This window comes from Zalophus californianus, chromosome 2 (genome assembly GCF_009762305.2).
Source record: "Zalophus californianus isolate mZalCal1 chromosome 2, mZalCal1.pri.v2, whole genome shotgun sequence".
Taxonomy (NCBI): Eukaryota; Metazoa; Chordata; class Mammalia; order Carnivora; family Otariidae; genus Zalophus; species Zalophus californianus.
Window position 1 is genome coordinate 130,910,702 of NC_045596.1, and position 72,089 is coordinate 130,982,790.

At 37.2% G+C, this 72,089-nt stretch overlaps 2 protein-coding genes across 2 annotated transcripts in view; one reads left to right on the forward strand and one right to left on the reverse strand.

The window, feature by feature from the left end:
• Nucleotides 1-17,568: 17,568 nt before the first annotated feature.
• Nucleotides 17,569-48,053, reverse strand: ASIC5 (acid sensing ion channel subunit family member 5). Its single transcript, XM_027600548.2, has 10 exons — nt 48,014-48,053; nt 44,921-45,227; nt 35,382-35,619; nt 33,626-33,751; nt 30,889-31,038; nt 29,539-29,686; nt 26,882-26,938; nt 24,503-24,671; nt 19,280-19,371; nt 17,569-17,759 (listed from the first exon to the last, which is right to left on the reverse strand). Exons 1-10 carry the CDS (start codon nt 48,051-48,053, stop codon nt 17,569-17,571), a joined length of 1,518 nt encoding a protein of 505 aa, XP_027456349.1.
• Nucleotides 48,054-69,995: 21,942 nt separating this feature from the next.
• TDO2 (tryptophan 2,3-dioxygenase) overlaps nt 69,996-72,089 on the forward strand; it is a 17,670-nt gene continuing 15,576 nt past the window's right edge. The window contains exons 1-3 of the mRNA XM_027598211.1: nt 69,996-70,091; nt 70,314-70,419; nt 71,709-71,799. Of these exons, the coding sequence (XP_027454012.1) occupies nt 70,000-70,091; nt 70,314-70,419; nt 71,709-71,799 (289 nt within the window). The 5' untranslated portion in view covers nt 69,996-69,999. The remainder of the gene's footprint in view (nt 70,092-70,313; nt 70,420-71,708; nt 71,800-72,089) is intronic.

Here is a 72,089-nt window from a genome sequence, read left to right on the forward strand (position 1 = left end):
GAATGCTATAAAATGTCCTCTGATAAAAGCATTTGGACCAAGTATTCTGATATATCATGTTTTAGCTATCATGATTTTTTTCATTATTGTTATTTTTTAATTCTCCAATTTTACTTGGTATTTTCCTTTTCTTCCAAGACTTGTGCAATCATGTGTTTTTAATTTTCACCTTTTTTTTCCCCACCTTCCCTTTTCTTTGTCCCAACTGTTCTGTCCTGATCAGTAGGGATTCTATTCCTGGCGCCATCTCTTCTGTACAGCATTCGTCCTGGGAAGGAGAATTTGTAGGTTATTTTCTGTTGTCGTAGATCCCATCCCATCCCATCATCATCAGACCTTCCCCTAGTCTCTTTATACTCCCTCAGCAATTGGTTTCTGTAAATTGCTGTTCCAGTTTTTGTTGCTGCAGTCTCAGATTGGTCGACTGAGCTTTCTAGTAAGTATGCATTTGTGATATTGGATCCTCTGATCTGGAGCACCAGGTCCTTCCTCCTATTTCCTTCTTCATAGATAATAACACCGTCTGATGATTTTAGCTATCAGTGGTTCCCTATCCATGGGTTTGGGGGTACATTTGGGTTGCAGTTAAGATGATTTTGTTCTGATTTAGGCATCTTGTGGGTTTTTGACTTCGCAATTTTAATTGTTATGCCTGTCTTAAAGGGACATTCAGGAAGAGTAAAAAACTATAGTGAACTGCCATCTTCCCAGAATCCAGCGTACATTTAATGAGTGTTAACTTGTGGCAGGCACTGTTCTAGGTGTTGGCGATGCATCAGTGAACAAACATCCCTCCGTTTGAAGCACTTAAATTTCAGTTTTGGCATCTTGAATATTTTTTAAAGTCTACTTTATTCTGCCTACACGTCTCACTTCAAGCATTCATCATCTCTAACCTAAACAGTTACAAGATCTTTCTAAGGCTTTCTACTTCCTGTCTTTCCACTTTCCATTCCCCACTCGCAAAGTGCGGCCAGAGTGGTCTTTCTCAAATCAAAATTACTCTTTGCCTAAGATCACTTAATTGCTATTCATTGTCTAGACACCCTAGGAGAGCATACACAATTGTCACTTTTACCAGCCTTATCTGTTGTTCGCTGCCTTTGTAATTTTCTACTTTGCTTTTTCTGGAATGCCCTGTACCCATACTCTGCTGGCAGATTCCCAACTGAGTGTCTTTGGCACTCAGTTCAGTGTTCTCTCGTTGGAGATTTCCTAGGCAAATTTAGTTCCTTATTGTTTCACAATACTTACCATGGTTAGCACATTATTTGTTTATATGTCTGTTTCTATATTAGGCTTTAAGTTTTTAAGATTAAAATAGTTCTTCCTTTCCTAGATTTATCCCTTGAGCCCACCACAAAATGGACACTTAATGTTTGTTGAGTGAAGGAAGGGAGAGAGCAGTCCCTTGGAGTGGTGGGGTCAAAAATCAGAATTGAAGAGAATGAGAAATGGGGACTGGACAAAAAAGACTTCAAAAAATGGCATTATTCAATTTGTACTTGGAGGAAACCATTGTCATTGGTGGGCTGATTTAGAGAGAGGGGCTGACTTAGAGAGAGAAGAATCAGGATGGAGGATGGTGAGGAGCCTCTCGTGATTGTTTTTGGGCCTGCTTTAATGTGGTGGCAGGACAGAAGTTTTATTGAAGACAGATCAGAGTTCAGTGAAACAAACTAGTGAAAACTACCAAAAAAAAATTAGAGCCAAATGTTAGGAAAATGTTTTGACAGTTTGAATTGAAGATATAAGTACATGTTTTAAAACTTTCACAGTAGAATGCCAATTTATATACACAAAAAATATCTTTTAGAACCAATTCATTATTTTATTTAAATACATAATGATTCACCAAATGACATGTTCTGTTTTCTTTGTCATTGAAGTGATATTATAATCAATAGTAAGAATATATATATGTTTCATCTCTGAATTTCCTACGTGATGAGAGTGATGAAGTATCTTTTTTACATCAATGAGGTGACTTTTAGGTCACACCTTCAATGGTGGCTGGTTGCCAGTGGAGCCAACCACTAATTACAGGGTTCCACTTTCAGTACCACACCTGAGCTCCGAACTCCAGGGGGGACAGAAGGGTTGGAGATTGAATCGAATGGCCAAAAGGCCAATGATTTAATCAATTATGCCTGTGTAATGAAGCCTCCATAAAACCCCAAAAGGACAGGGTTCAGAGAGCCCCTGGTTGGTGAACACGTGGAGATAAAGGGTGAGTGGTGCCCTGGGAGAGGGCATGGAAGCTCTGCCCTCCCCCTCACCACCTTGCCCTATTCATCTCTTCCATTTGACTGTTCCTGAGTTATATCTTTTTATAATAAACTGGTAATTTAGTAAGTAAATGTTTCTCTGAGTTTGCATGCCACTCTAGTAAATTAATAAACCCAAATAGGGGATTGTGAGAATCTTAGATCAGAAACACAGGTGACAACCTAGACTTGCAATTGTCCTCTGAATTGGGGACAGTCTTGTAGGACTGAGCCCTTGTCCTGTGGATTCTGATACTGTCTCTGAGTAGATAGTGTCAGAGTGGAGTTGAATTGTAAGACTGATAATTGACTTCCTGTGACTTCCTGAGAATTGCTTGGTGGTGTAGGGGAAAACGAAAACAAAAACCCATACTGTAAGTGGGTGCCAATTCTTAAAGGGGAAAACTCACTTACCTGCCTACCCCTAAGTAAGTTTCTCTTTTTGCTGGCCTCACTAACAACTCAGATGCTCTAGAGGGCGGCAGAGAATGCTATTTAGAATGTAAGCTTGTAAACCTGGGAGGGACATGAGGTTATCTCGCAGAAGGGCAGTTCACCACCTTGGCTCCCACCTGACTGTCACTTCCTGTGTGCAGCCTTGAATCTATCCAATCCACCCCCCCCAGGTTTAAAGGAATGTCATAAAATAATTATTTCTATCTCATTTTAACTATTTGTGTAGCATGAAACCTAGGCATACATATCTTTTTCCAAGATTTCACCCACATACTTCCTGCTAATTCTATAGGAAGCTGTCCAAATTTATTAAAACAGGCAATTGTGACAGAAGCTTATAATTTTGTACAGAATTATTATAGACAAACTAAGTTGTATTTGTCTCATGTTAAAAGCTATCAAAGACAAATAAGAAAGTGCTATTTATTTACAGGGAGAAAATCAGAAAACTTATTTTGTATTAATTAAAAGTGTATTTAAATGATTCTTCCTTAAAAAAAAGAATATTCTTCCTTGCTACTTCTACCACATGGAGAAAGGAAATAACTTAGGGTAGGTTTTAAAAAAATCAAAACAAAAAAACATTGGACAGAAAGTCAAGAATCTGAGTCTAGTTCTCGCAAGGTTAGCCCTGTGTTCTTGACAAATCATTTAACTTCTTAGGATTCAGTTTCCTAATCTCTAAAAAAAGGAGTTGAATGAGATGATATCTAAAGTTAATTCTTACTCTAAAATTCCACTATTTCTCCAGTAAAAATTTCAATGCAGTGATGCTGTGACTTTGGCCTGGCCCTTTTGGAAATAGTTAGACAATCTGTACTTAACTGTACTCACGTTAATGGTTAAGGAACATTGAGTAATCAATTGAGGGATTTTAAAGGTAACTTCTAAGAAATACACAGATCCAAGGCAAAGACCTGGTGTGGACTTTTGGCTGCAAGATAAAATCAGAATGACTAGATCCTGATTAGTGTATGAAAGTATTAGTGTATGTGTTTCTGTTAAAAATTGGTCTTATATTATTTACCTAATTATGTTACATACGTTCAAATTCCTTAATAAAGAGTTGTGTTTTTGATTCTCTAAAAATAAGGAGAAAAGTGTACCTCTATTTCAAGCAGTCATCCTTTGAATAGAAAATTACCTCTTAAAGACAGAAAGTATCAGTGTTACATGTAAGATTATTGCTAGTGAAATTTATTGCCCATTTTGTATTAACTTATGAAACATTTCCCTTAAAAGAAAAAAGAACTCTATAACTGAAACATGGAAACAATCTGTGTCCATCAATGGATGAATGGATAAAGAAAATGTGATATATACATATAAAATGAAATATCATTCAGCCTTTAAAAAAGAGAAATCTTACCATTTGTGACAACATGGATAGACTTTGAAGGCATTAGGTCATTATCATAAGTAAAATAAGCCAGGCACAGAAAGGCAAATAATGCATGATCCAACTTACGTATAGAATCTAACGAAGGTGAACTCCTAGAAACAGGGAGTAGAAGAATGGTTACCAAGGAATAGGGATTGGAGGAAATGGGGAGATGTTGTTTATAGGTACAAACTTGGGGCACTTGGGTGGCTTAGTCAGTTAAGCAACCCACTCGATTTTGGCTCAGGTCATGATCTCAGGATCTTGGGATCCAGCTTTCTGTCAGGCTCTGTGCTCAGTGGGGAGTCTGCTTGAGATTCTCTCTCTCTCTCTCTCTCTCTCTCTCTTTCTGTCTCTCCCCCTACCGGCTCACTCTCTTTCTTTCTCAAAAATAAATAAAAACAAAACAAAACAAAAACAAAGGTACAAACTGAAGATGAAAGTTCCAGAGACCTAATGTACAGGATAATGACTACAGTTAGCAGTAATGATGTATTGTATACTTGCAATTTGCCAAGATCTTAAGGGTTGTACGCACACACAGACGGTAAATATTAAAAATGATAGGTATGTTAATTAGCTTGATTATGGTAATCACTTCATAATGTATACATACATACATCAAAACATCATATTGCACATCTTAAATGTATGCAACTTTAACTTACCATTTATACCTCAGTAAAGCTGGGGAAAATGGTTTTGGCTATAGTTTAAAGCCTATGTAGCTGTTTGTGATTGGTTGTCCTTGGGTTTCAATTTCATAACCTTGAGACATTTACAGGCTTAGATCTTGGCTTGTTTATGTTAGCTTCCATGGCATTCCAGCCACATCAGTCTAATGGCCTCATTTAATTAATTTAACACCAGCCACTTTTCAAGTGGGCTCAGCGGTCACTAGAAGCTGATGGTGATTATCGGACAGTTCAGGTCTAACTACACAGGATGCTGACTGGATCTTCTATAAAAAGTGAATAGTCATCTGAAATATTTGATTGTTTTGTTTCTTCCTTGCCAGTACATTGAATCATACCTTGTTATTTATAAAAACAAAACAAGAGAAATAGCTGAATAGTTGAAAGTGAAAGTGGTCATGGGATAAAGAAAAAAAGTATATATATGCTTATACTTTTTTATTTAACTTATAATATGCAGTTCGAATAGAGACTTATTTTTTAAAGATTTTATTTATTTATTTGAGAGAAAGCAAGTGAGAGAGAGAGAGAGCACGAGCTGTCGGGGGAGGGGCAGTGAGAGAGGGAGGAGCAGACTCCCTGCTGAGCAGTGAGCAGATGTGGGACCGGACCCTAGAACCCTGAGATCATGACCTGAGCTGAAGTCAGATGCTTAACTGACTGAGCCACCCAGGCGCTCCAAATAGAGCTTTTCTTTTGAGCTTCAACACTCTATGTATTACAACATAATCTAAACAGTGATAAGAAGAGTAATAAAAGAAAATGAGTTCTAGCTGAGAGATTCTTAGAAAAATATTTAAGGAAAGAGAAATCAGACCTTTTTATAAGTTGCTAAGAGTAGCAACTTAAAGTTTTAATATATAAAGATTATAAAGAACCTTACATTTTCACTTGACAATTTTCTTGAAAGTTTTGCAAGAAGCAGTTATAAAGCACTAAGCAGCACCTATTGTTTTCTGACAAAGCTAAGACTATAAAGATCTAGTTTCCCACCCACATTCCATTTCTTCTTTTCATTTGTATTCCTGTTAAATGTTTCTTTTTCCCTGTCGACTGAGCCTATTTTTACACTTGACAAGATTATTACCAAAGTACTAACTGAAAATGAATTACTCAAAAGCTGTCTACTAGCCGTTTTGCACACTTGTGGACACATGAGCAATTTTTACTTCATTTGTGCTCAATAAAATGTCCCTAAAATGTAAGAGCTCTCCAGACTTAAGTGGGAGAAAAGGTGCCTGTCATACTGACCACATGCTCTTCTCTCTCATGCTAAACCATTGTTCCTGATTTATACATTTTTTCAGATTCGAAACTTTATATATAGCTCATTGCATTTGTTAACATGTAAACCCCTTTAAAAAGTTCTTTTAAAAATAGTGTTAAAACTATAATAAATGTTACAAACCTCTTTCAGTATACATTTCTTTATCTTTTTATTTTTTTAATTTAAAAGATTTTATTTATTTGTTTGAGACAGAGCACACGAGAAAGCAGGAGTTGGGGGAGGAGGGGCAGAGGGAGAGGGAGAAGCAGACTCCCCGGTGAGCAGGGAGTTTGATGTGAGGCTCCACGCAGGCCTCAATCCCAGGACCCTGGGATCATGGCCTGAGCAGAGGGCAGAGATTAACCGACTGAGCCACCCAGGCACCCCTACATTTCTTTAAATATTGTACTGTACTGTAACAGTTATTTGAATTTGGCTGGAAAAAGATTTGGTAAGAGGTGATCAGAATCCCTGCCGCCCTTCAGGCTCACAATAAAACCTACAGTACCGATGACAGGGAGCAATATTACTGTCCCTGGGTAGCCCCATGAGCCCAACACTGTTTGGAACATTTTGCATTTGCATTAAACATTTGTTTAATCCTTACAGGAACCCATTGGTCTATCACCTCCACTTTATTTTATTTTATTTTTTCAAACTGTATCGAGCTTTATTAAAGATACTTTTCATAAACAATCATGGTGTTTCAGGCAGGACATGGGCAAACAATCATTAACAGTATACAGCAACTTTCAAACCCCCTTCTTCAATGGACTCCCGAAATCAGCAAGCCACTATAAAACACAGTGAAGTCTTCATGTGATGCTCTGAACATCAGAGCGAGTGTTCACATTTCACATTTAGCATGTTGTTTAACAACTTTCCACAACCCAGCCCTGACTTCAAAAAAAAAAAAAAAAAAAAAAGAATGGCAGAACACCAATCTGAAGATCCACAAGCTAAAAAAGGAACTCTTTGGAGGGACACCATCTCCATGGTGACACTGCAAAGTCTGGATTGCCTGACATACTGGGAACCATGTCTTGGCATCAGATTCCAACAGGTCTCTGAGTTTAAGGGAGTCAAGTCTACAGGGAAGGCAGAGAAGGAGAAGAGATCGTAAATAATGAATTTTGTTTTTTTCACACTACAAAGCATCTGTGCCAATGTGGCTAATGTGTGTCAACGTAAAGGAATCCCTCCTCCCGGGAACCAAGAGGAAGTTTCTCACAACTAGAAGGGAAAGGTGTTTCCCCCCTGTATCAATCTAGCTTCAGGGACACCCTATTAGTGACTTATGCCTTTCCGCCAAACAACAACGAAAAGCTCTGTGTGCTAACAACATAGCTTACAAAACAAAAAGTAAAACAAAATCCTACATTTTTATAAAACTTGATAAAAAAGAAACAGTATTTTAAACGGTACGGTGACCAGAAGCACACAGTTATTAAAAGTGCACACACCTCACGTGGGGCACGGCCCGCACGCTCAGCTTTCCATTTCTGCTCTGTGCGGGCACCTCCATTTTCTGCAAGGTTATTCTCATCCTTGCCAGAAGCAGCTTTCTCCTTTTTCCCTTTGTTCCTTCTCTCCTTTCTTTGCAGGGGCCTTTTTAGGCTTGGGCTCTGGCTTTGGAGGAGCAGGGTTAGCAGATGACCTTGCAGATCTTCTCTCATCCTTCACCTTGGCTTTATCTCCTTTAGCATTTCCTCCAGGCTTCCCCTTGGGCATGGCAGCGGCAGTGGGACCTAGGTCCTGGCCTTTGGCTGCCCTGGGGTCATTCTTGCCTCTTCCTCTTCTTTTTTTTTAATAAATAAAAACATACACTATTTATTTATTTATTCACTTATTTTCATACAATATAACTTCAATGGAAATAACTCTGTAGTTAGTATTATAAGGAAGTCTTATATACTTATTTTTATCTTTATCTTATTGCCTGTTTTTATTTCACTGCTTTTAAGATCTCATTCTTTTTTTATTATTGTTATGTTAATCACCATACATTACATCATTAGTTTTTGATGTAGTGTTCCATGATTCATTGTTTCATTCTTGCCTCTTCTTTACACTTCTGTTACGTCCATTTTACTTAAACGGAAATGGAGCACATAAAGTTTGGTTAAGTTGCCAAAAGTCAAACAGTGGAAGAGCTAGTAATTACACATGGCAACTGGATGCCAGAACCCAAGCTTCCAAACCAGCACGTCTGACGCCTACCATATTCGAGATAAGCAAAGCAGTTGGTGAGAGGTGAGCTTCTGATGCAAGTTTGAACCTCAGATTGCTGTCAGGTGATGAAGTTCGAGTTGGACAAGTGAGCACGGAGTGTGAGGGAGATATGACAGGTGGTTTTAGCCTTTTAAACCTTATGACTAACAACGAATGACAGGATTTGGAGGCCTGGGGTACAGGCAGGGGACAAAAGCAGGTCCAGAGAAGGAACACATGATAAAACTCAGAGGAGGTCACAAAGCAACAATCATAAGCACAGAACAAGAGGATCCTATGGTATGCAGCAGGAGAAATGTCATAATGACAATACACATATTTCCTTATATTGTCTTTTACATTTTATAGTTAGTTATTCCTCTTGTATTCATCTTAATTGATATTGAGTTTACGATGGTATATGATAAGAGATAAGAACTGAACTTGTAAAATCCAAAGAGTTGACTGCAAATTCAAATACCCTTCTTTCCCCTAGTTGTAATGCTGATTTATTACTGAACTGATTTATTACTAAACTTTTACATACTGGGGTGTGTCTTAGGGTCATCAGTTTGTGCCATGTACCTATTGGTCACCTCTCCAACCAGTACTGTAGTTCTTTATGTAAGTTCTTGATAATACATTTAAGAATTTGATAAGAAAGTCTCCCTAAACTTTACCTCAAAAATTACTGCTTTTTTCTCTGGAATATAACTAAATTTATATTAAATGGTGGTAAATCTTAGTATTATTAATTTCCACAAAAAAAACCAAACCTAAGCCCAATAAGATATCGGTTAGAATAATAAGCCTATTTAATAGGTTCAGAAACTAACAATTTAGCAAAATGCAATTTTAAATCCTTTGTCTCATTCCACATGTGTTTATTTTACATATTTCAATACACTTTTATAGTTATCATCATAAAAATCCTGAATATTTCTTGTTAGTTTCTATACATTCTGTATTCTTGTGTTCATAATTTTTACTGGATTTTGTTTTTTCTAAGTAGATAATCATTACCTTTACCAATAATATTGTTTCTTTCCTGTTTTCAATTGCTATATCTAATAATTATTCTTTCCGTGACTCATTGAATTAGTCAGGACTTCCCACACATGGTGAAACATTAATGTGCTTCTCTGTTATGTACCAATTTTAATGGCAAAGCTTCTGGACTTTCAGCACTGAGTGTAATATTGGCCAGAAGCTCGTTTGTTTTTTTTCTACCATGTTAAGAAAATTTCTTTTCTAGTTCTTTTAAGCCTTTTTTATTTCCAGGCATAGATGTTGAAATTTATCAAATAATGTGTTTAGCATTGATTAGGATAATCAGGTGTTCTATATGCTTTGAAATACATACCATATCAATGAATTACTAAATATTAAACTATCCTTGCCTTCCTGAGATAAAAATCTACTTGGCCATAGTTGATTAATCTTTTAATTAGGTAATTAAGGTGATAATACTTTTGCTATGTTGATTAATTTGATAATCGTTTTTCTTATATTTAATCAATATATAACATACTGTATATTTGTTTTGGAGTTTTCTCTAGCTTGTATGCCAAAATTACCATTCAGTCCCTGTTTTCTATTCTCCATATTTTATATGCTTTGACAAATATGCTAATTTATCTTCTAATTAAGCCTCATATATAATCAAATTTCATATATTCTTTTGTAAAATTCAAATAATATTATACATACCATTTGTGAGAATTTTCCCATATCAACCCAAAATATCTCTGGATAATCATTCATTTAATTTAACACATTTTTAAAATTACATTTGTTTCCATTTTTAACCATTACAAATAATGCTGCCATGAACCTCATTAATCATAAATTTTTGTGCCTATTTCTTCTTAGTTTCAGATAATAAATTTCAAGAAGAGAAATTTCTTGATAATGTTTAATACCTTTCAGTGTATTTCCAAGTTACGCTCACAGTGAGACAAATTAGTAGTTTAAGAATAGGTCCATTTTCCTGTACTGTTGGTAACAGCAGGTAGTGTTGTGTTTTTATATTTATTAAATCTCTGAGGCCCTCATTTGTTGTTGGTGTTTTTGTGATGATTAGTGAGGTTGAGTACATTTCATGTATTTCTGGATCATTCTTATTCCTTCTTGGGGGTATGACATATTTGCATTCTTTAGCCTCTTCATGGGTGAGATGTTTGTTTTTATAAACTCTTAGAACATACTATGTAGGGGCATCTGGGTGGCTCAGATGGTTAGGCCTCTGCCTTCGGCTCAGGTCATGATCCCAGGGTCCTGGGATCGAGTCCCACATCAGATTCCCTGCTCAGCGGATACACTGCTTCTCCCTCTCCCTCTGCACCTCCCCCTGCTTGTGCTCTCTCTCTCTCTCTCTCTCTCTGTATCTCTCTGTCTCAAATGAATAAAAAAAAATCTTTAAAAACAAAGAACATACTATGTAATAGAGATATTAATACTCTGCTAATATACACATTTTTTCCTAATTTTTATTTCTATTTCTTTCAAAATATTTATTTGTGGTTGAGCATTAACTATTAGCCTAGTATCCTGAGTTGGATAGCTCTTCCTTGTCTTTTATTTATTTATTTTTCTTCTCTGTTTTTCTTCCTTTCCATTTAGATCTTCTGACAATCTCTAACCATGTGGAGAGTCATCTTCTGTGTAGTAGAACTATTTTATATTCAGTTTTTTTGTTTCCAGCATGCCCAGATCACAGGGATGGATTTCTCCTACAGTTTTCTGCATCACATTTATGAGACTATGCGTCCCACTGTGCAGCATGCAACTGCGTGTCCTTTCCTTCTCCAAATCGTGTTTAAAAAATGAGGGCTGTGGACAGCTTTTTTTTCTGAAGATTTTATTTGTTTATTTGTCAGAGAGAGAGAGGGAGAGAGCATAAGTAGGGAGAGTGGCGGCAGAGGGAGAAGCAGGCTCCCTGCTGAGTAGGGAGCCTGATGTGGGACTTGATCCCAGGACCCTGAGATCAGGGCCTGAGCTGCAGGCAGACGCTTAACCAACTGAGCTGCCCAGGTGTCCCTGCTGTAGATAGCTTTTATCTGCACCAGATAAGAATTATGCAGTTCCCATGTAGTAGAGGTAGCTACCTAGCTTCCTTCTTTCGTTCTTTCGTTCGTTCGTTCATTCCTTCCTTCCTTCCTTCCTTTGTCTCTTTCTTTCTTTCTTTCTTTTACATCTCCCTTGTTTTCTGATTATTCACATATTTCTACAGTACTTTAATCCTCTTTATTTAAACTTCGGGCTTAAAACAACATATTCATCTTTGTGCTTCTGCTCCATGTGGCTTTAGCTAGGGTCACTCATTCAGCTCTATTTAGCTGGCCACTGTCTAAGAAGAGTTTATCCACTTATTAGGTACCTCAGTACTCCTCTATGACCTTTTTCTCTTCCTGTGGCCTACACATGGCAGCTGGACTCTCAGTGTTCCAAAGGGACAAACCCCAACATACAAGCTTATTAAAGACCTATATATTTTTTAAAAGACCTATATTTTATTTATGATATTTATGATATATATGATATATACATAAAACAAATACATAATATACTACACAGTATCAAATATAGATTATATATAATATGTATTTATGTCCCCAAGAGTAAAATTGCTGGATCCTAATTATGTATATATTTAATCTGCCTAAGTACTTGCATGTTGATCTCCAGAATTATTTCTGTCAACATTACTATTGACTGTGCATGGAGATTCCCATACTCTGTGCTCATAATTGTACCATACAGCCTATTTTTCCATTCTGTCTCCAACCACAATCTAACCACTCCATTTGAGAAACTATAGTGGCTCTTTATCAATTTGTTACAGGATGAAGATCAATGACCTTACATAAGAATTCAAGGGTTCCTATAATCTGACCACTCCTTTTACTCAAAGGGATTTCCAGTTCACCATGACTCGCCTTCCACTCTCTCTAAACTAATCTCCTTGACGTTTGGCAAACACACTATACAAATCTGCAGCTGTAAGATTCTTTTCCAAGCTTCTGCGCTGAAGGCCTTGCCTTCTCTCTGTTTATCCAAGTTTTACCAATCTGAATCATAGGATTCATCTCTGTTTTGATATCTCCAACAATGCGAATAGTTATTTCTCTTCACCTCCTCTGAAAATTTTTTTTTCAGTAAGTATTCTGAAGCTTAACCATGTATTAACACACCAAATCCTGTTTCTCAGGCACCTAGTCCCTCTTAGGGTGGTGAGACAATGTTGGCTAAGCCCCACAAGGGCTATTGCCACTTTCTGATTGTGTTTTATGCACCTTGGTGAACAGGGCCCCCTAGAGAATGGGAGTTCAAAATATTCAGCTTGTAGGTACCGTCCTTTCTGAAGACTCTGTGGGTGAATCATCAGTGATTTATGGCTATACAAAAGTATGAATAGGATAAACATAACCTGAAAAACAAAACCTAAGAGATGATTCCAACTTGTTTATTTTTCAGGCAGGTCACCAAAGGATGCAGATTTATAGCTTTTCTTCAAATACCCCAAATGGCATTATTGGGTCAACTTTATAAGTTGGCCTCAGGTCACTTTTCTATCTCAGAGGAAAAGCAAATGAGCATGGATCATGACCTACCACCATACCCGAGAGAATTAAGAGTATCAGGACTCTTGTTCTGAGGCGCCTTCTCAGGAACAGAATGGTAGAATTCTTTCCCAGTGTTATTTGTCCTTCATGTGCTGCCTTTCCATCTTCCACCGTTTCTGCCTGTCCACTTTCTTTTTTTACCTTTCTTAAAGCAGACGTGGCCTCTCTAGGTGAGAGTTTCAGATTCAGCCATACCATCCCCTCACAGGCAGAAATAGCCTTCCTAGAGTGTTCCCATTTGTCCATTTCCAAGAAAATGTACCATTGAAAGGTAAAGCTCATGGGACTGTATTGCGACTACAGGCAATGGACCAGCACTTCCAATTAGTCCCAGGTGAGCCCACAATGTGGAACCAGTCCATTTGTCGCCTTAGGAATAGTTACATTTTCAGGGGCGCCTGGGTGGCTCAATTGGTTAAGCATTGGCCTTTAGCTCGGGTCACGATCCCGGGGTCCTGGGATCAAGTCCCGCATCGGGCTCCCTGCTCAGCAGGGAGTCTGCTTCTCCCTCTCACCCTACCGCTCCTCACCACTGGTTCTCTTGCTCTCAAATAAATAAATTTATTCAGGAGATATCCTGAGTGCATGTGATGTTAAGTTTCTCACCTCACCTCGTCTTGGTACATTAACAGCAGTGATGTGTCACTTTGAACTTTGGTAGACTCAAACAGAAACACAATCTCTTGTTCCAAACCCTTGAGGGGATTGGCTTCAGTCAAAGGGTAATAAAGCCCAAAGTAGTGGAATAGGCCCATGCCTATTCCAGTCAGAACCCATTTGAAGTCCCCTGGCATTACTGGTAAGAGTTCCACGTGGGGTTACTGGTAACCTACCTGCCAGCCATTGTCATTATCTTACCCAAAGCCCCGTAAGGCAGTTTCTTTCCCCTTGGCATTCTGGGAAGTGTTTTACCACAGGAGAAAAGAATAGGTCACTTTTCTACCCATCACTGCATGGTTTGAACACCTCTGTGTTATTATATTTCATATACCAAGTAGCTAGCTCCAGGGGCCAGAATAAGCCTCAGTCTTTGCATTCCAGACTCCTTTTGAGTCAACTGCTAGGCTTTTCAGATGGACATCTACATAACCCATTTAGATTTTTCTTCAGAATTCTTAGAGAGATTTCTAAAATTGCATTCCCTGCCGAGAGCTATTCCTAATTATCCAATTTTTGAGGGCTTATTTGATTGGCCATAGAGCAAGGCTATTAGATCAATCTGTTAGTCTATAAATATCTAAATGTTATTCTGGGGGTGGGAGTCCCAAGCTTCAGTATTCCCAAATATAATGCTTTCTTTTACGTTCTTTTATCGTGTGGACCTACTCTGCCTTCCTTAACCAAAGATTTACCGCTCATAGGGTGAATGGGGGTTGATTTCCAAACTGACTTACATCTGTCAGTGAAGAATTTTCCATCAGCATATCAGGCAGCTTGCTTTGCTAAAACAGAAGGGAAATGACGGTGTCTGTGCCATTCAGCAATAGGAGCTCACCATTTGGGGGCTTTTGTCATTGGCCCTAACTGCACAGCTACACCTGTTCTTGGATGCAGTATACTCCCACCCTTCCCTTCCTTCACAGTGACCGTGAAACATGCTTCTGTAAGTACCATTTCCATCTTATCAGTGAGTCCTTCTGCATTGTTCTGTCTTTATTGGAAGGTGTCTCTGACATTGCAACTGTATTGGGGTTTAGAATTATTTGATGTCTCAGTGGCAGGATCTGTCTCCACCAAAGCCTGGTAACAGATCAATCATTGACTCCTCTAAGGATCATCTGTAGTTGCTGCATTTAATGACTTACAGGCCTAAAATTCCATGCTAAGATGCAATGCTAGACTTCTGTCAGGGGGACAATCATCTTCATAAATCTGCTCAGCGGGGAGCTTGCTTCTCCTTCTCCCAATCCCCCTGTTTGTGTTCCCTCTCTTGCTGTCTCTCTCTCTCTCTCTGTCAAAAAAATAAATAAAATCTTAAAAAAAAAAAGATTGGTCTCTGGTAAATCTGTTTTAGAGTTTTTGCTACTTTAAACCAAGGGTACGGTGACAACCATTGAGCATCAGAATCTCATGAAATCCATAATACCTATTGTTTCCCCAAAGTAATTCTGATCTATTGATTCAGGGATCCAAAAGCTACTCCTTATATTGCTCTGCATTGTCCAATTCTCTTGACTGGCATTATTGTTCCAGGGTCTAGGGTCTAGAGTCTAAGATCTTGGGTCTGAATTAAGAGAAGTGAAGCTTATGTTCTAAGAATCTCCATTCTTAATCAGTTACTTCTTTCATTACAACAATCTTTATTTAATTTTTTCAAACAATATATATTTGTAATTTTTTTAAAAGATTTTATTCATTTATTTGAGAAAGAGTGAGAGTGAGAGAGCACAAGCGGGGCGGGGGGCTGGGGAGCAGCAGAGGGAAAAGCAGGATCACCGCTGAGCAGGGAGCCCGATGTGGTGCTCAATCCCAGGATCCCAGGATCATGACTTGAGCCGAAGGTAGATGCTTAACTGACTGAGCCACCCAGGTGCCCCTCTATTTGTAATTTTTAAAGCATAGGAATATCAGAAGATAAGTTAGTGAAAGTCATGTGAAATACTTAGAATTTCTTATAATTCAAGATTCATCAAGTCCAAAAAATAGAGGAGTCATCCTGATTATATTCTGCTACTTTCTCATTTATATTAGGCATACAATATTTGCGGAGTCCTTCTTCCATGAATCACTCACAATACAAATCGTTTAAATATTTTTTTCAATATGTTAAAAAAAAGAGTAAGAATAGTATCTCCTTGGTTTAGCTTAACAAATTTGGATAAGTAGAAGGGAAAAGAATTGTAATATAAGAAGGGAGAAGCTGCCTTGCACTAAGCCTGAGACTCAGTCACACTATTAGCGCAACAAATGATTTTTCACAAGTGTCAAAACAAAAACAAACAAATAAAAAAAACTATGGCTTTGCAGCCAAACATTTTATTCTATTTTTTGGTCCACAGGACAGAGAAATGAGTGAGTTTTCACATTGCACTGTCATCATTCTTGTATTTCCTGTTTATTTATTCACCTTGTTTATTTCATTTTGTTCTGTTTCCCCACTTCTCATTCCCCTTTCCACCACAGGCAATCTTTCTAATGTGCTTTTTATGTAAATATTTTATATTATATTTTTGTTTACTTTTTAAATACGTGTTCTCTTAAGACATATATACTTATTCTGTGTACATGCGTATTCAATTTACGTAAACTCTCCCATGATAGCCTTTGGGAGTGTTTTATGTTTTTAATAAAGCTTTTTTCTTTTCTTTTTTTTTATTTATTTATTGAGAGCGAGAATGGTAGAGAGAGAGCGCGAGAGGGAAGAAGGTCAGAGGGAGAAGCAGACTCCCTGCTGAGCAGGGAGCCCGATGTGGGACTCGATCCTGGGACTCCAGGATCATGACCTTAGCCGAAGGCATTCGCTTAACCAACTGAGCCACCCAGGCACCCTTCCTTTCTTTTTTTTAAGGAATTTTATTCTTTCTTTTTGTAAGATTTTTTATTTATTCATTTGAGAGAGAGAGAGAGAGAGCACGAGCGAGAGCATGGGCAGAGGAGAGGGGCAGAGGGAGAGGGAGAAGCAGACTCTCTCCGCTGAGCAGGGAGCCCAACATGGGGCTCCGTCAAGACCCCGAGATCATGACCTGAGCTGAAGGCAGACATTTAACTGACTGAGCCACCCAGGAGCCTTTTAAGCTTTTTTCTACCTAACATTTTATTTTTAAGATTTATCAACAGATCAGTTTTGGGCGTGATCGCGTTTACTCCAAAGTGTCTCTCTGCTGCTTTGTCTTTCATAGCATGTCCCCACACCACTGACATAGGTCTCCCGCCTGACAGCTATGTAGATAAGGAAACTCCTAGCCTGTCACGTGTCTGTGGGAGAATTTCTCTGAAGTATTTACCATGATTGGGATTTCCAGGTGATGAGATATACGTATTTCTCATTTGCTTAGGTCCTGTCTGATTGCACTGGCCTCATTTCCAGGGCACTTAAATAAGTACATGGAGATACTTGGAGAAACTGACAAAACTCTATGTACTCCCGGTATACAATAAATTTAACTTTATTTTTAAATAGATTTATTTTAGGTATTCACCTGAATAGGAAATAGAGACTCCTGCTCCTCCAAAAGTTATACAGTAGAAGTCTCCAGACAAAATAATGTTGAATATTAGTGAAAATAAAAATTCTCTGAAATTTTGTAAAGCACAAATTACACTTATTATTTTCTCAATAAAAAAGTATCTTGTCTCCTCAAATACAGTTCCTTCACCAGGTCCAACTTGCATATCCAGTCATAAAGAATGTCTTTTTGCATTACACAAACACTCCTTCATTATAAAAAATATTTATGAAATGCTTAATACACAATCTCTACTGTCGTGGGTGCTGGGAATTCAATGGTGAAAAAAATAAAACAGTACTTGTTTTTCTTTATATATAAATTAATATTTATGCATAAATACAGGCAGACATAAAGATATGTATAAAGAGATAGATACCTACAATGACTTTTACTGAATCCCCAAACTATAAGATGAAGTTACATAACAATGAATTAGCCATGAATAAATTTGAATGCGTTATGAAGAGAAGAGCAAAAGTTTTTGTCCTACAGGAACATTAGCATTCTTCTATGCGATTTTTCTTCCCCAGATGAGGCTGAGGTGGACGAGCCCCCTGCGTCATTTCCGGTATCTTCAGCAAGAACAAAATGCATATCCAGTAGAAATTGGTGAATATATATTCAATAATTTCTATAATTGTAATCATACTGGCCCCACAAAATAGGCCCAGTTGTCCGCCAACATCTGCTGTAATAAAGCCAATAATGACAATGAATAAATCACGTTTTTTTATAAAAAGCAAATTAAACATTACTAGAATTTAAATTATTTGAAGCTAATAAGTTAATCAGAACCGATATAAGAAGATGAGTTAATTGTATCATTTTAAGTTTGGTATAAATAAAGTAACAGCAATTAATAATATCTTAAAATAATATTTATATAAATCATCTCAAAAAGGAGAAAGTTATAGAAAAGGCACCAACTGATGCCTTGAGAGACAGAGAGAGAGAGGAGAGAGAGAGAAAGCAATTATAAAATCTGTTTCCAAAACTATGCCTCAAAGATTTAGGAAGCTATTAAATCGAGGCAAATTAATAAAACATCGTAGACAATTACAAATTCATTTCCCTGTGTTGAATGAAGAACGGAAATGTAACATTTAGCTGGCTTTATTGAGTGATGATGTTTTCCAGAAACAAATTTCCAAGCAATTTGGAACACTGTCTTTTTAAGCATTTGTAATATTTCATCCAACAAAAAAATATGTTAACACAATATTTCCCTGTGTTTAAGAAACTTTTAAAATCTGTATTTGTCTTTATTGTTTCTGCTTTCTTTTGGTAAAATGTAACATAAAATTTGCCATTTTAATAGATTTTAAGGGTATGGTTCTGTGGCATTATGTACATCCACACTGTTGTGCAACCATCACCACCATCCATCTCCAGACCTTTTTCATCTTCCCCAACTGAAACTCTGCACCCATTAAAAAAAAAAAAAATCCCCCCAATCCCTCATGCCTCCTAGGCTTTTGAAACCACCATCCAACTTTTTGTCTCTATGAATTTGGCAACTCGAGCACTAACTTCTTAAATAGAGTACATTATTAATCTTTTTCTCATTGCCCTGGGCCATTCTCAGGATCATGCTATTTTTGTAAAGTGTGGTAATGAAGTATGGGTTGCCCCTAGAGCTTTGACGGATTTGTATATTCCCTCCTCATTCAGGGGCTCAGCTGCCAGGGTGTGACTGGCTGTCATTTTGCCTGAATCTGACACTCTCAAGTGTCTCCCACATGACTTCCTCTAAATAGTCAATGAGATCTAGGAAATCGGCCGTTAAGTTTGTTAAGGACGTGAACAGACAATGGTTGTAACTTAAAGGTTCAATTTTGCTTGGTCCACCTCTTCTTTTCAATGCAGTCTGGGTGGAGTTCTGCGTGGAGGTCTGAGATGTCTGATAGTCTACTCAGAGCTAGGATTGCTGAAACACTCTACAGTAGTCATTTGCTGGAGAAAGGGGTGGTGTCTGAAGGGAAAGTAAGATGCTGGGTATAAATACGAATGTCAGCCTTTTCTTTGTGAAAGTTGTTGTGAGGTTTGCTGGAGTTGTGTCTAGAAAGTGGGAAAGTGTCAGATTTAAATGACAGACGAAAGACAACCACTATCTCTTTTCCTCCATTGATAAGCTAAAATCTTAAGTACAAATGGAAAAAAAAAAGAGAAAATGTCTTAAAAATTGAGGAACAGCTAAAGAACACTTACCAAGTAATTCAGACACACTCACTGCTTTTTGCTGCTGAGTTATCTTATAGTTTAAGTCACTATAGTTTATTTCAATGTTCACGAGATTCTCCCTGGGGATAAAAATAAAATTAATCTAGCTCAAGATTGTCAGCACTACTTTTACTCTTCTTTGATGAAAGTAATACTCATTTTTTAATTCAGATTCATGTAATGTTGACACTGTAAAGCTATTGTGATCACAATAAATGGCAGTCATTTACTTTATATCCTTAATATATTAAGGCAGAGATTCTGCTTTCTTAGTGTCTTCTAGAAATCTTTATATGAGACCAGAGCGAATAAAAACTATTTTAAAACAACTCTTCAAGTATGGGCACCTGGATGCCTCGGTCGTTAAGCGTCTGCCCTCGGCTCGGTTCATGACCCCAAGGTCCTGGGATCAAGTCCCACATCTCGGGCTCCCTGCTCAGCAGGAAGCCTCCTTCTCCCTCTCCCACTCCCCCTGCTTCTGTTCCCTCTCTCGCTGTGTCTCTGTCAAATAAGTAAATAAAATCTTAAAAAAAAATAACTCTTCATATAGTCTTGGATACTCTCAAACACTCTCTGTCTCCAGCTCAGATCTTACTTTGAACCTCAATAAAAATCCAACTGCCTCATGGTATTTTCAGTTGAATATTCAATAGGTATTTCAAATTGAACATATTCCAAGCCAAGCTCTTGATATTTCCTCATTTATATTGCAATAACACTGCACAGCCAAATCCATGTGTAAATATTTGTTTTACCTTCAAAATAAATACAGAATCCAACCACCTCTCACCCCATTCACTGCTACCACCTTTGCCTAAGCTCTCATCATTTCACCTGGATTTTTTCAATAGCTTTCTGATTGGTCTTTCCACTTTCAATTTTAATGTATTTCACTGAAATACGCACATATCCTCTTTTCATCACACAATAACCAAAATGATATTTCTGCAACTTGCAAATCATATCACTCTTTTGCTCAAAACTCCCCAGATATGTCTTAGTATACTCTAAGTAAAACTCCATGACCCTGTCTCTGCCACCTACTTCCTCACTTTGAAATTTCTCAACTCATTCCCTACCATCCTTAGCCATTGCTTACACTGCTTCCTGCCACACCAACCTCCATTCTGTTCTCTCCGTACATGAGGTATGCTCTTGCCTTGGGATCTCCCTCTGCATTTGATTTCCCCTCCTTCTGGAATTTTCTTCCACCATTTATTATTGAGTCTAGTTCTTATATCTCTTTTAGATCAGCGGTTTTCAAAGTGCGGTCACAGATGTTTGGGGGCCCCCAATATCTTTTTGGAGGGTTCACAAAGTCAAAATTATTTTCATAATATATGAACATACTATTTGACATTTTCACTGTGATTGTTATCTCAAGAAAGCTACAGTAGCCACATTTACATGGAACATCATTTTTACTTGAAAGAATGACTGGCAAACTACGGTTGTTCAGACTATGATATTTGGCAGACATTGTCATAAAAATGAAGAAAATGGCTTGTTACTTCAAGAGAAATAACTGATAAGATTTGCAGTTAATAAATTTCAAGCTTAGCTTTTATGCTAATAGTAATAATTTTGGAAAATTTGTGTCTGTTATAATGAGCTTGACAATACCTACTTTTAAAAGACTTTTCTGATAAATAATGATATGAAAATGAAACATATATTATATATTAAATGGATCGATATTTGGAAGATCTCACAACTTGGAATTTTTCTAATGACAGCAAATAATGTTCAAAATCATTCATGGATGAAAGATCCATTGAAAATACAAGATCAATAGATACTAATGTATTTCAATATGAAAACTTCATTGATAAGTTTTGATATTTCACTACTTTCAAATGGCAGGTTTCAAATGACAGCTTTCCCTCTTCTTGTCCCATAAGAGATAAGCTGATAAGAAAGCCCATGTACTTTTTCCTTTGGCACCTGTGAAAGTGTAAACCCTTGAGATCTCTCATCCAACTCCTACTTCATGACCACAGTGAAAGGTAAAACCAGTTGCCTCTCCTTGCTCTTCCAAACCAAGAGAGGATCTGCTTGGGAGATCCCAGAGCCTTCCCAGAAAGTCTCATTACATGACCAATGAATTTTTTTCAAACCCCTCTTGATGCATCTGTGGCATCATAGGTCCCAACATCCAAATCAAATTTTGAATGGAGAAACAATCCCACTTCCCATGGGGCAACCGCAAGATACAACTTGCAATTAACATTTAAGAAACTACACTTGTTGGGTTTTGATGTGTTATCAAAGAAAAGTGTCACATATCTACAAAGGTTATTAAAATATGACTCTCTTTCCCAACCGCATATCTGTTTGACCCAAGATTTTCTTTACATTCTTCAACCAAAATTACATAAGCCAACAGATTAATTGCAAAAGTGAGAATCCAGCTAGCCTCTATTAAGCCAGATACTGAAGAAATTTACAATATTCTAAAATAATACCACTCCTTTTCCTGAATTATTTTTTGTTTCCGAAAATAGTTTATAAAAAGCTTTTATCTATATTGCCATCTAGTACATTTATTATTGTCATTGTAAATGAATTAATATATAACATTTTCATAGTTTAAATTTCCAATATGACAAATATTGATACAACTCACACAAAGAAAAGCTCATTGGACTCTTCAGTAACTTTTAAGAATGCAAAGGGACATGGAGATCAAAAAGTTTGAGGACAACTGCTTTAGGTCTTTACTCAACGGTCAACTTCCCAGGTAGATCTCACCTGATCACAGTCCTCAACACTGAGAACAACCCTCCCTGACTTTGGCTTCCTCAGGCCCCTTATCTGCTTCCTTTCTCTACCCAGCACTTAGCACCATCTGACATGACTGTATATATATTTATTGTTCATCTTCAACCCAATGAAAATAAGTGAACAAATCAGGGTTTTTGTCTTTTGTTCACTGAGGAATCCTTAATGCCTAGAACACCCCAAATCCTGACACATAATAGGTGCTCATTCCATATTTGTAAAATGAACAAATAAGGGAACAAATTGAAGATGAAACCAGTGAACAAAGAGGTAAATATTAACCTGTTTTATAAGCTGAGGTGGAAACCAACCACCTGATGATTTTCAGATGGCAACAATAATTGCCATTAAGAATGAATCCTATTAGCAATGTTTCCTAGAAATACATGGTGTCCTCTAATATATCTTAGGAACATGGTTGTAAATCACTCTCCTAATTGTTCAGAGTTTTAAGAAATCAATATTCCCAAATACACTTAATTCAAAATATATCATTAATATGTTTACTTAATTTCCATTGGTTTAACCCGGGGTAACAGGAGAACGTACTATGTTTAAGTAGATAATCAGGGGGTACTGTCATATTTACAAACAATAAAAGAGTTGCCTAAGTGAAGGAAATAATAAAGTTGTCTTGGAAGGCCAGTAATTTTAGTAACATTGCAATCTTTTTGTCCCCCATCGTGCTCCTAATGTGCAGGTACACTGATAATACTGTTTAATTTCCCACGCACAAACCTCATAACCATTTCCAATCATTATTCATCTGTATTTTTGAGAGAAGATAAGTTCATCCCTTACAAAAATACTGTGATATTTACTCAACTTCTCTCAGGCAGGTGACTTGCCCAGTAATTGGGTCTCATTGAATCTATGCCATGTGAGGCCGTTGCTGACCCCCATTACAAAGATAATAGGAAGCTTAGCTTGACTAAGGCAGGCAGTATGGAGATAAATATAAGGATAAATTTTGGCTGAATCTTAGCCAGTCTCATTAGTTCATTAAATAAATGAACTTTTTAAATTGTTCTGTTTGAATTTAACATTTTTTCAAGCAAAAGTTGTATGAAATTGTTTGTTTTATGCAAAACAAATTCATTCCCCTTAATATAGCACTCATACTCAAGTAACTGGAAGTATTTATGTAGTGGTTTGTAAATGCAGTAAACACTCAATTTTTCCTTGATCTCCTTACCATTATTAAAATCCGGATATTTTATAACTGTGCCTCTCCTGACCCAAACTGACATTCTTGGACTTAAATCCTGAACAATTTCACTACATCACGAAGCATATTAAGTAATGATGTAACTCAGGAGATCCGATCAGCCAAAAGGCACACAACTGCACTTCTCAGTCATATTTAAGTATAACAGAAATAATACCATAAGTAAATCACTTTCCCATATTGAAATGGAATACAAAGAGACAACTCTTCCAGGCACAAGAGCGTTAACAGAGAGATAATTGCAAATTTTCATGCCTTTCATCTTTGTATCTGCCGAGTATTTGAAATCATACCTATCAACTCTGTCTTGATGAAAGTACTTTTTCTTCCTGACTTGTAAAGATCACTTTATTGTCTGGACATTTCCATGGGGAGAGTATTTTATTTATTTCCTGAAAATAAACACCAGGCTAAAAGTGGAATCAAAATGTGCTTTCAACGTCAGATACCTGGCTTTTAATGAGTTAGTACATATTCATTATATTAAAGTACAAACACCCATGTACCGTATTGCTGTTTCAGGTACTCAGCTTAAAAATATAAACAAAAAAACAAAAAGAAATGTCAAGGTTGCACCCTCATTTTAGAACAAAGAGTTCTCTATGAAGTTTGACTTGTAATTTTGAAGAGGCAGCATGGTGTAGCAAAAAGAGACCGAAGTTAATCTTTGGTCAATCCAACTTGGAAGGATGTATTTTTGTGGAAAAACATAGAAGACTGGAGTCATAGGTCTTGGGCCTAAGTTCTTTCTGTGCCACTAACCACCTTCCTAGGACAGTTACGTGAGATGCTGTATGTGTCAGTTTCCTTGCCTGTAAAATGAGAATAATAATTTGTGCTCCATCAACCTTATAGTTACTAAAACACTCAAACTATGTGATACGCAGGTAAGGAGTTTTCCTGTTTTAAAAAATCAGCTGATGTTAGTCAGCAGTATTATTTGCCCTAGTCAGTCAACAAAGGTAAGATCATGAGCAAATTACTCAAGCAGGCCTCATTTTGCTTTTCACACAATTAAATTGAAGGGCTGAAAGGCATGGCTTTATCCACTTTTAAAATTCTAGATTTTCATGGTTAATTTAGTGATGTAAGCCATTGCCTCCTTTGATTGATCAGAATTTAATTTTCTCGGCCTTTAAAAGTTTTGAGTAAATAAAATATTCCTGTTAATTACAAATAATTTATAAGACTAAGAGGATTACCTGATATATTCCTGACTCTGATTTAATTTCTTCGAAAGATATTTCAAAGCTTTTTGACTTGGAAAAGTAGAATAAGAAATAGTAGCAGGGTATTCTGTTTCTTCACACGGAACAGGGCAGCTAGAATTATGTGTTCCCATTGTACATAATCCCTTAACTTCAATGAGGTCTGAAATGAAAATCAGGGCAGAATATTCAGAGAAGAGGACTATTCTACAGTGGGGAGGACAGAGCTTTTAAAAATTTTATCATTTTACTTTCAATGCTAAAAAGTGGCTAACGAGTTCTATCATTACTTTCTTAGCAAATGGTGTTTATATTTTATTTATATTTCAGTATAAATAGAGCAAAGGAGACAGAATATGAAACACGGGAGTTGTTATCTTCTAAATTCATTGAGTCACTGGATTCTGATCTTTGTTAGAAATCAGAAATTCTTTCCAGAAAAGTCTCTGGGCTTATTTCCATAAAACAGTATTCATTTGGACAGGAAAAAGATGGAAAGTTGTTTATCTGACATTGTGTCTCTTTGAGAAGAAATTTCAAACATAATCCTGGAAGCCAATGACGCAGGTTTAAAGTAAATTTACTCTTGGGTTTATCGCAAGTTCTGTGAAATATGTGGCCGGGTGTTGAGATTTTCTAATATCTGTGGACCCAGGGACTTCTAAATCAGCCACAGGGGTTCTCTGTCCTGTCTTCTCTAGACTTCTGCAGAACTATTAGGCTATCTTTGCAATTGTATACTGAAAAACTCCCCTGCAGGAGGTGATATTTGTCTCCAGTGTTCCTTTGGACCACGTCCCAGTGTCCAGTCTCACTGCTCCTCACTCTTGGTAGATATTCCGGTTCTTGTTTTCCCTGTGGCTGTGCTACTGAAACTCTTTGTTCTCGTGAACCCTTTGTTCACCAAGACCCCCTGATTAATGATAAACTTCGGACTTTCTTTTTCCAGAATCTAACTGTGATGCTCCTTCAGGGCATGACTTCTGCGCATGTCTTCTAGTTCTTTATATTGGTTAAAACCACCACTCTTTCTGTCTACTCACACAGACACATATACTCTCACAAACACATACTTGTCTGTGTATCCCATTATCCTACAACATTCTCTGAAGAACCGCATGCATGATTTGTTTCCCCAAACTTTCTCTCCAGCCCCCATCAAATGTAGGAAATTATAAGAAATTTTACAGTTTTACAGTGTACCTCTTAACTCCCCTGGTCACTGATCGACTTCTGCATATTCAGCTTGGAAGCTATTAAAAATATATATGAGATCCCTTCTACCCATATCCATTCCATGAAATATTTTACAACCATGAAAAAGAAACTCCGAATTTTGATTCCTGGTTTACTGGAGATATTTCCACAATGGGATATAATAGCAAGTTTTATAGGAGGGTAAATAATATTATTCTATTTTAATCAAAAAAACCCAAAGATTTAACATCAGAAATATGAAGCTACGTATGTAGAAAAAAAATAAAGGTACAATATACTAGAGTGTTAACACTGGTTATGGGTTAAGATAAACAATAAACAATAAAACAAAGCAAAAAAAAAATGTTGCTTAAGAAGAGATTGTCCCCAGTAAAGGTGGCATGTATGATTTTGATCTCATTTGCATAAAATTTTCATATATGCATTTATATATGTATTGATATATAATATATGTATAATTAAATGAATAAATGAAAGAATGGCCACCTAAATAATAAAAGTAATTCTCAGACTGATGCAACTTCTATTGATTTCCATAAGATTCTTCTCTGTTCTGCAATGTTTGAACTAGTCACAACATGCATGCTTTATGTAATAAGAAAAATCCAACAAAGCTATTTTGATTATACAAAAGTATCAAATTTTAAAAAACATAAAACCTAGAAATAAAAATCAAAACTTCCTTGCTGTTACTTTGTGACTGAAAATCTTTCAATCCAGATTTATCTTGAAATCAGAGGGTTTTGTTTTGCTTTGTTTTGTTTTACTGTCTATGTTTATAAAAGCTACTGTGCTTAATTTTAAGAACACTGGAAAACTCCCTCTTTACAGTCTCTATTCTGTTTCATTTCTGGACTAGCCATAATATGATTTAATGTGCTGTAGAGGAGCGCCTGGGTGCTCAGTTGTTAAGAGTCAGCCTTTGGCTCAGGTCACGATCCCGGGGTCCTGGGATCTAGCTCCCCATCAGGCTCCCTGCTCAGCAGGGGACCTGCTGCTCCTTCTCCCTCTGCCACTCCCCTGCCTGTGCTCTCCTGCTCTCTCTTTGTCAAATAAATGAATAAAATCTTTAAAAAAATAAAAATAATGTCTTGCATAACTCTGAGCAATTTTCATATAAATCCTGAGACTAAAGAAGTAAATTAAACCACTTACCAAGTGTAGGAGAAACACAGTTGTAAAACTTTTGTAGGTCACATTCTATCCCATTTCCTTAAAAATAATAAATGTAAACATAGAGACTTTACATTTTGTGAAATAAGTGATATAATGACAAAAATACCTTTCATCCATCCATCCACCCATCCATCCATCCATCTATCCATTCTTTTTCAAAACAAAACAAAACAAAAACTATGCAAACATGTTAATATCTAAAGAAAATATACATTGGGAGGGAAAATAGTAATGTTTTTGTTTATTTCCATGTTTCTTTTCCTTGGTCTATATCATGCTAAAATCCTTTAAGTGGAGATACTAATTTAAAAATGTAGCTTTGAAATTTAAAATTGTTCTCACATTTACCATCTCATTTGTTCCTACACTAATCCTGTGATGTGCGAGTCATCATTTTACAAATAAAGAAACTAAGGTTCAGAAAGTGGCTTGTCCAAGCCCCTGCATCTGTCCTGCTCCCTATATCTATGGATTGATTGATTTTTATTTTTTATGGTATTAGTTGAAGGACGCACAACATACCGTGTACTTTCTTTTTTTTTTAATTTTTATTTAAATTCCATTTAGTTACCATACAGTGTAATATTAGTGTCAGGTGCACAATTTAGTGATTCAACACTTACATCCATTGATTTAAATAACTTGCACACCTGGTGGGCTGCCTTTCTAGTGGTCAGATGGAGCAGATAAGTACCAATATTAGTAATCACTGGCTGTGGACCTTGAGAGAAATTGTAAAATCGATATGTAGCAGAGCTGAGTTTAATTCCAGGCTGATTCTAAAGCTTTAGTCATTGCACCTTAACACAGATACTTGTCTATTGCTATAACCTTTGCAGTCCCTAGGGTTAGGCTCAGTGTTTACTTAATGTTCTTGTAAATAACCAAAAGAGATAGTCTATTTACAAGTTGTAGATAAATTTAGCTAACTATGAGGAAGTGTTCTTCATAAGGGAAATGAAAGAAGCAAAAAAAAAAAAATATACTTCCAGCATTAAATTAATAAAAAAAAAAACCCTCTCTTTTCAAAGTATGCCTTGCTTCTTCCGATGGTATTTGTCCCATTACAAGGAACAATGACATTTTGGAAACAATCCATATCTGAAAAGCTGATTTTCAGGATTGCCTCTGCAAATTGTTAATAGAGGTACTTTTGCTATTTCAATTAATGACTATAGATCTCAATTTCCTCATCTATAAATAGACATTGGGGGATATGTGAAGATCAAACCAAATAAGATATCATTCTGAAAGCAGCTGGTATATGCTAAAGTTTATAAAAATGCCATGATTTGTATTTTATAGTTCATCTTGTTTCTGGTCCATATTTGTTATCCAGTTCAATTTGCAAGAAGTAATACATTATTAAATTATAAACATTATAATCCATCTACCAATTCAGATTTTCTTCCCCCAGAAACTTTGGAAAGATAATTAGGCATGACAAATCAGATCCAGCATGAGCAGTTTTATAGAATGACAGTTTGGGATTACTGGCCAGAGACCACATAATCAGAATTCTAGAAAAGAGGAAGCGATGATTCTCTAAATTCCTAAGAAGCAGTTTGTCAACTAGAAACCATTGTTAATAAGAGCAGAGGTGGCGGGGCGCCTGGGTGGCTCAGTCATTAAGGGTCCACCTTCTGCTCAGGTCATGATCCCAGGGTCCTGGGATGGAGCCCTGCATCGGGCTCCCTGCTCCGCGGGGAGTCTGCTTCTTCTCTTTCGGACCCTCCCCCTTCTTGTATTCTCACTCTCTCAAATAAATGAACAAAATCTTAAAAAAAAAAGAGAGAGAGCAGAGGTGGCATTAGTCTATCTGTGTGTGAGAGGTAGTGTGTGCATGAGATGGGCCATGGCAGCCAATTTAAAGAGCCAAACTGGTATTGCCTTTAATACACTCTCCATTTCTTTATGAATTTGCTGGCCAAGGGGGATGAGGCAAATCTGAATAAAAATAACCAAGACTTCAATAGAATATATTCTGTGTCAGACGTGTTTCAAACCACTTACATGCTTCTTTCATCTGTATGACAATCCTCTAAGGAAAGACACTGTTAGTATTCTCCCCATGTTATAGGAAGTACAGAGAGGTTTAGTCTAAGGTCATGGAGAGGAGAAATTGTGTAGCTGAGATGACCAGACTGGTTCAGAGTCCAGCTCTGATCCACCCACCCTTTGCTACTGCCTCTTTCAGTGTTTGCCGCGAATATCCCTGGCTCCGGAAATGTTCCAAATTGTACACAGAGGGAGCCTAGAGCTGTTTTCCTGACCGCAAAGAAAAGAATTTCCCAATAATGACATATTCATGGTTGATTAAGATTTATATAGATGATCTAATTTTTCTTTTGAATTGAGAAAATGGTGACGATCGGTTTTAGATATTTAAGAGCACTCAATTTTTCCATCCTGAAAATAAGAATTGGAGACTGGCTTAATTTTCTTTTCTTTTCCTGAAATCTCCGCTCTAATTCCATGATTTAAAATGGGTCAGGTAAGGTCATTATTGGTGAAGTAGATGACTTTCTGGCATAGATTTCATAAGAATGGAAAACAATTTTATGATATGTTATTTCCCATGATTCAAGTTAAATAAAAATAATTACATAAGAGGAAATTTGTCATTCTTTATTTACCAGGAAGCAGAAAAGGTAAACATCCACATTGTTCTTGTATATGCTGAGCTTTACATTCCTTCAAGCAACCAGAAGTGCTGTAGGTACTAAAATTCTGTAGCTTGATGTTAGGGTTGCATTCTCCCCAAGGGTATTCTTGATGAACTGTCTTAAGAGAAAATAAACACCCGGCTCACAAGGTATATCTGAGTCAATCCATACATTTCTATTCCAACAAGAGAAGCTAATATATATATATTTTTTTACTTTTCTCTCGGAGCCATTTGATTTTTTTTTTTTTTAATTGACTACCTTTGCCTATGTTGCTTACTCTACTAGCCAGAAAATCCCTGAAGGTAAATATAACAGTGGAAATCCCTGAAGGTAGATATAACAATGGTCCTTTAACACATATCCCCAAATCTCTGTACCTAAAGTGAATCAACAAAATCAGACAGACTGACTGCTCTAAAAATTAACTCACGTAAGAAAAAATAGTATCATTTATGGAAATAACATTAGCATATTCATAAGTCCACTTCCAAAACAGCAACCAAATTACACACAAAAAATCCCTTCTTGAACACTTATTATGTGCCAGGAAATATGGTAAGTGCTTTTTTTTAAAAAAAATTTAAGATTTTATTTATCTGTTTGAGAGAAAGAGAGAATAGGGGAAGGGGTGCAGGGAGAGGGGGAGAGAGAACCTCAAGCAGACTCCCCACTGAGCACAGAGCCCAACATAGGGCTTGATCTCATGACGGTGAGATCATGACCTGAGCCAAAATCAAGAGTCAGACGCTTAACTGACTGAGCCACTTAGGCGCCCTGGTAAGTGCTTTCTTTATGTTATTTTACTTAAACTTCATAGTTACTATAATAACTATGAAAAAGAGATATTATCTTTATCCGAGAGAGGAGTTGGAATTTCAGGAGGATAATTAAGGAAACTGCAGAGCAAGTGAGTGGCAAATGGAAATCTGCCAAACATGCCTTACTCCAAGATTCTTGCTCTTCCCACTTATTTTTCTTCTTCCCAGAACATCCCATTGAGAAAACGTACAGTTCAGCAACGTGAGGGTCTCTTCATGTTTACTGATCCTTTCCACCTCTAATGAAACTTAAAGTTACCTTGAATTTGCCAGGCTTCCCAGCTGCCACTTATATTGTACCTGTGAATTCACTGATTTTACTACATATGTACCTCCTAGTAATGGGAAAGAATCTGAAATGAAGCTAACTATGGAATTTCCGGAGGTCTTCTAAAGGCATGGCAGAAAGAGGTTTCTAGTGGATGTATTATTTATGTGTATATCCATTTACAACCCTACCTGATTGCCTCAGATTCTACACACTGTACATGTTATTTACCTTGACTTGGCGGATTGATACCCGGGCGTGCATTCCCACAGGTGACGACAAGCCTAAACCATCAATCTGTGGCACTTTCTTTGGTGAATGGATCACAAAGATGATTCCAGCGTCAACAAAACCGAGGTCTGGGTCATCAGTGAAATCCTCCTGAAACAACCAAAAGTTTTCCCCAATTACAAATTGATATCAATTCTATACAAGTTCAAGATTTTGTTTTATTGTCTTGTGAGAACACTTGACTTACTTAAAATCAAATATTTCCTATCACTATCGAATTTCTTTTTATATACAGACTGAAAAGTAAACCCCTAAGATGTACTTTTTCATGATTGAATCACATGTCAAGGTGTCAACAGTTTCTATAGATTACTTTCGCCTTAGATGAATACCATAGCACATATCATGACTGCTAATTGTCTGATTTCCTAGGGGCCCTCTCTTCACCTTGTGGCCTTTTAGTTGCTTCTTTCTGGGCTATTCTCTTTGCTTCGCTTGTTTTAGAAAATCATTTGGCTCCTTTCTTCTCCTTGCAATTAAAATCTCTGGCCTTATTTAAAATTGAAATTCAGGGGGTGCCTGGGTGGCTCAGTTGGTTATGTGTCTGCCTTCGGCTCAGGTCATGATCCCAGGGTCCTGGGATGGAGCCCCACATCGGGCTCCCTGCTCAGCAGGGAGTCGGCTTCTGCTCTTCCTCTATTCCTCTGACTACTCATGCTCTTTCTCACTCACTCTCTCTCAAGTAAATAAATAAAATCTTAAATAAACAAATAAAATTGAAATTCATTTCCCCCTAAGATCGAAGATTTACACTCTGTTTTTAATATCCATGCTCTTCTATAAATCCTATGCCAGATGAAAAAAACGAACACTCTACTTCTGGTGATTTTGTTATTAAAGTTCTTCCTTGACTTACAGTGAGGTTACATCCTGATAAGCCCACTGTAAGGTGAAAATTTCATAAATCAAAAATGCATTTAATACACTTAACTTACAGAACATCATAGCTTAGCCTACCCTATCTTAAGCATGCTTAGAGCACTCACTTTGGCCCACAGTAGGGCAAAATCATCTAACACAAAGCCTATTTTCTAACAGAATGTTGAATATTTCATGTAATTTTTTGCATATGGAACCGAAAGTGAGAACCAGAATGGTTGTATGGGTACAGTACGGTTGCAAGTGTATCCGTTATTTACACTGTTGATTGCGTGGCTGGCTGGGAGCTGCCTCTGCCCAACATCACGAGAGAGTGTCGTACTACATATTGCTAGCTCAAGAAAAGATCCAAATTCAAAACTTGAAGTATGACTTTGACTGCGTACATATCACTTTTGCACCATTGTAAAGTTGAAAAGTTGTAAGTGGAGACATTGTTAAGTCAGGGACTGTCTGTAGTTGTAATTTTAGATTATAAGGAGAAAGAAAGGGCTTGGGAAATACGATGATTTTTCCTGTGAATGGGTCAACTGCATATGTAATTACATTTAATAAACATGCTTAATATTCTACTTGTAACTCAGGACCCTATTTCTCTGGGTCTGTTACAACTCTCTAAGAAACACTCAACTGGCCAGTCTGGACAAGTATTTAGGAGCCACTTACTTATGGAATATTACTTTGCATTTGCAGATTTTAATTACATTCTAAAAATATTTGGGAAATTCTAGTTTGTAAAATTCATAATATAATATTTGAACAGACTATATGGCTAGTATTTAAATGACCTAGAAATATAAATCAAATATATGTACAATAAATATATATATATACATTTATATATAAAATCAAATATATATACGTGCATTATACTGTGCAGTACTGTGTTGGAACAAAAAGTATCTTGAGTGGGATACAAGAAGTTATGAAACATACCTTTAAGAAAAATTCTTTGAAAGTAGCCAGTGGCCCCATTCACTTGGATTGGGAGATAGGATAGTTCAATGGGATTTGGGGAAACTAAGTTTATTTCTCAACTTTTCATTAATCATATGATTTTGGATGCTTAATTTATCAACATTTCAGAATCTTCATTGACAAAACCACAATAATGAAGCAGAATATCTCTACATGTGTAATACTAGGAACAGTTGTGTAAGATAGAACATAAGAATTAACCTTGGTGGGGGGAGCTATACCAAGTACCCTTGACGCTGACAGCTACTGCATCGCTTAGGTGTCTGGACATCTGGCTCTCAGGCCTAAACACTTAAACTTCTTGGACCAATTACAAGTTTGTAGAAGCTAGGCTTAGGCAAAGTCAATTTATACAACATTCTTTATATAACAAGTATTTTTTTAGTTATCCTTCAGACTATAGATTCCATGGTTTGTCAAATGTGCATACATGACTTCTTTCTAAAACATATTGCCTTTTTTACGTAAAAGTCTTTCTAAAAATATTCTTAAAATACATGAAGTCATTTTAAATTAACTATATACATTGTGATTTAGAAACTTCTGGCTTCCTTATTTTGTGGCATGAACATTTCTGGAGTCACAAAACTGATGGTCTGTAGTATAGTTAAAAATGTCCATGTTATGTCTCTAAATTTTGATTTTTTAATCTCGGAGTCAATATTTGCATCCATGGGACTCCAGACTAGGCTAACAAAAACTGAAGTAATACCACCTGTGGGAACAGTATGACAGGGCAAAATATTTTGATCAAATCTTTTGAAACCTCGGCACATTCTTGTTTGTCTTGACCCCGATGAGGTTTAAGAAAATTCAGTACCTGATTGACATTGAAGAGCAAGCTTAAGCCTCTTCCAGAGACACTCACTTTTTCCTTTGCTTGAATATGTTCGCCATGATTAAAAGTGAAACAATTTCCATATTCAGTGAAGACATGTGCAAAGTCCTCAATATGAAAATAATCCAAATGAAATGTAATTAGTTAGGCATTTTGGCCACTTTTGAAGTTTAAGTTGCTCTAACTTAAAAAAAAAAATCAGATGTCTAAATGAGAAAGCAGAAATATCAGAAAGAATAGGTAATATGGTGATTCTGGTTTGTGTTCATTAATAGTTTTTATTTTTTTTAATATGCACTTGTCAATCTGTATGTGATTATCTCATTGAGATTTTTTTATGTAAATAAGCATCTTTTAAAAAGTTGTTTGTTGGATGTTTAGTAAGGATTCATGGAAACATGTAAGCTTACCTATATGGAAAAGGCTCTCATATCCTCTCTTTGAGGAATTTCCCCCTCCCCCACCATGTTGGGGCAGCCAATCACATTGCTCTGCTTCTTTGGGGATCCTCTTCCTCCAAATGCCAATACCACAGAGGCACCCATATGATAAAAACTGGACCAATCTGAATACCCGACTCCCTCACTTCAGTGATTGGTTTAGGAATTGACATGTGTCCTAAGTGAAGCTGATCAGTCTTGCATGGAATTATGAAGAGGCTACTGGAGGGTTAACCTATGATAATGAGAGGCGAGGGTTGTCAGCAGTCCTCTCGGCTCTGTGAGGAAAATTCACACAGGAAAAAACCAAAGTGAGTCATGAGAAAGAAAGAGAGCGAATGTTAACGATGTTGTCAAAGTGTTTTGGTTGAACCTTTTCTGAAGCTAGTCCTACTCTTAAAAGGTCCCTGCTAATTAAACCAACGCATTCTTTCTACTCTCTAGCTTCCGGAGGTGGGTTTCTGTAAGTTGCAACTGAAAAATTTCTGTCTAATACAAAATTTCTTGGTGACAAGCTTAAACATGTTGGTTAGTAAATAACAAGCAACACAGAAGAACTTCTCTAAATTAAGAGTTTAGAAGTGGGCTTCATCTCAGTCAGATGTCTGTCAGGCCTTTTTTTGTCTGTTTTCCATGTGCTAAGGAAGCTACTAGAAGGATAAGGAATTGTGTCCCAGAATCATGAATTTGTGAAGTTTACTTGGAATCACCTAACAACACTTGCTACAGAATTACTGATACTAGAACTAGGGTGTCAAAGTGCCTACATATTCCTTTGCTAATAGTTTCCAGGGATATCCAACACTTTATCTGAAATGTAAATTAATTATATAAAGGATAAAAATAGGATGTTATGCGTGATTAGAGAAATATATATAATTTTCACAGAAAAATGCTGGTGGCTGCTCATTTTCTACAGCCTCCAAGAGAAAAAAAAATTTTTTTTGAATGTTGGCTCCTTAATGATAATAAAAATGCCATCTTGGAATATGTTATTGAAGAATGGGAAATATTAAAATATTCCCTTGGGTTAATTTTTTTTTTTGGAGATTATCCTGCAATAAAAGTAATCAAAGATTTCTGTTCTCTATTTTCTCTTATCTAACCACCTGGAAAAAGAAATATGTCTCATGTGGATTCCACACCCCCTGATGTCATAAGGCTGAGCTAATGAAATATATACTCTTTGAGCAAATTTAGATTGATTCCGCATGAAAGTAAACTTGATCTGAATGTGAAACAGTACAGTGCAGTAGTTTATTATGTTGATGATATTTGAAGAAATATCAAATTGTTACCTGTGGACCACAGGGCTTTCCAAAAAAGTCACATTCCAACAGAGTGCTATTGTTGAGATAAAAACCATTTTCTTTTACAAACTCTGTAATGCTGAAGTTTTGATGACTTGCAAGAAAATCAATAGCTTCTTTAAAGCCAGTGTAATTGGACCTGATTTCCTGAAAATGGAGGACCTTGTATACAATATTCCATAAGAAAAAAATAACACCAAATTTGGCTGCAGCTTCTGTTTGGAACCTATTAGTAGGAATAAAGGCAATATTTAGAATAGCAAACACTTATGATCTAGAGGACAGACACCAAACATCTCGACCCTATTAGCTTCTCCAGCTTATCTGCTACATTCTCCTTCATTCAAAATACATTCAAGTAAACCTGAATTCCTAAGAGGTCTTTGCCACATCCTGCAATTTGCCTTGTATTTGAACGTGTCATTTCATTTACCTAGAATACTTTCCAGACCTTGATCTGGATACATCCTAATGGATCTTCAAGACCCAACATGAAGAGAGAGGTGGTAATGCGAATTTGCTAAGAATATAGACTCAGGGGGCCAGATTTCCCGGGTTCAAATCCCAGCTCTGTCATTGTGGCTTTCTACCGTGCCCGTGTGGTTATGTTGGAACTATTTTCCAACATCTTCCCTGTATGTATCGTTACAATCGTAGAGTGGGAACTTCAGTCTCAGACACACTTTGTGGTACATCTCCCGACTCAGCTTGTTAGTTATGGGGCAAGAACCAGGACTGGAGCCGTTTAATGATATGACATCATTTCACTGTGACTCCGGTTTCCTCACTTGTAAAATCAGGGTATGTTAAAAACCTACCTCAAATGTTATTTTGATGATTAGGTTATTTTTTCTAAAACATTTAGAAGTGTGCCTGGAATATAGTGAGAGTCTCAACTATTCATGAAATTAATGCCCCCTTTATTGTCCAAATATTTTCCTGGCAATTAAAGCAGAAGGAACCTATTTGCCCTAATTACAATAAGTACGCTGTTAATTCCCTTCTGCTGAGCAATTTCTGCCTTGCCTTATGTATGGTTGTTTATTTGTGTACCATATATTCTTTTCAAAATTGATTGGTATTTTCATATTTTGCATATGATGTAAGTCTTGAAGCTGAACAAACACTCTCCATTCAAATTTACTGCTAGAAAGCGGAGAATGAAGAGTATATCCACTCCTGCTAAGTACACAGAGCCATGTGGTGCTTGGTTTGTGTGTATGTGACCTCACTCTTGGACTTCTTTTCTGACCCAGATTTTGTATTTTACCTTCACTTTCTATTATCTTTTGCTTTTCCTACAAGCCACATTAAACCCTTTTTCAGTCAAGGTAGAGCATATATAAAACAAAACATGGAAAATAAAAAAACACACCCAAACCAGCATCATACATCCTTTTAGAGATGAGAAACTGTTTTCATGGTCAGGTCTAAATAGAATCTTTTACTTAACCAGCTTTGAACCTTGAAGGCCTGCCTTATACCTACCAGCCGAGGTTCTAGAATCCTATACATATCCTCCTTTGACTTCCCCTTTCCTTAGAGACACTGTTAACTGATGGTGGTGTTCTACCTAAGGAGAGTATATCCAACAACCTTGCTTTTCTTGGTCAAATGTGTTTCTAGTGATCTTTGCGGAGTTAACAGTCTACATTTGCAAGTGATTGCGGAGAGGGGGGGGCGGATCACAGTGGCAGACAAAATTGAGGAATGGACCTTGAACTTCCTTCAGCTTTCTATCTCTCTGAATGATGACACCATACCAGGGATCTGCTCCAAAGCCCTGCAACTTTGGGGGTTCTACCCAGGCTGAGAGTAATGTTCACTGGATTCTTTTCAAAACGACTATGCAGAGAAACAAAAGAATTCTCACATGTGTAGGAGGTATAAATAGAATAAATGAAGAGGGTAAAAGGGAGGGCATTTTAAAATATTCTTTTGAAATGATTTTTTTATTACATCAAAATAGTTGAGACCATGAGGGCAATTTAGGCTGATGAACTAGACTTAATGAATAAAGTTAACAATGTTTGGAACAAAGGAAGTAAAAAAATTGAGACATATTGTTCAGCCTAACACCAAAGTGTCTTGCTCTGAGTCTTTCCGACTTTAATTCAAATTTCTAAACCTGCCCACGTCTATTCTTTCAGAAATCTTGCTTAGAGTTTGGCTTACTCTTTTATTTAACATACACTGGTAAGAGGTTGGCAAAAGAAGACACTAATAAAAATGCATTGCTTTGTTGCAACAAGTTAGTAAGTGATAGCCAGTTACAGAATGCATGTGGGAATGCCTCTAACTACACATCCCCAGATTTGGGGACCCAAATGCACACGTTTCATCTGATGTCCAAGTTGATGCCTGACTCAGCCCTTCATCAGATCCCACCAAAACAGATCGAAGCCTAGCATGTATTAACAAGAAATGTATATTTTGCAGATCATTTTGTGGAGAGGAAAAATAGGGAAGAACGTCTTCTGTTTGGATTCTCCTATGAGCCAATTTTTGTTTCTTACAGTTCTCTACAGAAATAAAATCTGTGACATGTGTTCAATTTATCTTTGTATAAGAGTCATGATTTTATCTTTGATTTAAAATCCCTTACCTCATATTTAAACAGTAGATTTGGAATAAACCAAGAAGCACAGTGACTACTGGGAAAATAAACGGAACTTGAGTTACTCATTCTAATACAATAGCTCAAATAACATCCATATTCACTATATCCAGGCATTATTTCTGTTTTTTATTCTTTATTTATTTTATTTCTGTGTTTAGCAGAAGAAAACAAATTTCAGAGGGTTTTTGTTGCTGTTGTTGTTTTGTTTCTTTACCAAATAGGATATAATGGAAATCTGTGATTAATTTTATGCTGAAGATAGTTTCGTGAACAGGTTTAACACAGGAACATCTGAGAGTCACTAGAACAGATCCCACAGGAGCAAAACCATAAGCAGTATTGCAATTCCTGAAATTTATTGTGAGGTGTGATTTTTAGAAACCTCTGCCAAATGTATCCTGATGAGTTTAAGTCTTCTTTATTTAGTCATTGCTTCGTGGGAAAGAACTTTTCAAGATTAAAATTAATAAGTATTTTTCAGTCAACTGTGAATGAAACTATACCTACAAACCCAGCTGTGTTGGGTGATTCAACATGAATATATAAAGAAGGTTAATTTTGATGAAACAATTGACAAATTTGCAAAGGCTGAAAAAACGGAAGCTACGATGCTACAATTATTCATCACACTGACAGATCCAAAATAAAGGTCTTTTCCTTTTATTTCAAAAATACATTAATATTAAAAATTACCAATGTATTAGTTTTTTCCTATTTTTGTATTATATTTACTTAATTAATATTTTTAGAACAAATATATAGAGGCATTATTGCTATATGTTTAATTTCATAATTGTAACTGAAAATAATTTTGTTATATAAAGGAGGGAAATGTTACAAAAATTATCTACTCTAGGCCATCATATACCTTGCACAGGTCCCTGAGACCCATGGTAAAAAGTAAACCCTTCCTAATAATCTGAGATCCCTTGGCAAAATTTCCTCACCTCAGGTATCAATTCCTGCTGATAAGGTAGTTTAGCAAGAGTACAGCTATTAGGAGCCAACAGCAGACCTTTTTTCCAGTCCCTAACTAGTGACTTTAAGAAAATAACAATGGGCTGAGCCTGGGTGGCTCAGTCGTTAAGCGTCTGCCTTCGGCTCAGGTCATGATCTCAGGGTCCTGGGATCAAGCCCCACATCGGGCTCCCTGCTCAGCGGCCTGCTTCTCCCTCCCCCACTTCCCCTGCTTGTGTTCCCTCTCTTGCTGTGTCTCTCTCTGTCAAATAAATAAATAAGATCTTAAAAAAAAAAAGGAAATCGCAATCGTACGCTTTACTTTCTCTCATGTGAATTGGAGGCAATGCAGCTTAGAATAATGGTCTTCAAACTGGGACATGTATTGGCCTGAGGGTACGCATGCACAGTTAATTTTAAGGGAATAAATTTCCAGATCTTCAACTTTCACCTAAGGTTTAAAAAGAGCCTGTGTTCACAATGGTACTTTTCCCATTTACGAGAGTTTTTATCTGTCACTCATCATAAATCTTAGCATATATTAATACTTACTGGTGTTTGGCAAACTCAGAGCTTCTAGTAGACCCATACACAATTAAATTGTATCTTGCTTCAGAAAAGACCCTAAGAATTAATCAAGGCTCCTTAAATTTTGTCTTGCTTTGTCATGTACATATTTCTGATTAGGGTGAAGCTTGGCGTTAGACACAAGGGGTTTGAGCACTTGCTGGGATCTTCTGAATTGAAAAAAGCTATAGTAGTACAGAGTAGTACAATTTGTTATTTTAAATGTAACTGGGTTATTCTGTGCGACTTCTAGATTATTGAGAAAATCAAGTAAAGTCCGTAGATAACAATTTATGTGATTTATATCAATGTGCTTTATGCAATAAAATCGCTAAAACTTCATGGAATCACATAAAATATTTATTCTTATGACCGTCAATCCTTATCCTACTCTATCTCATAAGATTTATAATATTTTTGATCTCCTAAAATAAGAAACTCATTTAAAGTTATGGTTTAAAATTTAGATATCAATTTAAAATATGCAAGTAGAATAAATAGTTTTTCAAAGTTCCATTATATGGCCCAAGAATTAAAACGTTTGAAGACCACTGGCTTTGAGAACCAGACAGTAGATAGCTTGAGTTCTTTCCCTCATCAGCCAGTAATTTGCCGAACTATACTGAGTAAGATGCTCATATACTGAGATTCAAAGTATCTACCTATAAAACTAAACTTTGGGAGATGAAAATGTCTCTTACTCCTATAGTACGGATGTCACCTAAGTTCTTTGTCATCTAAGAAAGAATACTTCCCTTTTAATTAAGAATTTCCCTATTCTCTAACTATAGTTTCTAAAATACTGAATATTTTTTTTGTCTGGGTATTTACGGTATCTAACTGAGCTAGAATACACTATCAGTTTTTTTTAAGATACACCAACACAAGAGCCTAAATCATTGATTTGTGATTTGAGCTATGCAAAATGAATTAAATTTTTATACTAAAAATTATGAAAATACTTATATCATAGATTATTAAATATTTTCTTTGAGATCTTTATTTCTAGAACAGGTGCTTGCAGCTATAAATTTCCCTGGCAGCATGGCTTCAGTGGCATCCCATAATTTTTTTAAAAGATTTTATTTATTTATTTGAGAGAGAGAGAGCATGCAAGCGGGGGTGGGGGGAGGGAGAGGGACAAGCAGACTCTGCCCTGAGCTTGAAGCCCGCTGTGGGACTCTATCCCATGACTCTGAGTTCAGGACCCAAGACAAAATCAAAAGGCGGATCCTCAACTGACTGAGCCATCCAGGCACCCTGGCATCCCATAAGTTTTGCTATGTTGTATCCTCATTTTTCACTCACCTCAGAGTATTGTCTAATATCATTTTATTTCTTCTTTGACTTGTTGGTTATTAGGGTGTTTAATATTCACACCTGAATTTCTTTCTATTAATCATTTCTGATTTCACTCTATTGCTGTTGATGGACATACTCAGAATGATTTCAAATCTTTTGAATTTATTGAAGTTTATTTTATGGCCTTGCCATAAATGCTTCACGTACACTTGAGAAGAGTGTGTATTCTACTGCTATGGCATGGAATGGCCCACAGATTCTTTTAGGTCTAGTTTGTTTCTGGTTTATATGGATGTTCAAGTCTGCTCAGTCTTTCGTTTCCTTGTTGAGCCTCTGCTCTGTTGTTCTACTGATTACTGAAAGTGGGGTACTGAAGTATGCAACTGTATATGTTGAATTATATCTTCCTGATAGATCACCCCTTTTATCATTATAAACTGACCCTCTTTATCTCCAGTAACATACTTTGTTTTAAATTCAATAATGAGAACAATGAATGGGAGTCCCTGTTGCTCCACATTGTCACCAGGATGTGAGGTCTCTTTTAGATTTTGGCCATTCTGATACGTGTCTAGTGGTATCTCATTGTTATATTAATTTGCATTTCCCTGATGACATTTGATGTGGAGCATCTTTTTAAGTGCTTAATTGTCACCTGTACATTTTCTTTGGTGAGTTATTTGTTAATGTCTTGGACTCACTTTTTAATCAAGTTGTTTTCTTATTTTTAAGTTTTAATAGTTCTCTGTGTGTTCTGGATAACAGTCCTTTATCAGATACATCTTTGGCAAATATTTCTCTCATTTTGTGGCTTCTCTTTTCATTATGTTAATCTCTCCGGGGAGAGATTAAGGGCATAGATTGACCTGCAGTCTAATCTAATTAAGTGTGAGCCCCTTTAAAGGAGTAGATTTTGAGGCCAGTCTTTGAGAGTTCTTCTAACCCCAGGAAAACTCTTCTTGTATATCTCTTCTCTGTATTCTTACGAAAAACTAGCTGGCCTGTAGTTTAGTTTGTTCTCATAAACCTACTAACCTCCTCTTAATTGTTTACCACCAAAATCTATGTTGTTTTGAGGGCTTCCTTAGGCTTGAACCATACACTCTGTTACAAGCCAAGTTGAATTTCACCACACTCTGTTACAAGAAGAGTACCATTAGGGAGAACGGCAGACTTCTTTGTTCTTATGGCCCACCTCTCCCACTGGGTAAAATATTTATAATCAGCATTCTGGACAGGGCAGTGGTTTACAGTCTTCTGACCATGCCTCTCTCCGTGTGGAACCTCCACCCTTGAGCAGGCTGAGGTGAAGGCAATTAAGTGTTCTAGTCTACCATGCCCGGGTTAGAGCTTCTACCCTGTAAGTGGGAGTCACAAGTAATGCAACTCCCAATCTCTTACCTGTATGCATCTGGAATTTAGCCTTTGCAATATGAAGTTGAATTGAATGAGTAGTGCTGGCAGCCTGCATTTCCTGGCACATAGTGTAGCCCTTGACTGGAAAGGGGGAAGAGACAGAGCTCTGTCTTTTTGGTCAGACCCACCTAGACGGTAGCTTCATGTCATGTCAAGAGAGAAGGGAGAGGTTTGTGGTACAAGTTCTATAGACTTTCAACTGTTCCTACTGAGGCTTAGTGGATTTTTTTTTAAATAAATGTTTCTTCATTTGCTGTATTCCCTGAGGACAATTTCCAGAGACTTTAATGGTTCCTTTTAAAAAATATATTTAGGTACATTTTATTATATTCTATAAATATTGTAGTAGATACAATGATTTTCTCTTTTTTTCTACTAATTCATTTAAAAAAAAACTTTATTTTATGTGATAGGAACACTGAACAGAGAGATCTACTCTCTTAACAAATCTAAGTGGACCATACAGTATTGTTGATTATAGGTACAATGCCGCCCAGCAGGTCTCTAAGGCTTCGTTGTCTTGTATAACTGAAACTTTATGCTTATTGATTACTAACTCCCCATTTCCATTCCCTTTCCCTCAGTCCTTGGCAACCACCATTCTACTCTTTGATTCTGTGAATTTAATTATTTCGGATACATCACGTAAGTGGAGTCATGTAGTATTAGCCTTTTTATGACTGGCTGATTTCATTTAGCATAGTGTCCTCAAGATTTATCCATGCTGTTTCATATTGCAGAACTTCCTTCTTTTATAAGGCTGAATAATATATCAGTGTATGCACATAACACATTTTGTTTATCCATTTATCTATCAATGGGCATTTAGATTATTTCCACATTTTAGGTATTATGAATATTGTTGCAATCAATATGGGAATGTTAGTATCTCTTTGAGATCTTGTTTTAAATTCTTTTGGATATATACTTGAAGTGAAATTGCTGGATTATATGGTAAATCTATTTTTAATTTTTTGAGAAGCCTCTCTGCTGTTTACCATAGTGGATGCTCCCTTGTGCATTCCCACCAACAGTGTACAAAGATTACAATTTCTTCACATCCTCACCAACACTTGCTGTCTTTATTTTTGTTTTTGTTGTTGTTTTGTTTTTTTTGTGTTTTTTTTTTATAATAGCCATCCTGACAGGTGTGAAGTGATATCTAATTGTGTTGTTTATTTGCATTTCTCTGATGTTCAGAGACGTTGAGCGTTTTTTTTTTTTTTTATATATACCTGTTGGCCATTTGTATGTCTTCTTTTAAGACATGTCTATTCAAATCCTTAGTACATTTTTAAATTGGGTCATTACATTTTATGGGGGGTTTTGCTATTGAGGTGTAGGAGTTCTTTTTATTTTGATGATTTACCCCTCAATGATTGCTTTTTTTAAAATATATATATATATATTTTTTTTTTTACCAGTTATGGTTGTTTCTCTGAAGAGAAGGTCTGTGAAGTTCCTCATACTGCCATTCTCAAAATAGCATATACATTTTATTTTAATAACAGATATCTTCAACCAACCTTTGCTTGTATTAGAACACAGACCACTTAACATAAGACAATAGTATTAAAAATCTTTGGGGGGTGGGGTTGATTTGCTTTTACTATTGATACACACCTTGACACATATCTAGCAGTCACACAAACATGCTATAATATCTAATACATATGGAACACCTGTCCAAGGAAGATCCCAAGAATGAGACAAAATGGTATATATCTTATCTCGTCTAACGTAAAAGCAAACGAAGCTCAGAAGATTAAGTGGCTTGTCCATGATCAAGTAGTGGATCAGGGGTAATTCTTAAGGAAATCAACCCCCCACCACCTCCCAGATAAGTCCTACATGTGGTCTTTCAGGCTCATCCATAGGCAAATACAAGGCTTTCTCTGGACGGCCTCTTGGGGGACAGCTACCCTCCTACAGGAGGCTTAGGGTAGTTGTTGAATTGCTGTTTTCTGGAGGGAGTTGTAATTAAGGACTCAAGAACAGCAGAACACTAAACCAAGTGCAAGGCTTTTCGAGCTCAGGGCCCTGTGTGACTGCACAGGCCAGACGTCCGTGAAGCTGGCCCCCCTCTGCTACATTCAAGTTCTCATCATGAATGCATCAGAACATTTCCTGTCTCCAAACTACTTTTGCTCAGTGGTTCCCTCGTCAGGTTCTTCCTCATCTCCACCTAGAAACTGCTGTTTAGCAGATGTCTAGGGCATCCTTGATACTCGACTTCTGTGATACCCCAAACGTAGCCTCCCAACATAGCCCGCCACCTGCCCCCTGTGCTTTCAGAGCCCTTGTGCATACTTTATGGTACTGCACAATGACCATATACATATTGCATTGTGATTGTTCATGTTTCTCTCTTTTTTGCTAATTAACAAACTCTTTAAGCACAAGGATCCAGACTTTTACGTTGATCTAACCACAGGATTTGGTGTGCTGCCTAGTAAATAATTGTGGAAAGAAAGAAGGAAGAAAATAAAGAAGAAATCAAATAAGTTTCTTTGCCCTCCTAAATTTGGGTTTTTAAGTATAATTTAAGAACTTGATGGGTTTAGATACATTAAATATCACATAATAAAACTATATTTCAGTGATACAAGAAAGGTTATACTAACAAAGTTATAGAGACTTATTATACTGAAAGAGGAATTTTTACCTGTTTAAATTACAAAATGTCACAGCTGGGAAGTCGATCTTCTCCACATACTGAACCTCTATAGACGTCGTGGTGGGCCATGTGAAGTAGTTGACCAAGCGACTGTAGATCTGCCATACAACGAGTAAGACTGAGCCCAAGACTACCAACAACCAGAGCAGCTTTCGAATTTTGCTCTGGTTGCGAACGATATTGTGCACCCCATGAAAGGAAGTGGAGATGGCAAAGTCATGGTCAAACGTCTTTCGATCAGTGGGAGATAGCAGCGGTTTCTTTGACAGGCATAGCTTTATCTTTTCCAAGAGTCCTTACGTTTAACAAAATAATGAAACAAACAAAAGTATGGGTCAGAAATCCTCAAAGCTGTCTGTGAGAAACATAATTCAAAGAAGTTCAAACAGGTTACCCTTTGTATGTATAATGCATAAATATTCAAAATCCATCTTGGGTTACATGGTTTCTTTAGGTATCAAAATGTAGACGTGTTGATGGCATGGGTCTGATCGAATGGGTGGCTTGCAACTCATAATCTTCCAAAACTTAGCTCTCATTTTTGAAATACAATTCCTTGGGGTGCCTGGATGGCTCAGTCGGTTAAGTGGCTGCCTTCAGCTCAGGTCAAGATCCCAGGGTCCTGGGATCTGGTTGGGCTCCCTGCTCAGCAGGGAGTCTGCTTCTCCCTCTCTCTCTGCCCCTCCCCCTGCCACTTGTGCCCGTGAGTGCATGCTCTCTTTCAAATAAATAAATACAATCTTAAAAATAAATAAGTAAAATACAGTTTCTTGTTGAAGAATCACAAAGTCCCTTAGATGTCATGAGCAAAACCAGGCTGATTCTTCTGAGGGTAGTAAGTGGGGCTAAAAAGCAATCTGATCTACAGTAATGTATTATGTGGCTGAACTTCTGTAGCTCCCTAGGCTTTGAAACACAACTATTTTACTTCAGTTGGCTAATTTAGTCTGGAATATCTGAAGTTGCATTATCAGTTAAGCAGTGTATCTTCAGCCTTTTGAGAAAGTGAATTAATTCTTTCAATAGCGTCAGTAATCAGTCAACTCATGTTTATTTCTATTGATTGATAAGGACTGGTAAAGGTGGCCCTAAATTTTTTTTCTGGCAGTATATAACATATTCCAAATTTTCTGTTGTTTTAATTTGTTTTTATTTTTCTGTAGAAGATATGGAGAATTTCTTCGCTGAAGGAAGGCTGTGAAGAACTCAGAGGATGAGATGGTCTTTGAAACAGAAACATCACGTTCCTGGTCTAGGCCTTGCCTCTTATAACCTGTGCTGCTGTTCAGACATTGTGCCAAGTTCCTTAATCTTTCTAATACTTGATTCCTCTTTGGGCGCCTGGGTGGCTCAGCTGGTTAAGCGACTGCCTTCGGCATGATCCTGGAGTCCCAGGATTGAGTCCCTCATGGGGCTCCCTGCTTAGGATCCTCTGACCCTCCCCCCCTTGTGTTCTCTCTCTCTCTCTCTCTCTCAAATAAATAAATAAATAAAATCTTAAAAAAAAAATACCTGGTTCCTCTTCCATCCGATGGGTGAACAGTCTGCCTCATGAGTTTGTTGTGAGTATTAAATAAGATAATATCTGGGGATGGTTTGGCATGTCATCTGAGCCATGGTAAGTACTCAATTCGTCTTGGCTATTTTTGTTATTCTGCTAATTTAGTAGTGACATGGCAAGTGGTAAAATATTCAGGGAGTTTTAAACATTGTCTACAATTCTCATTTAAGAAATGAGTTCTTAATGGCCTCACACATGCTCATAATTAAGTGAATTGACGTTTATATTTTTTGCTTCAAGGAGTATTATTTCTGTTATTTGATCAGCATTAATTTATTTCTAAAATGTTTCAAGTGTGGCTTATCATTAAATCATGACTTAATACTTCATAGGTCCCAGTCAATTAGCTGAGTTTATGTCATGATATATAAAAGGTACCTATAAGCATTTTCTAAGGGACTCCATTTCATTTGCAGTGTTAGGACAGAAGTACAAATTATATTAAGATTATTTTACAGACTATACACTAAGCAGGAAATTTTGTATTGATCTGATTAGCTTGAGTTTAGACAAAAATTTTATAATAGTCCCACATACTGTTGTTTTTCATATTGAATTAGGTAATGTATATATAAAGTAACAGGCACAGTCCCAGGGCAAAATCAGAAATACAAGAAAAGCTATTATTATTATTCCCTAGCAAAATAAATTTAACAACGTTCTTTTGTGTGTTATGTAGCCATTAGTTACAAATATGAAGAAATGACTCTTACAGAAGGACAACTCAGTCTCTGGGCATCTGGCACCCTTCCTAGTATGGAGCCCAAAGCTGTTCAAAAGGGAAGAGTAATCTAGTAATCAGTAACTGGCCAACCAAAGTATTGCTGTTTGCAAGCATTACCCTGAAAAATATGTTTCACGTTTCAAGCTTATTTGTTGAAAATCAGCTTGTTTCATATAGATCTGCTCCTTGACAATTGCTTTGGTTTTACTGGAATATTCTTAATCATTTGCTAAGGTTTTAAAAGAATTTTGTAAATAATTACTATTGTACACGAATCGTGAAGAAACAAGGTGAAATATTACCATGAGGAAGGTTAAAATTGGTTTAATAAATGGCACACCAGCGTGCCTGCAAAGCAAAGGAAAGGTCTTACTTTCCTGAACGATGTAAACACTACGTAATTATGGCAAGTGGCCCTTGCATTGAACACTGATCTTTATAGAGGCATTTTGAGGAACATCAAACACGTTTTGCTGTATTTTAAGAATAAAACTTGTAGGCACATGATAAATAGAAACCAAAAAAAAAAAAAACCCAAAAGCACACAAAAAAGAAAAACAAACAAAATAAAACCAAAAAATAGATTCTAGCATATAGTAATATTTTAAAACTATTTTCGTTCAACTCCCTCATACAAATTGCTTCTTTCCTATGTAACAAAAACTTTACTCATATCCGAGTAATATTGGAAATCAGACTTCCCAAATGAAAAAAATAATCCCCCTTTACCTTGGCTAATGTCTAACCTGTAGTAATGAACATGGTAACTGCTCTGAGGAGTTGACTCCTTACCCACCTTTCTCAGCGGATGCTTTTGGTTTCTCAGTCTGTTCCATTCTCAAGTTTAGTATGCAGAGTCCTTGGTGTATATCCAATTTTCATCAGTAACCATATTCATTTTGTGGGCTTTATATAAAATATAGCAGTTGAGGTTGTAAAACATGGGGGCAATTTAAATGTTTGTGTTGCTATGTTTTGCCTCATAAAACACATAATCTGCAAACCAAAAATGCTGGCAGAACCAGCCATGGGTATTTATGGACTGATGAGAAGCCATCTTAGAGTGAAACCAAAAAATATAATTAGGAAATCGTTTTCTTGGAATTAAAGAGAGAATCCCGACAGAAATCTGTGGCTTTAGAATCACCCCTGAGCAGCCTAGTGATGCACCTGGACAAGAGCCGCCTGCTTTTATTTCTACCTCTCTCTTTATCCTGCTTTGAATCAAAACACAGTTGAAATGAAATTTGGGGGGTAAAAATGTCTTTTTCCGGTTGAAGTTACTTTCTTATTATACAAATGAAACTGTTTTAAACAAAAATATTAATCAATGACAAAATAAAACATTAGAAAATCTCTCCTCCAGAAGTAATGATTGCCAGAAGCATACAAATTCAATAAAACACAAAGGCCAATTATTTGTTCATATTAACATTTTTGAGAAATTATTAGAACTTATTAAATAATAAACTGGAAAATATGCATGATTGTGTATAAATGGCACCACCTGTTGACACAACTCAGGAACTGCATGTGTCTCTGCTTGGAGTGTTTGGTAACACTAACCATTAACATGGCTAGATATATATATATATTTTTTAAGATTTTATTTATTTATTTGACAGAGAAAGACACAGCAAGAGCAGGAACACAAGCAGGGGGAGTGGGAGAGGGAGAAGCAGGCTTCCCGCGGAGCAGGGAGCTGGATGTGGGGCTCGATCCCAGGACCCTGGGATCATGACCTGAGCCGAAGGCAGACGCCCAACCGTCTGAGCCACCCAGGCGCCCCTATAAATATATTTTTAAAGACTTTTTATTTATTTATTTGACAGAGAGAGAGACACAGCGAGAGAGGGAACACAAGCAGGGGGAGCGGGAGAGGGAGAAGCAGGCCTCCTGCCAAGCAGGGAGCTGGATGTGGGGCTCGATCCCAGGACCCTGCGATCATGACCTGAGCAGAAGGCAGACGCTTAACGACTGAGCCACCCAGGCGCCCCATGGTTAGATATATTTTACATATATTTCCTTGGAAACTCAGTACTATGAGTTAAAACTAGTGTTATATGGAAGCAAGCTAAGAAATTTCAAGGGATGTAAATGAAAGTCCTCGGATGACTTCCCCAACAAATTAAAGATTTCAGGAAAAGTGTCAATCTCATGATGTATGGATTTCTCTATGAAAGAGCTCTTCTCTGGGGTTACGTTACAACCTCAGCTAGAGTATTTTAAAATTTGGTTATTCCTGAGAGGAATAACAGCTGACTTACTTATTCACCTTCCCTTCCCTTCCTGTTGTGCCTCATTTCTTCAGCCTACTCTCTCTCCAGAGCAGTTGGGGAGCCCTCGGATGAACCAGGTAACAGATTACAGTGCTAAGATGGGCTAATGATCTGTTATCCACTGTTTGAACCTCCAAGGGAAGAGTCATTGGCTGATTTAAGGAGGGAGCAGACTGGTAGGAAGGGGGGCTAGTCCAGAAAAAACAGTCCAGGTGGAGAACAATAATAAAGAGGGAGGGGAGAGGGGTTCCTGTGGGGGGGGGGGGGGGGCGGGGGTGAGGGAAGAAAAATCAAGAGAAAAACAGTCTTCCAAAGCTATATTTCATTTGCTTCATGGTTTAACCAAGTGTCGGAAATAACTAGCAATTTTCTTAAGGTTTTTTCATGTTTTCACTCCCACTTCATTTCCTCTTTCTTGGTGCCCCCACCTTTAGTTATTTCCCCACAATGCTTTTGTGCATTAGAGAGGGAGAGAAAGAGTGCAACAGAAAGGAAGGCGAGCAGGCAAGATCTCTCCATTTTTTTTTGCCCATCTTTTACTTAATAAAGAAGAAAAGAAAAGAAAGCATCTTCTTCTTTTGTATTTGTTCAAACTCGTCCCTCTCTTCTGGGACATTTAAAAATGGTGAAAATATCTGCTCCTGCTTGCACTCAGCATCCTCATCTCTCCTCCACTTTAAGATGAACTTTTCACTGCTGCTTTTTTGCTGCTTCTCTCTTCAGCTTACAATTACTTCACGGTCTCCCCCACTCTCTTAGCGACTTTTAGTAAACTTAAATTCCGTCCTCTCTGTCTAGGAAGAAAATCTCCCGCTCCTCTGCCCTGTTCTTGCCTGTTTGAGTGACATAGTAGCTGAGTATCCTTTCCACAGTTATCCCTTATTTTTTATTCCTCACCTGAACTTCCTTAACTTTCTGAAAGGTCTCATTAAAAATACAGACATCCCCACGTTCCTTCCTCCTACTTTCTGGGCTGCTTCTGCAGTTGATTTGCATAGTGAGTGCATTTGGTAAAAGATAGATTTTCAGATCCCTTTCGACGCCACCCCAGAACATGCACACACACAAAGGTGGGTCATTAAATGGCAAACCCAATGCAGTGAGGATCGAAAGAGTTCTGAATTGTCATAGCAAAAGTAGTGTCAACTGCAGAAAAGTCACTCATCATTACTGAGAAATGCAAAAGGTGAAATAAAAGGGGATGGAGAGGAGGGGGAAAGAAAAACTCTCACCTGACCCCGAATTTGAATCCAGAACGTAAACCACATTAAGAATTTTATGCAGTGTCTAGAGAAGTGTTTTCTGGCCCAGTATCAATTATATAGACACACAAATGTGTCTTTTTCAAATATTTCCTATTTATTCTATTTTTCAAAAAAACTCATGTGTTTTTCATAAAAATGTTGATCCTATTGAACGGGCATGTATCTAAAGGTATTTTAAAAAACTCATCTTTGGCTACTACTTTTAAATTTAGCTTTGAATTAAAACAAAATTACATTTTGTTTAGGATAATGCATAACCATTAATAGTGATGCATTTTTGTCTTTTTATATTTAGACAGATTTGAAAAAGTGTACGGGATCTGCAAAGGAAGAGGAGGTAAAGAATACTTTTTCTTTTATTGGAAATAGATATTTTTCCTCAATAATTTTGGAAAGAAAAAGCAAAGTGAACCCACAACTTAGCATGTTGTCAATAAATATTTTGATGGTATCTTGCTTTGGTTTGTAATAATACAAAAAGCAGAAGTGATACTGCTAGTTTTTGTTTTACCCTGTGTGTAAGCATTGTCGGTTAGTGTTTTTGTATTCAATGCACCACAATCGTTTTCTAAAACACTGAGTGGAAAAAATTAGCCACCATATCACATCTATCCAACACAAATAAATTCATGCATCTAAAATGACAGCATTTAGTGTAGAAAGGGACCTTACAATAGACATCACCAAGTCTAACCCTATTGCCGTCCCTACCCTCACCCATATAACAGAGGAGTAAGCTCAGACATGAGGTAAGAGAATAGAAGTTCCACAAAAGCAGGGTTCTTTGCCTGTTTGGTTGGCTGAGCTATCAACTCTGGAAAAATGTCTGGCAGGTAGGAGGCAGTCAGTAAATATTTGTGAATGAAGAGAAAGTTTGTCCCAGACTTGTACTTTTCTCATGACACCCATTAACATAAGAAAATTAGTGCAATTTTTTTCCAAACTTTTATTTTTAAAAGTGCAAACGGGGGTGGTGGGTGGCTCAGTTGGTTAAGCGTCCCACTCTTAAGTTTCGGCTCAGGTCGTGATCTCAACCTCAAGAGATTGAGCCCCACGTCAAGCCGCCCGTAGGGCTCCTTGCTCCGCGCCAAGTCAGCTTGGAGTCTTTCTTGCTTCCCTCTGTCCCTTCTCCTCCTCTCTCTCTCTCTCAGATAAATAAAGAAATCTTTAAAAGAATAAGATATAAAAGCACAAACTTACAGTAAAGTTGCAAGAATTGTGCGATGAATACCTAAATACTATTTACTATAATTCACTAATTATTAACATTTTCCCACATTTGCTTTATCTTCACTTATAAATGCATCATCCTCTTATCTCTTAAAAAAAAAAAAAAAGGACAACCTTCTGCAGAAATACAATATAAAAATTTCACTCAGGGGCGCCTGGGTGGCTCAGGTGGTTAAGCGGCTGCCTTCGGCTCATGTCCTGGAGTCCTGGGATCGAGTCCCACATCAGGCTCCCTGCTTTTACCTCTGACCCTCCCCTGTCTCATGCTCTCTGTCTCTCATTCTCTCTCTCTCTCAAATAAATAAATAAAATCTTAAAAAAATTTAAAAAATTTTTTCACTCAGGAAGCTTTACTCTGATACAGCACCATTACTCATTATACATTCCATTCTCAGGATTCCTCACTTCTTCCCAAAACAGAAGATATTTAATTTATAATATTTTCGCACCCCGGCGAGGCAATTCATAATGTTATGGTTCCCCAATCCAGAATCCTATCAAGGATCATGGGTTGCATTCAGTTGTCATGTCTATTTAGTCGCCTGTACTCCAGAACAGTTTCCTAGCCATTAATTTATTTTGTTTTCTTGTTACATTGCTATTTTTGAAGAATCGATGTCAGATGTTTTGCAGAATGCCTCTCAACTCTTGGTTGTATAGTTTCTTCTTCATGATCAGGTTCAAGTCAAATATTTAAGGTCACTGGAGAACAACAAGGTGATGTGTGTACTTCACAAAGCATCACATCAAAAAACACACAATCTGTTTCTCCTATTGTGGACAGCATGGTTGATCTCTTGGTTAAGGTGCTGTCTGTCAGATTTGTCCTTTGTAAATGTACTTGTTCCCTTTTGTAATTAATAAGTAATCCTGGGAGTGATTCTTAGAGATTAGAATGTCTTGTTCCTAGATTTTCATGCAGTGAGTTTTAACGTAAATCAACAAAGCTTGTCTGAATTAATCATTGCTACGGTGTTTCCAGAATGATGATATTCTCCTTCTATCATTATTTCTGTATTTTTGTTGGCATTCTTCGGGAAACAAGAGCATTAATTTCTGATTTCCTTGCTTCTTTTTTAACCAATGGATTATTTTATTGTTCTATACATGAAAACATAGTCCTGTGGTTACTCGTTGAAGGGATTCTTTCTCTAAATTGGCACCTTTTCTGGAAGGACTAACTAAAATAACTTCACTGTGCTTACTACTGTCTCATTTTCTATAATTTTCTATTAAAACCTAGTAACTCAAATATATTTTAGAAGAAAAACACTGTCAATTTGAGAAGACAACCTTGTAATGTTTTAGACTCAGATTAATCAATTTAAAGCACTAAAATAATTAGCTGTAGAAGAAGAGATAGGGTTCATGGTCATCTCAGCTCTCAATTATTTGAGTGGTTATGAAAAGTGTGGGTAAGGCAACATATAGACATGTTAACTTCTAGATGTTCCTTTTAAATAACTCAACAATTTGCCTAAGCTATATTTAGTTTATGGTTTTCTAGCAGATGTACTAGCAGCCAAACTTCTTGGATCAAAACAACAGTGAAGAGCATATTATGTATTTCTTTATTCTATTTCTTGTTACCTGAGTGTATCTAATAAGACATTGAACTTGTTATCCAAACAGAATTCTTCTGATATATGTTTTCATATATTGATTGAATGAAATGTTCATTCCTAGATCTTCAACTACAGGAAGCAACTGCTTTATAATTTATATAGGAGTAGTATACACAAGAAAATGTTACATATCTGTGCCATCATCAACAAACATATGAAATGTACAATTGATCTATTCTAATTATTCATGTATTTAAAAAGCCCATCCCTAGCTGCTGCGCTCAACTTTCTGAAAATGAAAGGCTTTTGAGAATCTGCTAATGAGTTTCTTACTCCATTTCTCTGCCATGTTCTGCTATTGGCTCAGTCCGTGGGAGGCTTCTGTTTGTCACTCAGCTGCAGCCACACCATCAGTGAAACAGCCTCTGTTTATACACCTCTGTGGTTTTGTTCGCGGTATTGAAAACGTTCCTGTTATTGGTCAAGGTAGGGGGAAGGACTCCACTAATGCTTAACTTGTAGGGCCAGGAAGTTGCAAAATTAAGTGTCCATGTACTACATGGGTCAAGGCAACCTGGATAGGGTCCAATTATACAAACATTCTAGCTGCAATTTTATGTGTTTTTTTTTCTGTTTTCTTGACTCTAATCCCTTATCTTTCTGTGCAATAGAACATTTGAGAGAAATGCATTTGCTTTCAACTACTTAGAACAAAAATATTTATTTGTCATTATTTCCATACCTTTGAGGACTATTCTAAAGGAAGGTTATAAGTTTTGCGCTTAGTGTATCTTACAAAGAGAAAGTAAAACAAAGCAAAGCAAAACAAAAATACAACTCAAAGATGGCAAAATTTAAAAATTGAACATTCAAGAGGCACAAGTCATGATGAATAATATGAGTGATTTTAAAAATTTCACCGTGTGGATTTTATACACTACAGTGGGATAGTTTTCCCCAAAATTCATGTCCACCTGGAACCCCAAGGGATCTTAATTTGGAAATAGAGTCTTTGTAGATGTGATTTGTTAAGGATCTCAAGATGAAATCATTTTGGATTTAAGGTAGACTCTAAATCCAATATTAGCTATATTTATAGAGAAAAGAGAAGAGGTAGACACAGATACACACACAGAGGAAGGCCACGTGAAGACAGAGGCAGAGATTGGAGTGACACAGCCACAAGCCAAGGGACTCCAGGAGCCACCAGAAGCTGGAGGAAGCAATGAAGGATTCTCCCCTGGAGCCTTCGATGGGAGTGTGGTCCTCACACACTCTAATTTAAAACTTCTAGAGAACTATGAGATAATAAATTCCTGGTTTCTAAGCCACCGCATTTGTGGTAATTTGTTAAAGCTGTCCTAGTACACAGGCAGAAGAGAAATCAGATGAATTTTAAGTGAGGATATATAAAAAGTTGTGAGGTTCCTTGGCAAATACAAGAATTTTAAGCTTTATGATACGGTCTAGTTCAGCTATGTCTTTCAAAGTTGACCGCTGAGGTTGTATGGGGATGAAACTCTTGTGCAGCTCTATGACAAAACAATGTGACAACGCAGATGAATGCCAGGATAGATAGAGAAGATTTCTTAAATAAATGTTATTACAAAGGCAAGAAAATTCATGAACATCTATGTCATAGCATAAGGCCAAATTCTTTGTAACATTTTCATTAAATCATGAATAATGAAAAATATTTTTACACTGTACTTGGGTTTAGCATTAAATTCCCAGGGATAGTTATCTTCCTTCAACAAAGATAAACTAGCTAGTATGGCCCAGATACTGCTTCCAGCTGTGAAGGATGCATCAATGAGCAAAACAAATATCCCTATTTTTGTGGAGCTTCTAGTTTAGCAGGAGATCACAACCTAATCACGAGTAAGTTACCTAGTCAGATGGAAGATGAAATGTGCTATGGAAAAAAGAAATAAAACATGCAAGAGAGATCAAGAGTTCTCAGTTTGAGGAGATGGTGTCAATTATTATAAAAAGTGGGGTAGGCAGGGTAGACATACAGGGAAAGGTCAAATTTGAACAGTCTTGAGAGCAATAAAGGAATCACTCAGGAGGAGAAGAACATTCCAGGCATTCTGCATAGCTAGAGCCAAGGTCCTGGGTGGAAGCAACTTGCTTTTGAGGAGGAGCAAAGTAGCCAGAGTAGGTGGACTAGAGTAAGAGAAAGAGAGGAGAGAGGCTCAAAAGGGTAATGGGAAGACATATAATGCTGGGCTTGTAGACCACTGTGAAAGTTTTATATTTTATTTTAATAAAATGGAGAATTTTTGTAGGTTTGTCTAAAGAATGACATGATCCAATTTACATTTATTCTTGCTAAAGGTATTGGGAATAGTGTGTGTGTGTGTGGTGGGTGGGTGGGGTGAGTGAGTGGGTGTTGAAGGTCGCAGGAAGCTGTTGGATTCTTACATTTTTAAAGGTAGAGCCAAGAGGATTTTGTTGTGGATTACATGTAGGTTGTGAGAAAGAGATAGGAGTCAAGGATGACTCCAGGAGTTTGACCTGAGCAATCAGAAGAATGGAATTACTATCAAATGAGATAAAGAGGACTCTGTAGAGTTGATTGTGTAGACAGGGAAAGATTAGCTCAGTTTCAGAGCTGTTGAGTTTGCAGTGTCCATTAGCCATCCAGGTAGAGATGTTCAATAGGCATTTGGAGATATGAGTCTGGAGTTCGGAAGAGGTCTGGGCTGGAGAGAGACATTTGAGAATTGGTTGTAAATGGATTGTATTTAAGTCCATTAGAATGAGTGAGTCACCAAGCCAGGGCGTATAGCTAGAGAAGAGGGGATGACCAAGGACTGACCCCTGATCTCCAATTTTAAAAGCTATGGGAAAATGGAAGACCATATGGAATGACCAGTGAGGATGAGACAGGAGAAAAACCAAGAAAGTGAGATATTCTTATCTCCAAATGAAGAAGGTGAATCATAGGGGAAGAGTAATCAGCAGTGTTATGCTGCTGATGGTTCAAGCAAAACGAGGCCTGAAATTTGACATTGCACTAGGCACTGTGGCCCGTGTTGGAGAAGTGGTGGGTGGATATTCCAGTGGCTGAAGGGAGAATTCAAGAAGAGAAGTAGACGGTGCATATAAACAGTTCTCCTGAGGATTTTTACTACTAAATGGAAAAATTAAATAGTGCCAACATGCAAAATGTAGTCAATAAAAATTTTCACGAGTTTCAAATATAACAGCATGTTCACATGCTTATAGATACGATGCACTTAAGAGTGAAAGTGCAAATATATGGGAGAAGGAAGGCATTTTTGTTGGAGCAAAGCTCTTGCATCCAGGTGGATCATGACGTAATACACAAGTAGAGAGTTTTGTACGGATAGTTCATTAATGGTAAAGGGCTAGAACATAGAGTATTTGGTGGTTGATGCTAGGAGGTAATGACACAGTCAAAATGGAAATACTCCTCTGATTGTTTCAAATATTTCAGTGACAATAAAATCAGAATCATCAACTGAGAATAGATATAGGAGCAGGGGGAGAGGAGAAGGTGTGAAAATTAATAGAATGAATGGTCTGGGATATACTCTTACGACTTTTGGCAATATGAAGAGCCTGTTTGAGGTTCCTGGTTAGGATTTAAAGTGAATCCAGTAGTGCGGTACTAGTACTAGGCAAGTACAAAGTTTCCTGTGGCTGTAAAAAAGGTAGAAACAGGTGAAAATAATTCTAATAATAGATCTTATGTAACAAAATAAAGTATAATGTTGACTCGTAATCAACTTAAAAAGGAGACATTTTCCATTCTTCTTTTAGTGCTCGGTCTTTGCAATCCTGTATACTTTCCACTCTTTTGTCTGTTTGGACCAACCACATTTCAAGGGTTCGGTAGCCACAGATGGCTAATGGCTCCTGCACTAAGGGTGTGGGTCTGAGTGATCAGGGCAGGAGTGACTGGCTGAGACACACCGGAGTTCAAGATCGTCTGGTGGAGGAGAGGAGGAGAGTTCAGGGAACTAAACGGCCAGGGTGTTGGTAGGATCATCTTTACATATATTGAAAATTCCAAGAACTTACAAAGGAGAACTTTTGAAGAGAATGACAGACAATAAGCAGGTAGGTAAAACCAGTGAGGAACAAGGAGGAAGATATAAGAGTCAGCAGGTAGTAGTGACAGTGAGAAGTAATGGAATTTTTAGGGAGAAAAGTAAAACAGTCTGAAAACAAGTGAGTAGAATTTCTATCCCTCCTCATGGTACAATGGCTGGAGGGAGAAGAAACAGCCATCCCTGGAGAGATCTTCTTTGGGAATCAGTGTCTTCAGAGGTTTTCAGTAGGGTGAAAATAACCCATTAAGCAAGAAATACCTGTTTGCTTAGGATATAAATGTGTCTTGGCTGAGGTTGAAATATTGTGTAATAGACATTTTCGTAGACATACTTTTATTTTTCAACAGAAGTAAAGAATATTTCGCCTAAAATTATATTAAGAATGATCGGGGCTCATCCTGGGGGGCTCAGTCAGCTAAGTATCTGACTTTGGCTCAGGTCATGATCTCAGGGTCCTGGGATTGAGCCCCGCCTCACACTCCCTGCTCAGTGGGGAGTCTGCCTCTCCCTCTCCCTCTGCTCCTCCCCCCGCTCATGCTCACTCTCTCTCACTCACTCTCTCTCTCAAATAAATTAAAACTTTAAAAAAATGAATAAAAACAATTGTTTTTCTGGACAGGGGAAAATTCAGGGAGCATATGATTCAAGTTAATGATTAGTTATTTCTGGGAGGTGGACCTCCAGTGACTTTCATTTTTGACTTGGTGCATTTTTGCATTAATGTGTTGTTACAATATGTATATTTTTGTTTGAATAAAAAAATGCAAAGACCTGTTCTCTCTGTGAGGTCTTTCAATTTGATATAACCTCTCTCCTGAAGAAAAAACAGGGTTTTCAAAAGAATTGCTAAGTGAATAAGATTGGTGTGTGTGTGTGTGTGTGTGTGTGTGTGTGTGTGTGTGTGTGAAATACCTAGTTAGATAAAAATACTAAGAACAACTGAAGTGATCAAGCAGTCATTAATGAAGGAAACCAGAAAATGTCACCCCAAAATATATTTCTTTGACTTAAAAGTTATTTTAAGCTGAAGGCAATTAAGAAGTAGTAAATGCAGAAAAAGCTCCTCCTTTTCTGCTTAAAAGCAAGAAATAAATTCTCATTTTACTGGAAATAGACTCTTATCAGCCTGGAGAAGGCACCAGAGTAATCTGCAAACAAATTGTTAAACTGTGTTTTTACTTATTTCACCATAGCCTTTTGTCCAAACCCTTTTGTCTCGTCAATTCTTTCTTTCTCTCTTTTTTTCTTTTTCTCTTTCTCTTTCTTTTCTTTTCTTTTTTCTTTTCTTTTCTTTCCTTTCCTTTCCTTTCCTTTCCTTTCCTTTCCCTTTCTTTCTTTCTTCTTTCTTTCTTTCTTTCTTTCTTTCTTTCTTTCTTTCTTTCTTTCTTTCTTTCTTTCTTTCTTTCTTTCTTTCTTTCTTTTTCTTTCTTTCTTTCTTTTTCTTTCTTTCTTTCTTTCTTTTCTTTCTTTCTTTTCTTTCTCCTGTCTCCTTTCTTTCCTTTCTTTCTTTCTTTTATTTATTTATTTCTATTTATTTATTTGTCTAAAAGGTATAAAAGCCTCCTGCTCTGGTCAGTTTGGGTCTCCATTCTCTTATGAAGGCTCCCGTTTACATGTACAAGTTCAATAAAATTTGTGCCCTTTCCTCTCATTAATCTGCCTGTCAGTTTAATTTTCAGACACAGCCAAGGACCCTAAGAGGGTCGAGGAAAATTTTTCCTCCCTTACTATGACAATTCTTTTTTTTTTAATATTTATTTATTCATGAGACACAGAGAGAGAGGCGGAGGCAGAGGGAGAAGCAGGCTCCTGGCTGAGCAGGGAGCCCAATGCGGGACTCGATCCCAGGACCCTGGGATCATGACCTGAGCCGAAGGCAGACGCCTAACCATCTGAGCCACCCAGGCGCCCCTTACTATGACAATTCTAAATATTCACTGTATACAAAGCAAACACCAACCTTCCCCGGGACAACGTGATTCCTCAGACTAAAGACCAAGGCAGGTAGCTAAAAGAGAGTTGGAATCTACTGGCACAAGTGTATTTACAGAGTTGCTGAGAAATTGCTATTGATGTGTGAAATGGATTTAACAATCAGTGAAATAGCCCGCATGCCCCCCGCCCAAAAAAACAATCAATAAGAGAGCAATGGTTCTTTTTCTTCTGTAAAATAACATCTACCCCCGGGTGCCTGGATGGCTCCATCGGTTAAGCATCTGACTTTTGTTTTGCCTCAGGTCATGATCTCAGGGTTGGGAGATCAAGCCCAGCATTGAGCCCCACATCAGGCTCCACACTCAGCATGGAGTCTGTTTAAAATTCTCTCTCCCCCCACCCCCTCCATGCTCTCTCTTTCTCAAATAAATAAATAAATATTTAAAAAAATAACATTTAGGGTGCCTGGGTGGCTCAGTCGGTTAAGCGACTGCCTTCAGCTCAGGTCATGATCCTGGAGTCTCGGGATCGAGTCCCTCATTGGGCTCCCTGCTCGGCAGGGAGTCTGTTTCTCCTTCTGACCGTCCCCCCTCTCATGCGCTCTCTCTCTGTCTGTCATTCTCTCTCTCAAATAAATAAATAAAATCTTTTAAAAAAATAACATTTACCCTTGGTTGGTGACAGCAGCTGTGGTTTTCAGAGCCCATAGCTCTTCTACAATAGACTTTTTAGACTGAGGTGACCAAAAACTTTTGCTTGAAATAAGCCACAATTCTTTCAAGTCAGAATGATAATTGGACATAAAAAAAAAAAGTTTAGAGTAGTGCCATTATTTTTCTGTTTTTTTTTTAGAATTCCTTCTTCTTAACATTTTGTGATTTTCCTACTTGCTTTTATTATAGTTAATTAGGCTGGTTACCCTTTATCAACAAGTTTGGATAAATATCAAGATAACAAATTCATTTAGGTGACAAAGTTACTTTATTACTGGAAGGCAGCATAACAGAATAGAAAGAGCATAGTGTCTGGAATTGAATTGCATCTCCCCTAAATTCATATGTTGAAATCCTAACCTGCAAAGTGATGATATTAGGACTTGCACCTTTAGGTCAAAGGGCACAGCCGCCGGAATGGGATGAGTACTCTATTAAGGAAATCCGCAAAGCTCCCTAGTCTCTTCTGCCATGTGTGGATCAATGAGGAAGCAGGCTTTCACCAGACACTGAATCCACCAACTCAAGAAATAAATGTTTATTGTTTATAAGCTTCCCAGTTTATAGTATTTTTGTTATAGTAGCCCAAATGGACTGAGACAGTATTTGGGAAATCAGACTTGAGATTTGAATGCAGACTCTACCATTTGCTGACTGCGTAACCATGAGAGGTCACTCAAATTTTCTAAGGTAACTTTTCTGTGTCTGCATAATCAGTACCGTGGCATCTCATAAAGTTGTCACAAGAATTAAATGAGATAATGTGTCTGCTATGTGGTAAACTCAACACATGTTAGTGATTATTTTTATGGATTAGCCCCATATTGTCAATTAAGAATGACTTGTACAATTTTTTTTGGTTAAAAGATTGACAATAATTATAATTACAAGCATATTCCTTTTACATAGAAAAATTTCATACTTATTTTAGTCCTCAAAGTCTTTTGCAGTCTATAGTTTTTTATTTGTCTTTTAGTATCATTAAAAAAACCTTCTATATAATCAAATCAATCATGTAATATCATTAAATCAAATGCACAAAACTTCATAATGTCTGCCATGAGTAAGAAAAGTTATTGTGCTCTCTGGAAGATATAAAGCCTGCTCTTTTTTTTTTTTTTTTAGATTTTATTTATTCATTTGAGAGAGAGAGAGAAAGAATGCATGAGAAGGGGGGAGGAGCAGAGGCAGAGGGACAAGAAGACTCCCTGCTGAGCAAGGAGGGGCTGGGGGGCAGGCAGGGTCTCCATCCCAGGATCCGGAGATCACCACCTGAGCCAAAGTCAGATGCTCAACCAACTGAACCACCCAGGTGCCCCATAACGCCTGCTCCTTGGATGCAGAGACAAAGCAAACACTTGTCACATGAGTTTTATAAATAATAGACTTTCTGAAATCATAGGAATTCCATTTCACTATGGGAAGATGGTGTTATGAGAAGACATCAGACTAAAGGAAGGATTTCAACCAAATCTGCAAGAATTACAGAAAGCCTTGGGAGATTATCCATTTTATTTTGCACCCCAAGAAAACATCTTACGAAGTTGTGTTTATTAGTTGCTGCAGCAAAGGAGACTGCACACAATGAACTCCATTTCCCTCTTGCTCTAACATGAGGGACTCGTACTTCTCCAGTGAAAACTCCAGCTCCACTTTTTACTCCTGCCTCCTGGATAAAACTTAGCACACCCAGTCACCAATCCCTTGTAAAATCACAGTGCTTCTCCTGGTATTTCATTTATTTGGCCATGTTTGATACAAGACAAGGTAAATTCACTAGTTAACATGTCAAGATTTGGTAAGAGTAATAAAATATTTAGGATTTGCAGAATACGAGGTCTTTGATACATTTCTAGGGATTTTTAAAGCAGAATCACCTAAATTTGTGATTTATCATGCACTTTGGCAATTTTAAAGTTTTTTTTTTTTAATTTTAAAGGTTTTAAGAAGACTTGCAGGGCATACACCCGCTTATGCAAGGCAGCATTTGATGACAGAAACCTTTATTTTTATTATTCCTATGAAATCAATGAGAGAAGTTGATGAGTTAAACCTGCAGTGTGCTACTAAACCTTCTTAGCCATTCAGTCACATCATAATCCTCAATAAAATATCTATTGATTGAGATTAGTGACATCCATCCAAAACTTTCATTCATATTGTAGGTAATCTCCTTATAATAGAATAAAAGAAATTTCTTTTTGTTTCATTACTAGGACTGTTTATGGATTTCCTGAATAATCGATTTATCTTTATTTTAATAAGACTGTAAGTCAAGTACTTATATAACTTCCTTCTTCCTATTGGCTGCTAGAAAACGTAGAGCCAAATTTTGGCTTTATAATAATCTCATTTCTGTCTTAATCGTATCTTCTTACCTTCATTTCCTTTTGACATGTTCTCTTTATCTGTCGAGTTCTGACTGCGTTTCCCCCCCCCCATGCTCATTGAATGTATATTATAAATTGCCTTGAAGTTTTGTTTTCCTTTTGGAACAAGAAGGTTAGGAACAAATACATAACTGTATTTTACCAACTACCAACTTTTGTTTTCATTTGTTGTTCATTTGTTCGGTGGGAGCAGGGAAGAACACACTTCGATTTCATCGATTCTTTTTAAAAACAGATTCATATGCTAATTTACCTCCAATATCTGAAGTGTAATGGGTCATTTGAACAAAACTTCAACAAAGGGCATCTTCACTATTGTTTTATCTTTTAAATTCTCCTGAAAATAGCATATCAAAAGGTTGAGGATTTATATATTGAAAATAAGTTATTCACTCCCATTAAACAGAATAGCTTTGCATTATTTAGTTTCAGAATTTTAGCTGACACTCTTGCACATACTCATGGCAAGAATGTTCAAGAGCAATAGGTCAGGGCTAATGAGAAGTCTGTCTTCACCCTCCCAGCCTTGAGGATGCTTTCTATGTAGGCAGGGAAAAAACTCTTGTTATAGTTCACCTATGAGAGGACGAACTGTGCATTTATTTTTGTATTCAAGTCATCACCCATTACCCAGTGTGTTTGTAACTGTCCAAAGCAAATAAGATAAGAACACAGGTGAGCTTAATAGGTATCTAACTTTTTCACACTAAGCAAAACTCAGATGTTATCACTGTGTTCTGTTGGAACAGATATTTCACAATTGTATGAATAGAAAAAAGTGCTGGCAGAATTAAGTGTCACATGTCCCTGTCATTGTAGGTAAGCAGAACTCAGAAAGACCTGCATCAAAACAAGTGTAAACAGTCACACTATGGCCAACTCTTGGTTTTGGCTCAGGTCATGATCTCAGGGTCCTGGGATCAAACGCTGTGCCAGGCTCCATGCTCAGTGGGGAGTCTGCTTGAGGATTCTCTCCCTTTCCCTCTGCCCCTCCCCAAGTTCACACTCTCTCTCTCTTTAAAATAAATGAATAAATCTTTAAAAAAATAAAATAAAATACCTAGGACATTATGAAATAAAAAATACTATGTAGAAAATACTAAGCACTTGTTTCTATATCAGAGATGTGAGTCTTTGGGTATGTTATTGATATTTTATTTTATTAACTTCGGATTTGTTTCTTCCAATTTTGGCTGTTTAAATAAACCCAAGCCTTGAAGCTATTTTGGAACTAGTGATACTTATTCTTTCACAAATGCCTTACTTCCTGGAGGAACTAGTAAACTTGTCACACAGGTCAGATTCTGAATATTGCAATTTTGTTACATCATGAAACAAAAGTCTAAAATCAAAGTCAAATGAACAAATCATTACCATAAAAAATGATTTCCTTATTGCATAAGATAATTAAAAGTATTTCTAGATTCTACAGCAGTGCAAAACCTGGGAGTTGATCCTGGATAAAAAGGAGAATGAGTAAAGTATATAAAAAGGAAAAACAGTTTTCTAGGAGTTGTGTATCCTTTACTTTTACACAGAACACTTGACTTTTGGTCACCAAATGTATGGAGGTTTTTTTCCCCCTCCAAGCAATTCTCTCTCTCTCTCTTTCTCTCTCTCTCTCTCTGCCCCTAATTATTACAACCAGTGGAGACTTCAAAATCCCACTTAGAGGGGCGCCTGGGTGGCTCAATCGCTTAAGCGACTGCCTTCGGCTCAGGTCATGTTCCCAGGGTCCTGGGATCGAGCCCCGCATAGGGCTCCTTGCTCAGCGAGAAGCCTGCTTCTCCCTCTCCCTCTGCCTGCCGCTCCCCCTGCGTGTGCTCTCTCTCACTTGCTCTCTCTCTTTCTCTGACAAATAAATTAATAAAACCTTAAAAAAAAAAAAAAACCCTACTTGGACACCAAGTGAGAGCAGGACAAAAGGTGGGCAGCAAATTAAACTGCAGATTAAGCAGACCAGAGGGTGGGGAGCTTGTGGCCACCTCTGTCTCCACCAGACAATGGTACAGGAAAGAGAAGAAGTGGCCCTCACAGGCAGGTTCTCTGCCCCAGACGAACAGGGTACAGAGGCCACCATGAGCTCCCAGCTAAAAACACGGGAGAGCCAAGTACAGAAAGCATTTAAAAGGAAGGAAAAAGAAAGCTGGACACCAGCTGGATCTCCTACAGTGTGACCCAATTCAACACTTTCTAGCTGGAGATGGTGTCAGATCCAATAGGTTAGGGGCTCAGTCCCACAAAACTGCCTTCACCCCACTTCAGGTGCCAATCACAAGTGGTAGGTCCCCAGGTTACCCACAACTTCTGTCCAATTTGGCTCCAAATAAGAGGTTCTCATGACCCCCTCCTCAGGTTCAATTAATTTACTAGAGTGGCTCAAAGAAATCAGGGAATTATTTACTAAGGTTGACTAGTTTATTAAAGGACATGATAAAAGGTACAGATGAGCAGGCAGATGAAAAGGTATATAGGGCAAGATATTTGGGGAAGAGTGCAGAGCTTCTATGCCCTCTCTGAGTGTGTCACTCTCCCCACACCACCACCAGTTCACCAACCTGGAACCTCTCTTAACCTCATACTACTAGAATTTTTATGGAGACTTTATCACACAGGTATGATCGATCATTAACTCCGTTTTCAGCCCTTTTCCCTTCTCAAGAGAATGGGGGGTGGGGTAAAAAATTCCAGGCTTCTAATCATAGCTTGTTCTTTCTGGTGACCATCCCTTATCCAGGAACCACTGAGAAGCTCACCCGGAGTGGCCCCGATAGTACAAAAGACTCTCCTCTCACCCAGGAAATTACAAAGATTTCAAGACTTGTATCAGAAACTAGGGTCAAAGACCAAATATTAGAACCAAAATGTTCCTAGTGCTCTTATCACTTAGGAAATGACAAGGGTTTCAGGAACTCTGTGACAGGAACTGGGGGCAGAGACGAATATATATTTTCTATCATGTCACAGTATGTTATTGAAGTCTGACAGTTGGGAATTACAAGACAACGTATGTGGGAGAAAGAGCAAATACTTCAGAGTGAGAGTCCTCTGTTTATATTCTGGCTTTGTCCATTACCAGCATCTGTGGTCTCAATTCTCAGAGGACTGAATCCATGAATCTATGGAAAAACCCTAGCATAATGCCTGGCATATAGTAGATGTTACAAAAACACAGTTATTTTCTCTTTCTCTTTACTGAATTTTCTCCATCCATTTGTGCAAATCATTTCACAAATATTGGCCAATTATTTGAGCATGATCAATTTAATCTCACACTCATGAGAATTCAAAATGCACAGAAGATCATTAACTGCACCTGAACAACTTTTACTGAGAAGGTGCTTTAGCAAATTGTTGACTTACTGACCTGCCTTTGTACACAGATTAACTATAAAATGCACAGTACCTGAAGCTTCACAATCTTAAAACAAAGCTCATTGACTGCCTTCATTGGCTATCCATGTTTTTCCTTCTCATGTTTCTCAATATTCTCAATAAGCTACTTCTCTGCTTGATACCTGAACTTTTAAATTCATCTTTGACTCTGCTGAAGAGTCACCTGGTTCCCTCCTCCTTTCTGATACTTTTGCTGTGTGAGATACACAGTTTCCTTACCTACACAATGGCTTAAAGCCACCTTACATAAACACATCCCCCAATGTATTTTTCCCCCCTTGGAAACTAGTCACCTTAAATCCACACAGGGTAAAGAAATAATCTCCTAATTGATCCATAATTAGCATCATGAGAATCTCTTCCCTTGAAGTCAATGTCCCAATAGTTTCTTCTCTGCCTTGTCTTGGGTCTGTCATAGTAATAACTAAGCAAATATTACATATGGATGGCTGTACCCAAGTTTATCAGATTGACTCTGAAAAGCTTCTATTGTATAACTAAATTTAAATCCCAGCGAAGGGATTTAATTCTCTTCAGACTGCCATCTTTGAGAATCAAACAAAACATTAACAACAACAACAAAACAACAACAAATAACTACTTTATACAACAAATGGTAATTCACTATATCAACCAAATGAATGGCTTCTTGAATGGCCTCTATGTTCACAGAACCTTCTTTGCTGAGAAATGAAAAATATTTTGAAAAACAAAAAAGTAACTATTCAGTTCCTAAATGTATTAGATCTCATAATGAATAAGAGATGTATATATTAGTTTGGCTTTCTCCAAAGCAGAGCCTGAGACAAGGACTTGAGCAGAGGGAACTTACCAGGGAGACATTCCTGGGAATAATAGTAATAATAGTGAGAGAGCCCGGAGTGTGAGACAGGAGGAGAAAGCCAAAGGATTCATTAGTGAGGTCAATGCTGTGAATAACTGGGATTCCTCCAGGATATTTGGAGAAGGGTACAGAGTGCCTTCAAAACTATCTTCTGAAAAATAAGTTGCTGGAACATTTATCCATGAGACTCCTTGGCTTAGCATTTCTGTGTCTGCCACAACATTTAACTGTTGACTAAGAGAAATGTGAAGAGTTGGGTAGAGGGGGAAGTTGCAGGAATTCTAACCTTTGAGGGTTATGGGAAAGAAGAAAATGTAACATTCTATAACTGGTTACATGTAGCCTTTTTTTTTTTTGGAAGCCAGTACTGTGATGGTTGAAGGAATAAAGAAAATTCTTATTCACTTTCCGAATTTTGCCCGACACCTGATTCTGCTAATTCTTGTCTTTGTTTCATCTTCCAGGCTCACTTCTCTATATCCTAATCTTAAAAATCACAAGAAAGAACCAGAGAGGTGGGTTTTGGTTTTAGTAGTCTTAATTTATTTTTTATATTCTTTTATGACATATATTAAAAAAGTCTTTTCTTTTTTTTTTTTTTTTAAGAGAGGGAGAGAGAGGTGCAGGGGAGGGTGGGAGGGGAAGAGAGAATCTTAAGCAGGCTATATGCAGCCCAATGCAGGGCTCAATCCCACAACCCTGAGATCACAACCTGAGCCTAAATTAAGAGTCGGACACTTAACCCACTGAGTCACTCAGGGTGCCCCTCAGGTTTTTTGTTATTTTTACTTCTAAAACAGATTAGATGGTTCCTAGGCTCAGAACTGGTCATGATGTGTGTCTTCCAAGAAGGCTTATCAGTCAATTTTACCTTTAGCATATTCCTTCTGTAATCAATGTGTATACAGAATTAAATACATATGGATATACAAGAAGTTTAGAACTTACCACAAATCGTTGCCTTGTACCCATATGTTCTCCTCTATTTACCTGCTATAATGCCTGAGGCTCTTATCCTTATACTTGATTCTTTGAGTGAAAGTGTATTTCTAGGAGGTTTGTGTAAAATATCTATACATAAAATATCTTGGGGGCAGCAAACACTAAATTGGTTACATAGGTTTTTCATCTGATCATGAAGGAATAATTTCTCCATCTGTGGTAAACATCACATTGAGAAATTAGTTTCCAAGTGGCAAGATTTAAGTGTTGGCAAGATGTCGACCATATATTTATATATTTATAACCAGTCATAAATCTTATAATACTTTCAATTGCAAAAATTAATGGGAATATATGTATTTGAGGCATTGCCATTATAGTTACTGTCCTGGTTGAAGGCAACAAGCTTTTCTTAAATTAATTTATAATTTCTCTAATGCACAAATTTAAATCCGAATAATTGGTTCCCGTGTTGCTAAGGTTAACCACTGAATTGACACCACTTAGAAAATCCAAGTGGAATCCTATTTCAGAAGAAGAAGAAGAGGAAGAAGGAGGAGGAGGGAAGAATAGAAAACCATATTCCTTTGAAGATATCTAATTTTTCTAATTTGTAGTGAAAAGAACATTTCCTCATTTCTTTCACTAGTATGCTCACCAATAAGGGAAGAACACTTCTCAGCCCAAAAGGCTTAAAGACAGTAGAATAAATTATTTAGCTGTATTCTTTGTAAACACATACTTAGTTGAACAACGCTGTGGGGAAAGAGGAGCTATTAATCATTTTCTGCTCCCAGACACCATGGGCCAGGAGGCTAAGGACAGTGACTCCACCTCTCCAGCACAACCCCCTACCCACTGTGTGAGCTGGGCCAGAGTTACCTGTAAAAACCCCAAGGGAATATGAGGGGTCCAGGGTATGGTTTTGATGATTTCCCAGTCCTCTTACAACACGGCAGTTTCATGGAGTCTAACTTTCTGTAAAACTGCAGGAAACGTGGTCATGTATTGAGAATTTCATAAAGGGGCGCCTGGGTGGCTCAGTCGTTAGGCGTCTGCCTTCGGCTCAGGTCATGGTCCCAGGGTCCTGGGATCGAGCTCCGCATCGGGCACCCTGCTCCGCGGGAAGCCTGCCTCTCCCTCTCCCACTCCCCCTGCTTGTGTTCCCTCTCTCGCTGTGTCTCTCTGTCAAGTTAATAGTTAAATAAATCTTAAAAAAAAAAAAGAATTTCATAAAATTAGGATTTTAGGGTGGATCAGGATCTTCAAAATTATGATCAGTTTTGAACACCTTCATTTCTTTTGGTGAGGTAGTTGATACTTAGAGACGTTAAATCACTTTTCCACATAGCGCATGATCTGTCCGTGGCAGAGCCAAGACTAGAACTTCAGTTTAGAACTGAGACCAATAAATATGTGTTCTAGGAAAAAAATACTTTATCACTGACATTGTTCAGAATTGTGGGCCCTTTATCATTGTTCTTACATTACCTACAAAGTACCCCAGTATGGATGACTCCCATGGTCCTCTAATTGCTATGCTACAGGTAAACGGTAAATGAATAATGTCCATGTAAGTTCCAGTACAATACAGTAGCCCAAATGCTGCTAAGTAGATGAGATTTAGGCCAGAAGAAGAGTAAAAATGAGATGGAAAATGGGATTTGTGCACGTACCCTGCCTCTGTCACACTCCAGGTCAGCTTTTGGCTTAGCAGTTACAAGAATATCCAACTCTGAGACTGAGAGAATAAATATTTGGTTTTTTACAAGCTCATTATGTTATATATCCTAACACTATGCCAAATGTGTCCTCGGAATAGAATAATTAAAGGTCACTTTTTAAATTTGACCTCCATTGATTTATTTAATGTTTGTTATTTTGAATGTAAAAGCAGAACTTAGCTAGTCAAATGATTTGGTCTGGCAGAATACTCATGGTTTTTTGTTTTGTTTTGTTTTGTTTTGTTTTGTTTTATCAAATGGTTCCCAACACAGATCCTCTCCAAAGTTTACATAGTTCAGCTTCTGTACTAATTGAAACGAGAGCCTACCTAAGAGCACACAGAGAGGGCTGATTGGCTGGTGAAGAGAGAGCAGGATATATAAAAGGCAGCTGTAGAACATCTGGGAAGGTCAATGATATCATCCGTCCAGAGTCAAACCTCAGTGCTTATCAGACAGTGCGTTTTCACCATGAGTGGGTGCCCATTTTTAGGAAACAACTTTGGGTGAGTATTTACCTCTCTTTGAAGGATGGTCAGGCTCTTAGAAATGCCAACGAAGAACGCTTCAATTTCTGAATTTCAAAAGAATTCAAAATTGCCATCCTTGTTTTCTTGTTAAAAATCTCCTTTAAAATCCATTAGCGAGAGGATTTTGATCACTCATATTATTAGTTATTATGCTTTCTCAAGATCTTCTGTTTTACTTCTTCCTTATTGAATCTGTAGATGTGCTTTTAAAAAATTATCCATAGACGGCAATGAAGACGACAAATCACAAACCGGTGTGAACAGAGCCAGCAAAGGAGGACTTATCTATGGAAACTACCTGCATGTAAGTCATGGAGTGCTTAGCTTCCATGGTTAGGTGCTAAATTCTGTGAAGTGACATTTTCATGTTTTGGGTTGTTTTTGTTTTTGTTTTTGTTTGTTTTTGTTTTTGTTTTTGTTCTTGCTTTATTCTCAGTCACCAAAAAGTTTTCTGGACGTAAAGACGCAAATGTATGCTTTTTCAACTTTTGTTAGCACAATTCAGGAGACTCCTCTATGAAAATTCACGTCTCTGACAGAGGTACGGTAGAAGCAGAGTGCAGAATCTTGAGCAGAAGAGCGTAAATGATAAGATAAAGTGTAGATAACTGGCAGGCAATTGCACAACTTGTGTAAATAGGACATGGGCTCTAATATCCCAGCCTAGATAATTGTAAATGTATTCAGAAAAATGTACTTTTTAAATCCCTTATTGTAAAGTAGAAAAGTTGAAGACACATGTTTCCTTGAAATCATTAGTAAATGAAAGAGGGATACTACAAATGCAGTATTTGGAGATAATAAATATGGCCTGTTTGTCTTCTCTATTTTTTTAAGAAGTGAAATGTTTAGAGCCCTTGATGCTTTCATTGATGGGTGTCTAAGGATGAGCTTATAAAGAATGTTAAGATCTTCTTAGAATAGGCTCTTTGTGGAATAAAAGAATAGAAGATAAACAGTGAGCCAAGTAAGTTACCAAGCTTTTATCATACTCATTTCAAGAGATAGAAAGGATGCGATTTCTCATTGAGTACAATAGTACTTGTTATGATAGAATCCTACCCAATGTAAGTTCTTCTGAAGAGAATAAAAATCATAAATTTAACTCATTCTTTATGATTAAGACTCATAATTGTTTAAAAGACATTAGTTGCTTCTGAAGAATTTGGGAATTTGGGGATTTTTTTTCGATATTATATTCTACCTCATATTAAAATTGATAAAAAAACAAGTTTTATAACTTCAAAATTAATCTTCCTTTTTTAAAATCTTTTTTTAGCTTTATTGAGATATGATTGATGTATAACATTGTGTAAATTTAAGGTATATAACATGGTAATTTGACATACTTATGTATTGCAAAATGATTACCACCATAATATTAGATAACATATGCATTGTATCACATAATTACCATTTCTTTTTTGTGGTGAGGATATTTAACACGTATTCTCTTAGCAACTTTTAAGAATATAATAGTTTATTCGCTATAATCACTATGCTATACATTAGATCCCCATAACTTATCCATCTTATAACTGTAAGTTTATACAAAATTAGTCTTTCTTTTCTTTCTTTTTTTTTTGTTTAAAGTTGGAAAAGGTTTTGAATGCACAGGAACTTCAAAGTGAAATAAAAGGAAATAAAATCCATGATGAACATCTATTTATCATAACTCATCAAGGTAAGGTGCACAAAAGGTTGGATAGTAACTATTCCACAGGCATGTGGAATACAGGCACAAAAATGAGGAAAGCTACAATACTTTTAATTATAACATGGTGAAAGATCAAGGAATCACCTACCTTAGAAATTCTTGAGAAGATTTTGCTGCCAGATAAATTTCCATAAGGCATCCCTCTAGAATTTGTAACAGTCTTCTTTATGTTACTTCACTGCTAAGTGGATCAGGTAGGACTTTAGCTCTTTCTTAAATCCAAGGGACCTTTCTATCTCTTGGAATTCACAAAGAAT

Excerpts from the sequence above, each read along its gene's own strand:
- ASIC5 (XM_027600548.2), bottom strand. The coding sequence starts at position 48,053 with ATGGAACAGACTGAGAAACCAAAAGCATCCGCTGAGAAAG. Across the intron at positions 35,620-44,920 it reads ACATTTTGTAATTTAAACAG|GTTCCAAACAGAAGCTGCAG; the intron begins GTAAAAATTCCT and ends TCCTACTAATAG. Across the intron at positions 24,672-26,881 it reads CTGTGTTTCTCCTACACTTG|ACCTCATTGAAGTTAAGGGA; the intron begins GTAAGTGGTTTA and ends TTTTCATTTCAG.